The following is a 72,089-nucleotide window of genomic DNA, read 5'->3' as shown; positions in this document are numbered from 1 at the left end:
AATCCGCAGCATAGTGGTTGCAGAGATGATCCTTGTCCGGAGAAATGGAACTGCCGATAAGGAGAGCTTTACATGAGTAAAGGATGAGAAGAGTTGGCACGGAAGTCCCAGCAGCAGAGAAAACAATGCCGGATGAAGCTCTTCCGGAGGTAAAGCCATGGAGAAAAAACATAGCTCCAGGGAGAGAGAGAGGCAGGAAGCAGGGAGGATAGGAGTAGAACAGAGACCAAAACAAGGGGGAGGTACCAAGGCTGAGCAGCGAGCAAAGGAGGGCATCCAACTAATAACAGGGGAGAGAAATCAACGAAAAGGGAAGAGGAGAGGGAGGGCTGGAAGGAATAAACGGAATAACCGCTGGAGGAAACAATGAAAATTACGAGCGCAAGCAACAGGGGGAAAGCACAGTTGCAACGCGCTGAACCGCTGAGAAGCGAATGGAGATGTAGACGGTGGCAGCCATGTTGGGAGATAGACTAGACCGCACACCATGTAACCAGGAAAACATGGCGGAACAGTCTAATGGCGTCTGAGTCTCCACCTCCTGCAGACTCGCCAGTCGCCTGGGTTCGTGACAGTATGCCCCCTCCGAGGACTCCTTCCTCCTGGCTTGCATGGATGGAGTCTGTGGAACTTCAGTACCAGTTGGGGGGCATGAACGTGAGTACTAGGTTCCCAGGTATCCTCTGAGGAAGGGTACCCTTTTCAATGAATGAGATACTCAAGTCGACCCTTGTGGTACCGGGAGTCCAGGATTTGAGAGACTTCATATTCATCGGAGGCTGGAGTGGGAAAAATCCACAGTTTGGGGTTTGGCTGCCTTCGGGTATCTGGTATGAAGGGGCGTAAGAGTGAGGAATGAAACACTGGATGGATTCGACTAAGTGGCTTAGGCATCTTAAGACGGTAGGCAACAGGATTGATTTTGGACAGTATTTCAAAGGGTCCGATGTACCGAGGAGATAGTTTGGATGGACGGACCCAACGAGGCAAGAACTTAGTGGATAGCATGACCTTAGTGCCCTTATCCCACGTAGGTACTTGTTTCCTATGTTTATCTGATTGTTTCTTGTAGCGTTGGTTAGCCTCATGGAGACTCTTCTTAGCAGTGTCATGAGCTTCCTTGAGATGTTCGAGTGTAACTTCCAAAGATGGAATGTTGGTCTCTTCCCAAACGGTAGGTATGATGGATTGAGGATGGAAACCATAGGTACAATAAAGGGGCTGATACCTATGGCGGAATATACCGCATTATTGTATGCAAACTCCGCGGTAGGGAGCAGGGCCACCCAATTGTCTTGTTGCTGATTGACAAAGCACCACAAGTACTGTTCCAGAGTCCCATTTAGTCTTTTGGTCGTCCTGTTTGTTTGGGGGTGAAATCCTGAAGAAAGGAGGGCCCTCTCCATACCCAAAAGGTTACACAAAGCTGCCCAAAACTTGGAGGTATATTGGCTTCCTCGATCGGGCACAATCTTCTGGGGCAATCCGTGTAATCGAAAAATGTCCTTCAGAAAGACTTCGGCCATGACTGAGGCTGCAGGTAATTTGGACAGGGGGGAGAAATGTGCAAGTTTAGAGTATGAGTCAACTGTGACCATTATACAAGTACAAACGTCGGAATTTGGGAGTTCAACAATGAAGTCGGTAGAAATGGACTTCCAGGGACCTGAAGGGATCTGTTCTTGTTGTAACAATCCTAGAGGTCTTTGGGTGGAATGCTTGTTCTGTAGACATGCTAGACATGACCGTACGTAGGCCTGGGTGTCGGGCTTCATGTTTGGCCAATGGAATGATCGTCGTAACAATTCCATGGTACCGCGTAGACCTCGATGTCCGGCAGTCTTGGAGTCATGACACCATCTAAGGACTTGCTGATGAAGTCTTTGAGTGGGCAGGAACAGTCTTCCGTGAACAAAGCATAGGCCATCTCTATGGTTGACTGGTACATTACCAATATCAATAGCTGATACCTCTGGAGATGCTTCTCTTACTTCCTGCAAAAAGGAGGTCACTACAGTAATTATTCGGGTATGGGGGAACATCATTTCCTTCTTGTGAGTGGAGTTGATGTCATCTCTACGGGACAATGCATCAGCGATATGGTTTTGGGTGCCTGGAATGTAAGTGATGGAAAAATGAAACTGAGCGAAGAAATGAGCCCACCTGGCTTGTCTAGTGTTATAACATTCCTGTTGTTTGAGGATTTGGAGATTCTTATGATCCGTCCGTATCAGAAAAGGATGGAGATTCCCCTGAAGCAAATGCCTCCACTCCAGACAGGCCAGTTTCATCGCCAGAAGTTCTCGTTCTATTACAGAATAATTCCATTGACTTGGGCTCAAGGTCTTGGAATAATAGGCCACTGGGTGTTCTTTGCCTTGATCAGATTGAAGAAGAACGGCACCTACTGCAGCCCCTGAAGCATCTGTTTCCAGGATAAAGGGTCTTAGTTGATTAGGCTGTTTCAAAATGGGAGCAGTACAAAAGCACTGCTTAAGACTGAGAAAGCTGTCCTCAGCCTCCTTGGACCAAAAGAACGGCCTGGAAGACTTTTTTAACAAGGAGGTTATGGGAAGTGTAAGCTGAGAGAATTCTGGAATAAACTTCCAATAAAAATTTGCCAGTCCAAGGAACCGTTGGATCTCCTTGATAGAGGAGGGTGACGGCCAGTTTAAGATAGCCTCGACCTTCTTTGGGTCCATAGTGATCCCTCGCTCCGATAGGATGAAACCCAGGTAGGACATGGAGGACTGGGCAAAAGTACATTTTTCCAGTTTTACCAGAAGTTGATGCCGCTGGAGCCTGTGTAGAACCTCTTTCACGTGTAGATTATGTTCATCCTGATTGCGGGAATACACCAGTATATCATCCAAGTAAACCACAGTGTTTAGGCCCAATAGATCTGAAAACAAACGGTCCATAAATCTTTGGAAGATCGAAGGTGCATTGACCAGGCAAAATGGCATCACCTGGTATTCGTACAGACCGTAGGGAGTGCAAAAGGCAGTCTTCCACTCATCTCCCGTCCTGATACGGAGCAGATGGTAGGCATTTCGTAGGTCAAGCTTGGTGAACACCACTGAGCCCTGGACGGCTTCCAATATTTCAGAGATGATGGGCACTGGGTAGCGGTCTTTGATGGTCACTTTGTTTAATCCCCGATAGTCGATACACGGCCTCAACTCTTTGCTATCCCGCTTGGGGATAAAGAACAATGAGGCTCCTGCAGGTGAATTCGATGGACGGATATGTCCGTCAGCTAGATTGTCATTGAGGTAGCGTCTTAGTACAGTCTTTTCAGACATGGAAAGTGGATACATCCTACCGAAAGGAACTAAGGCCTGGGGAACTAGGTCAATCCCACAGTCCTCAGGTCGATGCGGAGGGAGCTTGATGGGTATCTGTTCCTGAAAAACATCTGAGTACTCGGAAAAACATCCCAGGATACAATGTATAGAACTCCTTTCTACAGCACAAACTGTCTTAACAGTTTCATACAAAGGCTCTGGTAGACATTCCTTCTGACAGTATTTGGAATGGAAGCTCAATAGGTTGTTTGTCCAGTCAACCATAGGGTTGTGCTTGCGTAGCCAACCGATCTCCAATATGACAGGGAAATGGACTGCGCGGATTATGTCAAACTGTATCAGCTCCTTGTGCTGCTGTATGGAGACATGAACTGCTTCTGTGGTATGGGTTATCAGTCCAGAACTTAAGGGAGTTCCGTCTACCCCTCTACTTTCTGGTCTTCCTTCTTTGCAATTCTGAGTAGACCCACCTTATCCGCCCATAAGGTATCCAAAAAGTTTCCCGCAGCTCCGCAGTCCAATAGCGCCTGAGTAACCACCTCTCTTTCTCGGAATTGGAGTTTGATGCCCATTACCATCAGCCGTAGGTCTTCAGATGACTTGGCAGAGGTTAGAGAGAGTGGTGTAGGAACAGAGAAATGCCCCTCGGTAGTCTGTCCTACCAACTACCGAGGGCGTTCGTTTCCCGACCTCCTAGGAGGCACATCTGCGCAATCTCTTAGGAGGTGAGTAGCTGCTCCACAATACATACAAGACTTCCTTCCCGTCTTCTCTTCAGCAGTCAATGGAGTTCTGGGGGTGCCTATTTGCATCGGTTTGTCTCGGGCACTGCGTGCAACAGGTGAGGAGGTCATAGTAGGAGCCTCAGGAAAAGGGGTAGAGCTTTGATACTTCTTCTTTTCGTTCTTCCGTTCCGTCAAGCGGAAATCTATTCGTAGAACAGCCCCTAAGAGATCCGAGAAGGAATCAGGACGAGGAATTCGGGCGAGTTCATCTTTTAATTCCTCCCGCAATCCTCTGCGGAAAATTGTATACTGGGCTTGCTCTTGCCAGCCTGCTTTGGCAGCCAATTTCTTAAAAGTGGCAATGTAGGAGAGTAAGTCGAGGTTCCCTTGACGGACATCCAGCAAATCCTCACTGGCTATGTGTGCACATTCCGTCCGAAGGAAGGTCTGTTTCAGGAGATCCTGGAATGCAGTGTAATCTTGTAGAACACGGTCCAGTCATATGGGTTATCATAAAACCCACCTTAGCATTCTCAGTGGAAAAGGTGTTTCGTCTGAATGTGAAGTGTATATTACAGGCTTCCAAAAACTCCTTCACCTTTCTTTCAGATCCATCAAACTTCCCTGACACCAGGGGTTACAGGGGTAAATCCTGAGACTGTTGTTCTCTAGCGGTCACTCTCTGCTGAAGCGCCGCGTTGTCGGTCTTGAGTGCCTGAACCTCCACATTGAGGTTCTGTACTGCTGCTGCCAGCTCTTGCAGCTGCTGTGCAGTGGCCATGTCTTCGCTTTGGCGTTGCAAGCTGTCAGCACTCACAGGCTGTCCTACCAGATTGGCCACGGGGTCTGTAATGTCTTCCCTTTCACTAGAATCACCAAGCTCCCCCAATCTCCCTTCCTCCTCCTCACCTGATGAAGTCGAGTAATCCAACTTCTTCCTTCGGGGGTGTCAGGTTTGAGACTTCTTTTTCGTGAGCAGATAGGGTCTGCCTCGAAAGGAAGCCATTGTGACTCTAATAGAGTAACTCACAGTGCCTCCTCTCCGCGACAGCCAGAAAACGTAGTAAGGGGAAAAAGCCGCTAGAGCACAAAAAACCTCTCTATGTACTTAAGAGGACTGTAGATTACTGAATCTGCAGCGTAGTGGTTGCAGAGATGATCCTTGTCCAGAGAAATGGAACTGCCCATAAGGAGAGATTTACATGAGTAAAGGATGAGAACAGTTGGCACGGAAGTCCCAGCAGCGGAGAAAACTATGCCGGATGAAGCTCTTTCGGAGGTAAAGCCACGGAGAAAAAAACATAGCTCCAGGGAGAGAGAGAGGCAGGAAGCAGGGAGGATAGGAGTAGAACAGAGACCAAAACAAGGGGGAGGTACCAAGGCTGAGCAGCGAGCGAAGGAGGGCATCCAACTAATAACAGGGGAGAGAAATCAACGAAAAGGGAAGAGGAGAGGGAGGGCTGGAAGGAATAAGTGGAATAACCGCTGGAGGAAACAATGAAAATTATGAGCGCAAGCAACAGGGGGAAAGCACAGTTGCAACGCGCTGAACCGCCGACAAGCGAATGCAGATGTAGACGGCAGCGGCCATGTTGGCAGATAGACTAGACCGCACACCACGTAACCAGGAAAACGTGGCGGAACAGTCTAATGGCGTCTGAGTCTCCACCTCCTCCAGACTCGCCAGTCGTCTGGGTTCGTGACAGAATATCGGTTTCTAAACCATCAATCAGCCCCACACCTCTAGTACACCAGAAGGGATCCGAAAAGATTGGAAAACACAAGCCAATTATAAACCTCCTTGTCCAATTTTGTTAACGTGGATGGAATGGCAGACTTATCTACACAAGGTAGTGGATCATTGCTTAGTTGCAACACAGCAAAAATATAATTATTACCCAATGATAAAAGGGACTGTCCATTCAAGATTGTATACACATATCTACTTCATTATTATTACAATAGACAGTTCTAGCCCACTACAATAAATGTCACTAGGGGCCTTCACAGAAGGACGAGGGGGACAGAACCTCAATGTACCTGGTGCATGAGATTATCTTGCTGCTCAACATCATTGAGTCGGTTCCAGGATGCTCTGCAGCTCCTGCAATGGAGTTCAAGTCGAGAGACAGCTGCAGGTATCCAGCGGCAGACGATTCAGCAAGGAAGCCTGGACGAACAGCTGCAGGCTGCCCTACATGGCGGCTCGAGGTCAAGAAGCGTTGTCTCTGTGCTGGTTGGCGGATATGGAATGCTAGTCGAGGCGTCTCGACTGGCTTTAGTGACTGCAGCATGACAACAGTCAGTGGTGCAGCCGTTCGCGGTTCGAGGGCTCGACTGCCTCGAAAAAATGTGCTTAAAAGATGGACGCTGGTTGGTGCTTGTTGTGGCACTCCTCCTAGCTTCTTCACTGGGCTTGTGTCGTCCTTTAAGGTGGACAGCCCAAAACTGAGCAGAGTGTTTACAGGCAACAGCCTTGTCCTTTGGTCAGAGGCTCTCTGACACTTCCCACCTGGAAAGCTTGCTGGCAGAACCTAGCAGGGCATGCTGTGTGCTGGCTGGGTACCGGTTCTGGAGATGCTGGACGGGTCCTCTGAGGTCAGTATCTCTCTCTCTGTTCCTTGGGAGATGTTCAGGGGAGGGATCTTGCTTCCCTCTTGGATATCCTGGCCTTCCTTCACTGGCAGAAGCTGTAAGGCAGACTGTACTTTCAGCCAGGCACCAAATGAGTTCTTCTTCTTAGTCCTTTCAAAGTCATCGGATTATCTGCCAAAAGAGGGGCTTAACCCTCTTTTAAAGCCAAATGGGCCCCAGTGATTGGTGCAGGCTTAGCCTACCTTAAAGAACCAATCTTGGGTCCCCATCAACAATCTTCTTTAATGCATGAGGTCCTACCCAGAGTGCTTTGCAACAGGGAAGGTAAAGGGGTGATAACATGTACTACTAAGTCCCACCGATCTTCCTGTCTGCTGTGGATCAAAGTGCCTCTCCGGTTAATTGAGCTCTGTGTGGCTCCTGATCAAAGTGCATGTCTCCCTTGAAGTTATAGCGAGAAAAGACTTTCTGTCTCCATCAAATCACATAATCGTACCTTCCTGAATGGTGTCCCCATGCGGGAATGACCACTGTAAACAGTTCTCCCAGACAAGACGTTCAATGACCTTCATACTAAGGGGCAGGAGCTGCCCTCATGTTGACACAGATGCATATCAAAAGGGTGTTGGGTTTCCTGTCCCCTTTGTCAGTCCTGCGACCAGGCCTACCGCAGGCCTGATTCAATTAACTCTCATCAGTGTGGGCTGCCACCAGCAGGCAGGCAAAGGATAGAGTGGATACATGGAGCCTTTGATATTTATTTAGGCTGGCCATGGCAGGAGGAAGGTTTGCCCTACTCCTCTTGCTGCTTTCATGTACTCCGGGCTCTCACATTCCAATTGAACATGAATGGAGGACTGCGCCTGTAGGCTGTGTCCACCCAGAGTACACGTGACTATGTGTTTGTTGTGCAGTGAGCATAGGAAAATATGTGCAGATTAGCCCCACACATTTTCCAAGGGTGATCTCCCACCATTCCATTTCTTAAGGAAACATTAAAAAAGCCCAGGCGAGTGCACACCCAGATGGTCGAATTCCTCACACTTGTGGCTTGTACATTTATGTGGGCAGCACCCTCCTTACGATGTAAAGTGGGAGAATGGGAAAATACCCTCCCGCCAGTCTAATCCAGATCATGGCCTATGGGATCACGGCCCAAGCACCCCCCACAAGAGGAGTTCGACCAATTCCCTCCCTTACCAGATGACAAAGGATCCTGTTTGGCATACACATACGAGGGGCATGCCTCATACCATGCCCTGGTCTAGCTAATGCCTGCAACATGGACCAGCTCGATTAGACAACAACTACAAAACACTGTCATTGTTAGAGATGCCATGACGACATAGCCAACAGACAAGAACACACGTGCCACCATGCACACTGGTCACTCACACACCAACCCACACGAAGAACATACTCAGTGCTATGATTTAGGCGACTGACACACCCACAGACATGCATTGTTGTTATTTTTCACATAGGCCATCTATAGCACCGCAGAAACGAAAGACGCCTAAAGAGCTCGTGTATATGCTTGCTGATGCTTTCTCGCTACCTATCCCTATGAAGACGCCACCATATATACCTAATGCTGCTTATGACACTCTGTCGCTCCGTGACCCCCATATTATGGGTTATGTACCGCCACCCAGAAACTAGGCCCAAGTAGGCCGCAAGCAAGAGTCCCCCAAGCAGGAGCCTCTCAGAAGAAAATCCTCCCAAGACGAAAAGCAAAGTGCTGATCATGCAGAACGAGCCCCCAACGAGAGCTCACAGCCAAGGCCGCAATGTTGCAACCCACACGCCGCGCTCCCAGCGCCAAGGTTATACCCGCCAATGCCAAATGCTCCTCAGAGCCGAAATACAAATCTAATGCTCATAATTCTGCTCCAGCTACTGTCTCTCCACACGTGACCAAGCCGAACTGACAGGATGCCAAGCTCACGAGACAGAAAGTCGCCAGGGTCCCACGTCTGGGACACAGTCTGCAACAACGAAGCGACAAGTTGGACACCTAAGGCGGTGGGAAAGACATGCACACCAGCCATTAGTCAGACCTGTCCATTGTCCACCACTGACACATAGTTACACATTGTTGCAAGCACCAGGTACATCGCGAGCTGGGAACGGCGATGGTCCCAGGCTTGGGGGCTCGCGAGGGAACCAATCAGAATACGAGGGGATCATCACTGACGCCATCTTAGTTAGCAAATCACCAAGTGTCCCCTTGTAACAAATTTTTTGTAGCAATTGTTAGGGACAGCCCAAGTGTACCACCTGACCCATCCTTATCTACTAATTTCTCCTCCCATAGGTAACTATACTAACCCTACCACTCGGGGAGCCAACCCGAAGTGGCGTTAGGTTTTGTGACGATTTTCCCAGGTGACGCAAGTACCGTGTCATACTGCGGTAAAAAGGGCCTGCGTGCCCACTGATGCTGAGAGAGTTTCACGGATGCATACGGTCTAAGCAAATCCCTGCCGTTACTCTATTAAACAGCAGTTATTACCTTGATCTTGGGTGTGTCTCATACTCCTTTTGGGACGTGGGAGTAGTTTGGGCCTCCCCAGCCCCAGAGGTCCGCGGACAGCTCTGCCGACCCCTGGGAAAATCACCCCGACAAGTTGGAGGCACTGCTGAGATCTGTTTGAGGTCTACCGAACCGGAGGAAATTACTCCAAGGCCTCTTGCAACGAGGCAACCCGGCAGCGCGGCCCCCTTTGCCGTTGCCCCCTTTTGAGGACTACAGGACCATCGCAGAACTGCGAGACAACCGGACAGCGCAATCCGGATATTGACCATCGGGAGACGACTTGAGAAGTAGCCCACCCACGGTTGGCGAGTGTCCAGACGTGGTCCAGACGAGGGGAGGCGGTGAGCTGCTTTGGAGGGGTGCACACGGTCGAGCGGCCCCGGCTCACGAGGACTTGGTGAGCATGACACGCCCAACCAGCAATGTAATGTTGTGTGGGAGGGGGAGGGATTGTAACGAGGGTGGCGGGCAGTGTTTACAGTGTGTTGCAGAAGATTTCATTAATAAATGGTGATAGATGTGTGAGTGGTAGTGGGACAGGCACGAGGGCCGTCTTCTGCCATGACACGAAGTAGATTGGGTGGAGCTCAAAGCTACCACATGTGGTTGTTAGAAGGCACTGATTTGTCCGGATCGCAGGCACTTGTATGGGGAGATGTGGCTTTCCTATGAATTGACGTTATAGATCAATGAATAGACGAGGATCCCTACTAATTGAGTGTTGAAGCTCGTTAGGTAGATGATGTTTTCCCGCAGGATATAGCTAGTTGGTTCCCAAGTGTGGAAGACGATTGGCTGGTTCAGCGCCCCGAGGGAGGGGGGCGTATCACACATGAGGCGACGCAGCGTGTGCAGTTTAATTGTAATAAGTTAATTGTTGTTGCATCCTCCACTCCAGACGTAGTGGTAAGATAGCTGTGGGGTTAACAGGGAACAGAAGTGTTAAGACATATTGCGCGCTCTTTGGTTGTGCAATTTCTCATACCTGTAATAGCTTGTAGAGTTTTTTGATGTCACCTGCAGGGCTTGTATAGGACACCACAACCATCTTGTGTTAATACAGGGGTGGTCGGAGGGCAGGAAACGAGAAAGGAGCAGGAGAGAAGGGGAGAGGAGGCGGCGCACGGAGAACGCCGGCCGCTCTCGAAAGGGGAGGGGCAAAAAAGGGGAGAGGTGGCCGCGCACAGAGAATGCCGGCAACGCTCGACAAGGGGGATGGAGTAAGGGAAGGGAGAGGTCTGACGAAAAAGGAAGGTGGGGTGGCTCAACCGCACGCCACACAGGGCACGCAGCTGCAGGGGGCTTTGTGCGCCATGGCCGAAGGGGGCCATAGTTGTCACATCAAGGGAAATGAAGAACAAAGAGAAAGAATTGTACAGTTGCAATTGCCTTCCTTTTCAGCGGACAGTCGGAAGTCCCCATCTTACGGGGCCAGGTAAAAGGCTGATATTGAGAAAAAGCAAGTTGTAATATGGCCACGTACTATGGGTCGGGGGAAGGAGTCGGGTTAGGGATGAGAGGAAGCCCTTTGACTACACCCCTCCAGCACATTTGTACGTCACTATCACCACACAAGGAGAAAATTATAAAGTACAGCATTGACTGGACACAAGGGACAGATAACAAAATATGAACACTGTGGCCGCCTAACGGCAGCTTTGATACATATACCCAGCACTCACTCTTGACATACATACACAATACATACAAAAGAAAGAAATTAGCACACCATTTAGAGATTTTTAACTTATGGAAAATGTTCCAGGGAGCCAGACCAGGGGACATGGGAATGTTCGCAATGCAGGGGGTAAAGGAGGTGAAGGGGATGAGGGAAGAGAAGGCGGTAAAAGAGGAAAAGGTGAAAGGAGAAGGCGGGGGTACGGCGCGGAAAAACCCACCCAGCAATAAAGGGAGCGAGGAAGAGACAGAAGGATCGTTTGCGGTATCTGAAGCAAAGGTGAAAAAGGAGGGGACAGAAGATATGCCTATCGCGAAGGTAGTGAAGAAGGAGGAAGGGGGGTTGTATCCAGTAACAGAACTAAGAGAAGCCGCTAGACAGTAATTAACAGCCGCTGAGGGGTACTCAAACCCCGTGTTGAGCCCCCCACCATACGCTGCTACAGATAGCCACCAGAAGTGGGTGGGGGCGGCGGGCACGGTAGATTCAAACACAGCACAGGCAGGCACGGGGGGAGGGAAGAGAACTTTGGGAAACTTCAGAAACATTGGGCCAGATGAATGGATAGCAGCACACAGGTGCTCTTAAAGCGCCGGGGGACACTAACAGGGGAAGAGGAGAGCGCAGTGAGGAGAGTGGGAAAGGAAGAAATGGAACACATACAGACAGGGTACGAGGTGAGTAAGGCAAGAGAAGGGCGACTATCACAGAAAGAGGAAGAGATGCTGGAGGAAAGGATGGCAGAATTAAGGGACTACGAAGCGCACTGATCAGACAGTTTGAGCAAGAAACACGAGAAAGAAAAGAAGATAGGAAAGCGAATAGGGAGGAGCAGGCGAGGATGAAGGAGCAAACAGAAGAGAGAAAGAGGGAGGAGGCGCGCATACGGGCAATAGCAGAAAGGGTGTCACGCGCGGAGCAACGGGAGATGAGAAGGAAGGAGGAGGAGAGGGAAATGGGACTGTGGAAAAAGAAGATTATATCTGAAAGCGCCCGAAGTAAGAAGAAGGTAAGGTTATAGAGAGCATATTAAAGAGGGAAGGGGGAATACGGGGAAGAAAGGAAGACGAGGGCAAGATACTAGCAAAGGTGAGTGCAGAGGTATTGGAAGAACTTCACAGGAAACGAGCGGAAATAGGTGGCGAAGTAGTAGGGAAAAAGCAAGAGGAGATAGGAGAGTGGAACACGGAGCAAAAAAGTACCTGCGCCAGGACTCAGAGGTGGCAACAACATCAACACAGGGGGCTGCGGTTAAAGAAGGTGAGTACAAAGATGTGGACTTAATAGATTTAAGGACAGTGACAGTGGGGGGAAAACGCACAGAGTGGGGATTGACATTTCCAGATGGATTCTGCAGCAAGGAAGAGGAGGGTTCGAGCACCAGTGCAAGAGATGGCAATAGGGAGAGTTTAGACAAACTATACATAACACGCACAAACTGCGATTCACCATGGGCATGCGAGAGACGGGGAGAACAAAACACAGGGGAAGCACAGGTAAGGGAGGCAACCAGGAAAATGCCACACCCACTAACACCAACACTAGTACAAACACCACGCCCACTGACACCAACCAGCGCACACACCCCATATGTCAGCAGACTTAGGCACCTCCCAGGACGCAGGCAGGAAGAACAGGCAAGCACGCCCTCGATGGGGCAAGAGGGTAACAGGAGAGGGAGGAAGGACGCAGGAGGTGGCAGAGTAAACCACTGTCACATTGATAGCATTGAAGAGTTTCCTGATATGGAGGAAGATGATGAATATACTAACATAACCACAAAGACTCCAGGGGAGATGAGGGAGTACAATTTAATGCCACTACTAGAAAGGGGAGGCACCAGACCACAATATGTCCCCTGGAAGCATGCCAATAAGGAAAATATAAAATGCATACTTCCATCACTAAGTGGAGGAGCTGGGAAGTGGATATACGAGATGGTAAAACACACTGCGGGGCAAAAGCTAGCAGTGGGAGATGTGAAGGGGCTACTAGTTTCAATACTGCGGGATGCTGCAGATGACATTTGGAAAAGGGCGGGATTCCCAGGGGTCACAATAAGCGACACGTCACATGATGGAGCACCATTTGCCAACTGTAGGCATGCGCTCTGGCAGGCTTTGAGGGTCCAGTATCCAGACACATCAGATATAGGAGCTATAACATCATGCAAGATGCCTGAGAATGAAGATCCTGTTGATTACATCCAGGAGATTCAGGAGAAGTGGCGCTTGGAAACGCGGGAACCGTGGGATAAAACACTATCAATTTTCTACCATATACTAATACAAGGGCTCCCGGAGCAAGTACAAAGGCAGTTGAAGACGTTAGTGCGGATAGAAGCTAAGGCCTGGCCAGAAATACAGCTAACCATAGTGCACCACTGCAGGTTGTGGCAGGAAAAGATGAAATAAAAAGAGGGAGATAAAAAGGCAGAGGAGTCAAAATTGGTCCAGAAGAAGCACTAATAACAGCCCCTGCCCCCACACAGACCACGGCAACACAAGAGACAACACAACAGCAGACAATACCATCACAGCAGCCAGCACAAATAATGACACAGCAGATGCCCCCACCCCCACCATACACTGCATACGCACAGGCACAGGGAGGGTATATGCAAATGGGGAACAGATATTCAAACTACTACAGGGGGAGGGGCGGCCAAATGAGGGGGAGGAGTTATGGCCCATCCGCACAACAGCAAGGGGGAGGGTTACGGGGCTACAACACGAATGGACAGCAGAGGTACCAAGACAACACGGGGGGTTTTCCATGGCAAGCCGGGATCCACCAGTATGTTGGATATGTGGAATGGTGGGACACATGTCACGCGCTTGCAGGATGAGACCACCCCAAGCAGCCTGGGGAGAGCAAGGGCAGCAAGGGCCTATGGGGGAACAGCAATTTTACCAACAATAGCAAGGAACACAGCAATGCCTACCGCAACAACAAGCACCACTGCAACAACCCCAGTTACAAACACCGGCCTACATATACAACCACAAATACAACAACAACAGGTACAGCAGGCACCACCACAGCTACAGGTACAAACATACACACCTCCACAGCAACAGGCGATAGCCACACAACAACATCAAGTACAAACGGCACAGCAGCTCATGCAAATACAGGACAATGCAGTGCCAACAACTAATTCACCTATACAGCAGACACAGCTGGGGAAGGTGACAATATTGGGTCACAACCCTTACACAGGAAGCGGTCAGTCACTATACCCACAATAGGACAGCCCACAGATGTCTTTGATGTGTCCCATCCTATCAGTAACACCTAATCCTGCGGAGGACCCACGCATACAGGTGTTGATAGGTGACAAAAATGTTTCCTTCCTAGTTGACACAGGGGCCACTAGGTCTTGCATAAGGGAGGGGAAGTTTAAATTGTCAGGCGAAGCTATGAACACTCAAGGATTCTCTGGGGCTAGGGGGTTGGTTCCCTTTACTGATAACATCTCCTTATCTGTAGGAGATCACGACATGTCTCTTCCAATCCTGTATTCGAAAGAATCACCAGTGAACATACTGGGGAGAGACATCATGAGCAGATTGAACATGACCATCTGCTTTACTGAGAAAGGTATAATTTGCTCCACACCAGGCATTAACATGCTCACAGCACGACAAATACTGCAGGTTTATTGTGGCAAAACAGTGGCCCGAGCAGAACCAGTAGATGGGGACCTCTTCCAATATGGGAAAGACATGGCATAGCATAGCTACCTGGAATTGAGGGCAAGATTTGGAGGAGACCAGCAGCTTACCTCTTCAGACCAGAAACACCGGCCAGTGAAAGAGAGAGGAAAATGATTTCAGTGGACATTGAAAGCATTGTGGCAACAGCAGACTACATCGCAGTACATGCCCAGGACAGGGAGTGGAGGGCCTGGAGAGCTTTAATAGCACTGGCAGAAGGGTGCAGGCTTACACAGGTATCTGATGAGGAGCTCTTCTCTGACGGTAATGGAGAAGGAGAGATGGTGTTTGGGATGAGCGTTAACATCTGGTTGAAAATGACATACAAGCAAGTGGCACAAAAAATGGCAACGGCACTAGAGGCACCTGCCCCTACAGCAGTGCCGATTTACGAGGATGACCTGGCAGCAGTACCAACCTCTCTGTGGACCACCAGTCCATATGACGTTGGCTGTATCAAAAGCATTGGAGGAGTAAAAATAAAACTGAAAAAAGGAGCAATGTTACCAAGAGTCAAGCAATGCCCACTATCAAAAGAGGCAGTTGAGGGCAACAATAACAGCCCTAATAAACAATGGTATATTAGTACCATCAGAGTCATCATGCAACACTGCTGTGTACCCTGTGCACAAAGCAAAAGGAGGGTCTTGGCGTTTTATCCAGGATCTAAGACCTCTGAACCACATTCTAGAAGCAGAGTACCCCATAGCAGCTAACTCAGCCACCATACTATGTGGTATACCAGCAGAGGCATCACGGTTCACTGTGATTGACCTCAAAACACATATTTCTCGATACCTCTGCACCCTGACTCACAAGACCTGACAAGCTTCACATACCGCAACACAAAATGGAAACACACAAGGCTGCCCCAAGAGTATTGTGAGTCACCATCCATCTTTAACAGAGTGATACAAATGGATTTGGGTAACATTGAAATGGAGAGCACGGTGCTGCAATATGTGGATGACATCATCATCTGCAGCACCACAGAGGAGAGGTGTAGGAAGGACTCTGTCAAGATGCTCATAATGTTAGCTGAAAAGGGGTACAAGGTTGACAAAAAGAAGTTGCAGTACTGCCAAGAACAGGTGCTCTACATAGGTCAGCTCATTTCACAACATGGAAGGAACATTGCACCGCAAAGGTCACAAGCCATAACAAACACACCACAACCACAAACAGTGAGAGAACTGCAGCAGTTTTTGGGCCTATGCAACTACTGCAGAGCGTGGGTTTTTGACTACAGCTCATTCAAAGGACCCCTGCTCGAGGCCCTCAGAGAAGCACAGAAGGGGGAAAAGAAGTTGGGATGGACAAGAGAAATGAAAGAGGCATTTGACGAATTAAAACTTGCCATCTCAACAGCACCAGTACTGGCCACCCCAAACTATGAACACCAATTTTTCATCTTCTCACATTGCGACTCAGCAGTAATGAAGGCAGTACTGACACAGAAAACTAGCATGGGACAAAAGCCAGTGGCATTTTACAGCGTACACTTGGACCCTGTAATGTTGGGTCACTTCCCATGTGAACAGAGCCTGGCTGCCGCAGCCTTTGCAGTAGAGAAATCATCATCCATAACAATGGGATGTCCCCCACACTGTACGTGGAACACGCCCTTTTTGCAATACTGAACAAACCCAAGTCAACATTGACCACACAGAGGGCATCAGGGTATGAGATAATTTTATCCAGACCAGAACTAACGATTGTAAGATGCAGTAATGTAAACCCAGCAAGGTCCATAGCAGAGGTAGTTGAAGAAGGTGACTACGCTCATGATTGCACACAGGCCATTGAACTTTACTCCAGCACAAGAAAAGTTGAGGAAAATGCCCTGGAGGGGGGAGAGATAATGTACATCGATGGGTCCTCAATAATTGACCAGAGTGATGGGGTAAGAAGGACAGGAGCAGCAGTGGTACGCACCCACAGGCTAATGGTGTCTGTGAACGCCTGAACGGCCACCTAAAAGAAGAAATAGCAAAGATTCAGCAAACCACCAAGAAAAGCTGGTTGTGCTGCCTCCCCATTGGCCCTGTTTGAATTAAGGAATAAACCCGGGTCAGACCACCACCTCACGCCCCACGATGTGGTGACTGGACGTCAGATGCACCTTCCACTCACACCACCATCAAGGGCTATGATAGATTACCATGCCTCTGCAAATGTTTTTGGTGAAGAAATGTACGAATATGTGCCTTGCTTGATTACTAGTGTAGCATTTATCTCTCAACAATTTGAGCGAACGCGGGGCGGGTCGAAGAACACCCAACAAGAAGAAACAAACGAAGAACAGGAGCAACCATCACAGTGGACAGTGAAAGAGGGGGACCACGTCCTTCTCCGAAACTTTAACCGCCGGTGGAACAGCCCTAGATTTACCGGGCCCCACATAGTGGAAAAAATGGCTCCTAGAACTGTGACACTAAGAGATAAGAACATCTGGACTCATTTGCATGATATCAAGCCCTACAAAGATCAGACCCGCCCTTGCGTCGACGACAGGGCCAACGCAACACCAACAGTAACCAACGACAGCAGCAACGCAGCACAGTCACTGTCCCAGGCACCAAAACCCCCTAAAGACAAAACTGAACTATCACCCATTGCCCACCCCATGGTCACGAGATCATAGACTAAAACAAGCACTGCCCCCAACAAGCCCTGCCCACCAAGCCCCGTCCAGTCACTACCTGAATAAAGAACTTTGTAAACATGTGTGAAAATGTACACCACACTGTGTAGAAACGTGCATGTTCTCTTTCTCTTTTTTGTCTCGCACACGCAGGTACTGCAAGGTAATGTTGTATATGTTATAGAAAGAGATTGAACTTAGTAAACTAACGCCTACATCAGTGCCCAGAGGTAAATGCTACCCACGGACGACAACACACCGGAGGCATTATCACACCAATTTGTTTATGTTATAATGAGACCAAAATACCTAAAGAAAAGAAGATTACGTGTGTATTACAGCACGTTCATTTTGATTATAGAGCAATCCTTCCCACATCTCCACGACCACTTACCAGCGCTAAGGGATAGAATGCAAAGGAAAGCGTGGGAACAGCTTTTCGCCTGGGCACTGAATGACTACATGATAGGGAGAGCTGGAATAAACAAACTAACAAATTAATGCTTTTCTTAGAAATTTTCAGGCGGGCATCTATATCATCAAAAAATAAACAGCTGTAGGGCCGCAGCAAAGGTAAGAGAACCATGCCAGTGATATTAGCTATTGTAATACAAATGATAGGCCTATTGTTTATCACTGGTCTACATGCTGCCTCTGTCTGGCAGAAACACTATGCTTCCTATGTCATGGCTGCACCTTATACTAATTTACCCCCCACCACGGCTGCAACAGGTACGGTGTCAGGTGGTACAAGTAACCCAACAGGAAATGGGAAGAGGGTTAAGCGAAGTACCTCTATGGATAACAACGGGGTAGACACATATCTCACAGCATCCGCACACGTCTCAAATAACATGTGGTACCAGCACATGTCCAAAATTGGTAAGGGGACAACTAAGGACAACTGCTATGTGTGCTCATTGATCCCATATGCCATGAGCGCGTCAAGAACATTTGTGGCTACTGAGGTACCTGCAAAGACAGCGGAGTTCCTGATATACCTGGCCCTGTTCCAAACAAAAGAACGATTTCAAGGGAGACTAGTAATACTGCAATGGAAGATGAGGGACACATACCGATATGAAAATAACTTCATCAAAACACTTATGCTGTACAATAACTACCGGCAACATACACAAGGGTTCCAATATGTGACGGATGGACCTGAAAAAGGAGAAACGAAAGAAGTAACATTGAATTACATACCATGTGAATGGCATGCAAGAGAAGTTGTTGGTGAACTAGGGTGCTGGGAAAGACCACTGATAGTAATATATGGAAAGGTGTACACGAAAGACGGACGGATGGACAGATGGAGTTGTGGGGAGCAATATGGTAACATCGGCAAAAGCAAATGTGAGAACAATGGATGAAGCAAACAACAAATGTTACACCGAGTGGATAAAGAGTGTAGCACTGGTAACATGGGTGTAGAAGGACGAGGACCCAATAACTATACTACCGCCAACTGCACCTACACTATGTTATCAACACAAAGGTGATGTTGATGTAGGAAGAAAACAACAACTGTAAAAGAATAATAGTTATAGCTGAGGGGGGGCGGTACAGCAGTTCGCATGGACCACTATTGGGCCTACGGAAGGCATACCACAGCTTTCCACCATCTTAGAATGGAATATGCAATATGCTACACGTCAACGTACCATCCCTGGTTGTGCCACAGAAACATGTCAACCTGGGGAACTTCCCTAAAATGGATTCGTGCTGACTTCAGAAATGCGCCTCGCAAACCTGGCAGCAGCCAAGGTCTTACAGTAAGATAAGATTCCTTTCCCTGAACGACAGTGAACTCTGGCAGACAAAGCATTTTTAATTCTTCACAAATACGAGTAATCCAGAGCAGAACATCCAGAGCCCAGTGTTTTTCCCTGGGAACGAAAGACATTTTCGCAAAGACCCACACATCATTTGAAACATAATTGTATTAAGAATGGCTCAGCTCTGGCCAATGAACGCTGAGGGCCAAGGGGCGAAATGTTTGTTCCAGCTAAACCTAATGGGAACAAATTCATAATGCAACAATTTTAGAATTAGGTAACGGGGGTGGCGCAGTTAAACCAGCCAACTGACGCAAAAGTCCAGAGGTCCAATGATCAGGCATCCTGTAAGGGCCCTATAGGCTACCTATCAGTTTAGCAGCCAATCTCAGGATGAGATAGGTTTATGGGAGGTGATCCAATTCTGTGATGTCAGCCTGCAGTGTGTTACAAAGCTGGCTTGCAAGCCAGCCCCGGGGGAGACAGTGCCTGGATTTTCACTGTGCACAAAGCTCTCAGTGTGTTTTTTTGCTGCCCAGAAATAAACACAGTTTGGAACATGTTGCTGCTTGCTTGGGATTCTGCTGCATTTCTTTGGGCAAAATGGGAGGTGTTGGGGCCTCCCATATCTGGGATCCCCATAAGACCTAGTTGGGATTCAACTTCTCCCCAACAGTACATCCAGGAATGCAGTCATATGCAAATGCGTAGTGGCTCCAGATCACCAGATGGGAACTAATGATGACAATTAACTCCACCGTCAATGGATTCAACGCGATAAAAGAAGAAGTGAGGGCAGTACGAATGGTAGCACTACAGAACCGATATGTGTTGGATCTCCTAACAGCGATGGAAGGAGGAGTTTGTGCAAAAATTGGAAGCTCATGTTGCACATTTATCCCAGCTAACGACGCAGACAATGGCACGCTATCTGAGGCAGTATCAGAACTTGCCAAGATGCACACCAAGATGGAAGAGGAAACAAAGGGAGTGAAGAGAGATGGTAGCTGGTTTTCATACTTATGGTCATGGATGCCATCATGGCTGTCAGATGGACTTAAAATAATAGCAGGGTGCATAATACTGGGAATGGCTGCTTTGCTAGGAACAAGGTTATGGAGAGCTAGAGCAGCACGCACAATGGATGAAATGATGGAAATGATCGGCATGCACGCCCTGCTGCCAGTTGAAGATGACAAACACACAGATATCATCATAAAGGAACTGGAAAGGTTGCGCCAGCAAATACTAAAAGCAGACTTGAACCCACCATCAGTAAAGGTAGAGAACCCAAGGAACCCGAAGACTTATGTTGGAAAGTGGGTTTACTGCAAGCCTGGTAGTAGCTGCGTTTACATGTACAGGTCATTTGAAGATCATGTGAACCACTATGGAAACCTGGCTGGAATAACAAAGGTATGGAGCCAACGCGTAGATAAGAGAGGGAATAATTTTGTGGTCGACAAGTCGACCAGAGGGGGGACTGAAGTGGGAGAATGGGAAAATACCCTTCCCCCAGTCTCATCCAGACCATGGCCTAGGGCATGGGTGCACAACATACGGCCCGCGGGCCAGTTGCGGCCCGTCATGCCCTTTTGACCGGCCCGCGAGGCACAAAGACTTTGTGGCCGCCCTCCATTAGGAAAGTCTTTGTTGTCTTGCGGGCCGGTGAAAACACTGGCCCTCATTGGCTCAGCACACACACGCATCACGTCGCTCCTACGAGCCACGTAATGCGTGTGTGCTGCACCAATGGAGGGCCAGCACTACGGCTGGCGTGGTCCATAAGGCTTGATGCCGGAAGGCATTTCAGCCTTGGACCACGCCAGTCGTAGTGCGATTCCAGCGTTCCAGCTTACCTGCCGCTTACCTGCCTGCCTTCCAGCACGTCTCCGGTAAGTGGTCTGTTTGTGTTTGTGTGTCGGGTTTGTTTTGCTTTATGTTTGTGTGTGTATGTTGCAGGGGGGGTGTGTGTCGGATGTGTATGAATGTTTGTATTTGAATGTATTTTGTGTGTATGTTGAGATGCGGGGGTGGGGGGATGTGTCGGATGTGTATGAATGTTTGTGTTTGAATGTATTTTGTGTGTATGTTGAGATGCGGGGTGGGGGGGTGTGTCGGATGTGTATGAATGTTTGTATTTGAATGTATTTTGTGTGTAAGTTGAGATGCGGGAGTGGGGGGGTGTGTCGGATGTGTATGAATGTTTGTGTTTGAATGTATTTTGTGTGTATGTTGAGATGCGGGGGTGGGGGGTGTGTCGGATGTGTATGAATGTTTGTGTTTGAATGTATTTTGTGTGTATGTTGAGATGCGGGGGTGGGGGGGTGTGTCGGATGTGTATGAATGTTTGTATTTGAATGTATTTTGTGTGTATGTTGAGATGCGGGGGTGGGGGGGTGTGTCGGATGTGTATGAATGTTTGTGTTTGAATGTATTTTGTGTGTATGTTGAGATGCGGGGGTGCGGCTGTGTGTCGGATGTGTATGAATGTATTTGAATGTATTTTGTGTGTATGTTGAGATGTCGGGGGGTGTGTGAATGTTTGTGTTTGAATGTATTTTGTGTGTATGTTGAGATGCGGGGGTGGGGGGTGTCGGATGTGTGTCGGATGTGTATGAATGTTTTGATTTGAATGTTTTTTGTGTGCTGAGTTGGGGGGTGGGGGTTCGGGTCTGTATGGGTGCATGTTTGTGTGTGTGCTGAGTTGGGGGGGTGGGGGGTTCGGGTCTGTATGGGTGCATGCTTGAGTGTGTGTGCTGAGTTGGGGGTGGGGGTTTGGAGTTGGGGGGGTGGGGGGTTCGGGTCTGTATGGGTGCATGTTTGTATGTGTGCTGAGTTGGGTGGGTGGGGGGTTCGGGTCTGTATGGGTGCATGCTTGAGTGTGTGTGTGCTGAGTTGGGGGTGGAGGTTTGGAGTTGGGGGGTGGGGGGTTCGGGTCTGTATGGGTGCATGTTTGTGTGTGTGCTGAGTTGGGGGGGTGGGGGGTTCGGGTCTGTATGGGTGCATGCTTGAGTGTGTGTGTGCTGAGTTGGGGGTGGGGGTTTGGAGTTGGGGGGTGGGGGGTTCGGGTCTGTATGGGTGCATGTTTGTGTGTGCGCGCTGATTTGGGGGGTGGGGGGTTCGGGTCTGTATGGGTGCATGTTTGTGTGTGTGCTGATTTGGGGGGTGGGGGGTTCGGGTCTGTATGGGTGCATGTTTGTGTGTGTGCTGAGTTGGGGGGTGGGGGTTTGGGTCTGTATGGGTGCATGTTTGTGTTTGTGCTGAGTTGGGGGTGGGGGGTTCGGGTCTGTATGGGTGCATGTTTGTGTTTGTGCTGAGTTAGGGGGGTGGGGGGTTCGGGTCTGTATGGGTGCATGTTTGTGTGTGCGCTGATTTGGGGGGCGGGGGGTTTGGGTCTGTATGGGTGCATGTTTGTGTGTGTGCTGAGTTGGGGGGTTTGGTTGGGGGTGAGGGGGCCATGGGGCATAGTGTTTGTCTGGGGGTGAGGGGACCATGGGGTATAGTGTTTGGTTGGGGGTGAGGGGGCCATGGGGCATAGTGTTTGGTTGGGGGTGAGGGGGCCATGGGGCATAGTGTTTGGTTGGGGGTGAGGGGGCCATGGGGCATAATGTTTGGTTGGGGGTGAGGGGGCCATGGGGCATAATTTTTGGTTGGGGGTGAGGGGGCCATGGGGCATAGTGTTTGGTTGGGGGTGAGGGGGCCATGGGGCATAGTGTTTGGTTGGGGGTGAGGGACATGGGGCATAGTGTTTGGTTGGGGGTGAGGGGGCCATGGGGCATAGTGTTTGGTTGGGGGTGAGGGGGCCATGGGGCATAGTGTTTGGTTGGGGGTGAGGGGGCCATGGGGCATAGTGTTTGGTTGGGGGTGAGGGACATGGGGCATAGTGTTTGGTTGGGGGTGAGGGACATGGGGCATAGTGTTTGGTTGGGGGTGAGGGGGACATGGGGCATAGTGTTTGGTTGGGGGTGAGGGGGCCATGGGGCATAGTGTTTGGTTGGGGGTGAGGGACATGGGGCATAGTGTTTGGTTGGAGGTGAGGGGGACATGGGGCATAGTGTTTGGTTGGGGTGAGGAGGCCATGGGGCATAGTGTTTGGTTGGGGGTGAGGGGGCCATGGGGCATAGTGTTTAGTTGGGGGTGAGGGGGCCATGGGGCATAGTGTTTGGTTGGGGGTGAGGGGGCCATGGGGCATAGTGTTTGTTTGGGGGTGAGGGACATGGGGCATAGTGTTTGGTTGGGGTTAGGGGGTTAATTAAAAGTTAATTAAACAGGCGAGATACAATAACTAAATAGAAATAAATTATAACAATGGAAAATGTGTAGTACAAAATGTAAGTTTGAAATGCAAAAAAAAATCGTTACCCCTCAAAAACATTCTTTTTCCTTGTGTTTAGTACAAATTGGGGGTTTAAAAAGCCTCCTGCCACGCCCCGCCTACCGCCCCGCCCACATTTACTTTTCGGCCCACTATAGCCCTCATGTAAGGTACTTTCGGCCCTCTGTCAAAATCAGTTGTGCACCCCTGGCCTAGGGGATCACGGACCAAGCACCCCCCTCAAGAGGAGTCCGACCAATTCCCTCCCTCACCAGATGACAAAGTATCCTGTTTTAAAGGCATACACATACGAGGAGCATGCCCCATACCACGCCCTGGTCAAGCTGACGCCTGTGACATGGACCAGCTCGATTAGACAACAACTACAAAACACTGTCATCGTTAGAGATGCCATGACGACATAGCCAACAGACAAGAACACACGTGCCACCATGCACACTGGTCACTCACACACCAACCCACACAAAGAACATACACAGTGCTATGACTTAGGTGACTGACAAACCCACAGACATGCATCAGTGTTATTTTTCACATAGGCCACCGCAGAAACGAAAGACGCCTGAAGAGCTTGTGTATATGCTTGCTGATGCTTTCTCGCTACCTATTCCTATGAAGACGCCACCATATATACCTAATGCTGCTTATGACACTCTGTCACCCCGTGACCCCCATATTATGGGTTATGTACCGCCACCCAGAAACTAGGCCCAAGTAGGCCGCAAGCAAGAGTCCCCCAAGCAGGAGCCTCTCAGACGAAAATCCTCCTAAGACGAAAAGCAAAGCGCTGATCATGCAGAACGAGCCCCCAACGAGAGCTCACAGCCAAGGTCGCAATGTTGCAACCCACACGCCGCGCTCCCAGTGCCAAGATTATACCTGCCAATGCCAAACGCGCCTCAGAGCCGAAATACAAATCTAATGCTCATAATTCTGCTCCAGCTACGAGCTCTCCACACGTGACCAAGCCGAACTGACAGGATGCCAAGCTCACGAGACAGAAAGTCGCCAGGGTGGCACGTCTGGGACATAGTCTGCAACAACGAAGCGACAAGTTGGACACCTAAGGCGATGGGAAAGACATGCACACCAGCCATTAGTTAGACCTGTCCATTGTCCACCAATGACACATAGTTACACATTGTTGCAAGCACCAGGTACATCGCGAGCCGGGAACGGCGATGGTCGCAGGCTTGGGGGCTCGCGAGGGAACCAATCAGAATACGAGGGGATCATCACTGACGCCATCTTAGTTAGCCAATCACCAAGTGTCCCCATGTAACTAATTTTTTGTAGCAATTGTTAGGGACAGCCCAAGTGTACCACCTGGCCCATCCTTATCCACTAATATTTCCTCCCATAGGTAACTATACTAACCCTACCACTCGGGGAGCCAACCCGAAGTGGCGTTAGGTTTTGTGACGATTTTCCCAGGTGAAGCAAGTTGCGCATTATACTGCGGTAAAAAGGGCATGCGAGCCCACTGATGCTGAGAGAGCTTCACCGGATGCATACAGTCTAAGCGAATCCCTGACGTTACTCTAATAAACAGCAGTTATTACCTTGCTCTTGGGTGTGTCTCATACTCCTTTTGGGACCCAGGAGGAGTTGGGGCCTCCTCAGCCCCGGAGGTCCGCGGACGGCTCTGCCGGCCCCCGGGAAAATCACCCCGACAGATGGCTCTCAGCCACTTACCTGGGATCCCTAAAAGCAGTACACTAATGCCTCAGCATGCCTCAAAGGAAGAAGAGGTTCTTCCTTGCCATTTCTTTTGAGTGTAGGGACTAGTACTAGTGCAGCAGGACTGAACCTAAATGTTCTGGAAGGAGTGTTTGGTTGAAACTCATTTCTGAAGACGGAAGGGCCCCCTCTATGGTATGAATGTTAGGCTTTGCAAGGTTTTGAAATGTACCCTTTTTTTGTTGGGTAGCCAGTGGAGAATACATAATGCTGGTGTGATTTGTTCAATCACTTCCTTCTGAGAAGCAGTCTTGCCACTGCTGTTTGAACTCTTTGAAGTTTCCCCATAAAAATCTGGGAACCCGAGATAAAAGGTTTTTGCATAGCCTAGTTTGGATAGTATTAGATATAGGATGGCCTTGGTCCTGTGGTTGAATGTTAAGTAAGGTAAGATGCTGCGTAGCATGCACAGCTGGGAGGAACTGCTTCTGACAATGGCTTTGACCTGTTGTTAAGATGGTTTCCCCTTTGGCTTGGGCTTGGCATTGGACTTGGCCAGTGCAGCCCTTGTTTGTGACCTTGTGCAGGGTCTCTTTGCAGTGTCTTCCACCAGCCCTAAAGCTCTGATATCATTCCCCAGCAAGACCTTTCCTGAGACATCTCTCTGAATGCTCACTGGAATCCTGACCACTGTACCATTTATAGTAAGATTTACAGGCATAACTGGGAACTTGAGAGGTGGGCCATCAGTCAACTTAGTGGTTAACAGAGGAGCTCTGGCAACTTCCTCTGGGTCTAGCAAGGTAGGATCCACTACAGTTCTGCTGCACCCACTATCCCTAAGGACAGGAGTATCTACTCCATTAATCAGCACACTTAAAGCAGTGCTTGGTATTATCAGGAATCCTAGCATAAGCACCTGAGACTTAAGGCTCCCAGGAACCCAGGAAACTAAACCTACCTCAGAATCTATCCCACTGGGGAAGAAGTATGAGGAGAAGGATGCCCCTGTAAATTCTTCTTCCTCATAGGAGGAGAAGGTCAGATTAGCAGGGTGGACCCCAAAGGTTTTGACCTTACATCTGGGGTCCCCCTTCCCATGATCACTTGCTCCACATGCCATGAAAGATGCACTAGGTCTTGGGACATAGGGAGGCTTACTGTAAACAGAGTTCCGTTTTGGAGGATAACCTCCACTACCCTGTGTGTTCTCTTGTGACTTACCTTTACATTTCTTTTTGTGGCTCTTTTGGGAGGAAGTTTTATCAGATCCCACACCATCCTTATCTTTGGACTTCTTCCCCTCCTCCTGCTTACAAGGACGAGTCTTGTCCTTATGGGAGACTCTATGTGACACCCACAAATCTACTGCTATGGCCAGCTTCTTAGGCTCTAACTTCTTGGAATCTGCCAAATGCTGATTAAGCTCAGGGGAATAAGATGCAAAAATATGTTCAAGCATGACAAGACATATCATGCCCTCAGAGGTGGAGACTTTATAGCCTTCAACCCAGTCAGTCAAGTTCTTTAAACATCTTCAAGTATTGGGCATGGGGTCTTCCGAAACTTTAAGATGAGAGTTTGCTTCAGCATTGCAAAATCTACTCTTTCAGCTTTTGACATTTCCATAATAGCACTGTAGCCAGAATGGGGTAGTCTGCTGTGCAACCATGCAATCCTATCAGCATTTACAACCTCTTGAACTTCACATGCATACTCAAATGCATTCAACCAGTTCATAATGGCATTCTTCTCATCATACACACTGAGCAGATCTTTAGGAGATCTTGGATGAGAGAAGGACCCAGACCCATGTCCCGATCGCTGGGATCCTTTTGAAACTTGAAGCTTTGCCAGTTCCAACTGGTGATCCCTGTCCTTCTGTTTTTCTTTCTGCTCTATTTTCAGCTTAGCCATGTGAAATTCAAGCTCCTTCTTCTTAAACTGCAGCTCTTGCTTCTTGAATTCCAGCATGTCCTCAGCATCAGAGCTTGCAGAGGAAACATTGGATGTTACATCCTCCCTATCATCATGGGCGCCAAGGATGAGGGCAGCGACAGAACTGTCAGTTCTGTCAGTGGGAGCAGCCCCACCTCCTTCTGCACTCTCATCAGAGCCTACGGCACTGAGTTGCAACTCTTGCCATTCCATGATTTTCTGAATCATTTCCAATTTTGTACCTTGCGCAGGTAAACCTCTCTCAGTACACATCTTTCTCAATGTTTCTGATATAAAAGCATTTAAGGTTATGAAGGTACTTGTTTACATTATATTAGATATGTCTATGGCCTTTACAGTTGTCACTACAAAGTCACTATGTGTCCTATGTAAGGGTAATCTGAAATGCCTTCACTAGTGTGCAACACTGGATACCTTCAGTCCTATCCCACCCCTGCCACCAATTTGTTAAGACGGATTTCTGATCTCTGACCTGGTGGGCAGAGGCTCAGAAGGCCAGCCTACATTCTTGGAACAGGGTAACCTTCTGGACAAGCCAGACAAATCAAGGTAGCATTGGCGGCAGTCAAGACTAGGTCTCAGGGGGGGTGAGGGTGACTGAAAGACCTCAATGAGCACACAGAGTAAAGGACACCTACAAATCACTCCCAGCCAGATATATATATATATATATATATATATATATATATTAAAAATACAAATACATTTACTTCAAGGCCTTTGAAAGTTCACCACACAATAACAATCACAGTAATACTTTTAGATCAATACAATCCTATCTAAATACATATATACAAGACCAATGGGGTCTAAAGGGTCAATGCACGAAATGTGTCCGTAACCTAAAAGGGGAAGGAAAAAGGCAGTGCAAATAGACTTTAGTCCCTTCTGCATTAAACACAATCCTAACTGAAGGGCAGTCCAATCCCTGGAGCCTGTTGCTCAAATGTACTTGCAAGGCTGGCGCACGCGGTAATGCAGATGGGCAAAGCGGGGTCTCTTCAGGGGTCTGTAGCAGCTCAGGAGGGTGGGTGAGGTGATGCAGAATAAGTTCCCACTATTCGTGGTGGGTCTCCCCAACAAGGCAGAGCAGGTTCCAGAGTTCGGGAATAGTTCGCTAGTTCGCACTAGCAGTGGTAAGGAGAGGGGCCCTCAGGGCCCACTCGTGCTTAAAGAGGTTTGGATGCACTAGGGGCCACCGGTTAGGGTTGCAATTACTCACCGAACCCTGGCGCACTCCGGACCAAACTTCGGCTGTCGGGTCCACTTCGGTTGCACGTTCAAGTGAGGCAATTTGGTGGCTCTGTGGCTTTCAGCGACGAAGATACAGCGTTGATTCCCAAACAGAACAGTGGTGATTTCTCTGCTCCTGGTGGATGGATCAGGCCCATTTTACTGCAGCAGGCTTCAGGGGCAAGAGCAGCACAAAAGCAGCGCACCTGCAATGTTCATCACCACGGCTGGGCGACACGGTAACCGCATATGCTCCAGCTCGGGCGCACTCAGTTTACTCCAGACCTGGGAATGCCAAGTGTACGAAATTCGGTGTGAGAGTAACAAGATTCAAGTGTCTCCTCGAAATAGTGGCGGTATCAGGGCAAAGGTCCAGCGTAAGCTGGTCAGCTCACTGGTTGGCCCAGGGACACTTCGGAGAAGGTAAACTTGCAGGGTTTGATGAAGGTGCCGAGAATAGTTGGTACCACTATTCCAATGGGTCGAAGCATCTTCACATACCTTCTAAGATGACTAGATGCAGAGGGGTCCAGCGGGACGACAGCAGGTTCAGGGTGCCAAACCTTCCAGTGGGTCACCACTGGTTCCTCAACTCAGCTACTTAGTTTCAGGATACTTGGATCCTATCCTTTGTTCAGTGAGAACTCCAGAGATCGACATGGTATGGGTGTGTGGCGCCTTCTCTTATCCGAAATCTCTTTCACGCCAAGACGAAGAGGACCCAATGGGAGATCTGCACTCAGACAGGCACACCATACATGGACCAATCATGGACCACGGTGGTCCCAGGCATTCACAGCACACCAGACTCTCTGGCACCCAGGATGTGCATTGAAACCACACAGTCCAGCCCACATCCTGGAATCACACACACAAGGCATGCAGAAGCCCGCAAAAGGTTGGCGTTTCACAGGAAAATGCATGCCCAAATAAGGACTGACCCAGGTCAGCTCGAGCTGGGGAAAGTGAAGGGGAAATATGGCCAAAGGACAGGACAAGGAACCTCGTGGCATGGCCATTTTGGAGCCAGGCCACCTATTTGTGCCAAACGCTGTAAATGCGGTTTACCTGGCAGAAAAGTGTTAAGAAATACATGAAAAAATAAGCTGCCATCAGCCCTGTCCGAGACACATCAGAACTTCTCCAAAAAAATCCTTTGATAGTATCTAGGGCCTTTGATAATTACTAATAAACCCAAGTGCACTGTAAGTGTTGCTTAAGTGTTGTTACATGTTGCAGAAAAGTTGCAACATTGACAAGGACTAAGGGATACAAAGTCTGCCAGTACTGACTGTCTTTAAGGGCATGTCAGTTTCCCCATATGAAGTGAATGAAAAAGCCCAGGGGAGTGCAGCAGAAGGATGTGCTCCTCTGGTAATGTCAGACTCTGGTGTTTAAACAAAGCAAAAAGTTGGGGCGTACACAACTGGAGGGAAAATTACACATGAAATGGAAATCTTTCCTAACACCTGTGTATCAAGAGTGAGGATGCTGTTCATTGTCCCAAGATTCCATACTGTTGTTGACGGGGTGGGTAAGTGCCCATCTTGTCAGGCCAAGTGCTTGTGGTAGAGTTATAGCCTTTAGGATTGAGCATCAGCTTGGTTTTGCTAGGGTAGAATTTTAGTCTTTTTCTGTCATCCATGCTTCCACCTGTACAAGGTATTTTTTAATGTCTGGAGCATTTGGTGATGGGTGGTTCACAAATGTGTGTCATTGGTGTAGTTGTAGCAGGAGATACCAGATTTATTGATGACATGATAGGTTATTTATAACGCACTTAATACCCAGAGGTTTCTAAGCGTGGACCCGGGGATCAGACCTGTGTTGCTCCGTGTGGTCTTGCTTCCAAGGCGAGCATGTTGCCCCTGAGCTATCCTCCGAAGACCAAGGCAATGATGTCTAGTAGGGGTGTCATGTAAATGCTGAAAAGTAGAGGTGAGAGTGTGGATCATGAATGTCATTTAGGGATTGCCAGGGGTCGCAACTGCGACCCCTGAGGTCTCCCTTGCTACCCCTGTGGTCTCCCTTGCTACCCCTAAAAAAATGTTTTTAAATTGAGGCTCATGGGCTGTGGCCAGCAGCATGTGGCTTTTTGTTTCAGTTTCTGGAGTGGCTGGTTTTATGATAGCTATATCCAGTAAGATAGCTCAGTGGGATGAGCGCTGGCTGCTGCAATGTTTGTGTGATCTGCAGGTTTCAGGTATGACTCCCAGCAAGGTAAACTCAACCTTTCATCCTACTGAGGTTGATAAATGAGTAACAGGTTGAGTTATATTGTTTGTATATTTGTTCTATATGCGCTCTCCCCACTGACTTCCTTTCTCTCCTTTCTCTTAGCACATTCTGCTCTGACTGGTGCTTCCCCCATCCCCACTCCTCTGCACTTAGTGTTACTGTACTTGCACGACACAAGACCTAGTAGGACTGTTTGTTCTCCATTCCTGTTCTTCCCTCCCTATTTTGTCTTGTTGCACCCTGAAACCTTTTGCTGTACAGGCGCAATATAAACACCCAATACTATAAACTTAAGATGTTACCATCGCAAGATGGTCCTGATAGTCAGATCCATCTGGTTCAAAACTCACGTGTCACCTCAATCCATGATATAGTGAACATCTGTTAAAGCCCACCTCCCGGTAAGAACAGAGAGGAAGATGCCTCTTTGGGAATGGGTTCCATAATAGTCCCAACCTTGCACAACAGAGGCAACAGTTAGAAGAATTGAAAATGGACTGATAGATTTTCTGCAAAGACCCACTTGAGAAGAGAACCTTGAACCAACACAATGAAGCAAGTTCCTGCTTGGCAAGAATATAATACCCATTTCTTCCTGGTTGTTCATCAATTCAAGAGTTTTCTCTATATGGGCAACCAAACTAAAAAGGTGTGGAGAAAGTGTGGTAGCAGCAACAGAGCCTGCTTTTATTTCTTTACAGTGCAAGAGAAATAGACTTGGAACTGGCAGAGTATCTCTATCCCAAAATATGGCCTCCAAATACAGATTTACCTTCTACATAAGACAGTAAGAAACATGTAGTTGGTGACCTTGCACAACACACCGCTTAATATTCTTCAGCCTTGAGGGGCATGGCTTAACAGCGCCAAGATATGCTAGTACAATTCTGCTCTTCCTACCCATGTGACATAATCTCTGCCAGCATTGGATCACATCATACATAAAAACCTGGGCCTGGTGAGCAGCAGCACAAACCTTGTTTGTTTCTCATGCAAGAATGCCTAGCCCTTGTGCCACTTGTGTCACTATGTGTTTCTATGTTCCTTGCAGAAATTAGTCATAGCTGCACAGTCTTCTGGTATCTCAAGTTTCTTGCCAACCAATCGGACTTGCTGTCTTTTCACATGTAACTAATTGTGGCTGAAGTGCTCTTCTGCTCAGCACAGCTAGTGCTTATGAGACAAAACAATACTGTTGGGCAGGTACCCCCTTCCAATTGCGTATTCCAGAAAGCACTCCTTCACTAAAATGCCACTGTAACTGAAGGTGCTCCTGAATTTAATAAAACCCAGTGCCAAGATCATTGTTTGCTTTGTTTAATAGACTTCTGAAGCCTAACCCCACACAGATTATTTGCGTCTCCCCCCACTCTACAATATTTTCACAAAACCACTATTCCTTGATGTAAAAAATTATGACAAGGTGCGCACTCTGGTTCCAAGTCAAGTTTTCCTGCTGTAGCAACAAATTGTCTTCTCCTCCAAACGTTTTCTTGACTCCATCAATCATCAGTGAGGCTGTGTTTCTTTTCCTTTTCAGGTGTTTCAGGTTAATTCTCATTGATGTCTCTAAGGATGCTGGTACTTGTATTCTCACACTTTTTTCAATTGCAGGTGACTGGGCAACAACTCCCTCCAAAGCACAAATCTTACCCTTGATACGGGCAGGGGGAAACCCATGTTTATGGCTCTCCATAATAAGGAATGATTGTTACAGATCCTTGATGATCTGGGTGTCACCTACATTAACTATGCGGATGATACCCAAATCTGCATAGCCTTAACAGGCTCTTACGACCACGACACTCACTGAAATTTACCAAACGATCCAGGCATGGATGGCCCAACATGGCCTCTTGTCTCAACGATGAAAAGACAGAACTTCTACTCGGCTCACAACACTGACTAAACAAACTTGACGATGCCTTCAAACCGTTCACGATTGATGGCATCACCATTAATGTCTCTGAAGTAACCTTGGGCATATACTTTGATTCTGCCCTCACTTTAACTAGACAAGTGAAGGCCACTGCGGCAGCCTACATATCTAAGCAGATACGCTTTCGCCTTGCACCATCGGAATTACAAAGCTGAAATCCGGAAAGTCAAAAAAAACCTATTGCAACAAATGAATTCTCAACTGTGGAAACCGCAGCAGAGAACTCCATAAAATAATTTCTGAATTTGTCAAACCCAATTGCACCTCAACCCAATCTGCCCCATCGCAATCTCTCTGTGACTCACTCTCCCTACACTTCTACACCACCCCTCTTGACAGGACGACCATCCTTAACAACAAACTGTCTCTCCTCTTCCCCACCCAACGACGAAGCTTCCCATCAACCACCCCTCCCTGCCCCATTCCCCGATGTACCCACTTTCGACTCCTTCAAACCCATCTCCAGTGACGCGTTTCCTGACCTACTATCAGCTAGCAAACCGGCTGGCTCCCCGCTTGACCCCGGTCCCGCCTCTGTCTTAAAAGAAATATTCTCATCCACCTGCAGAGCAGAACATGCCCCATCCCGCCTCAGACCTTTTCAACTTCTTGCCCCTTTCCACTGGAACCGTCTTCCCCTACCCATACGCTCCATCTCCTCCGACACCTCCTTCCACACTTCTCTCAAGTCTTACCTCCTCCAATCTCCATCATAATACCTGAGCTATCTCTTTCACGTTGGTCCTACACCGCTTCCTTCACTTTTTCTACCTCCCCCACCTCGTTCCTGTTCCAGTCATGTAATACCTTACTGTTCAAGTAAATTGTTCTTAGTACTGTTTTCTGACACTGGTTTCATTGTTGCTTAAGCTTGTTATGTATTCTTTTGTCCTCATGTAAAGTGCTTTGGATTTAAGCGCTATATAAATCTTAATAAAATACAAATACAAACAATACTAAATGACTCCCTCAGCTCTGGCACATTCCATGATGTCTTCAAAATCGCCAATGTCTAGCCTCTTCTTAAAAAGCCATCCCTCAACCTTCTCGAACCCAAAAACTACAGACCCATCTCGAACACCAGATTCCGTGCAAAACCCATCGACCGGACAGCATACTCTCAACGAAATGCCTTTGTCGAATCCAACAAACTCCTCGGCCCAGCTCAATCAGGCTTCAGACCTCGACATGGTACCAAAACCACTTTGACCTCGATCTGGGATGGCCTTAAGATCACTGCTGACTCTGAAGGATGCGCTGCGCTAATTCGCTGTGTTCCTGCCTCCCTTTACCCCATGATGTCGCTATGTATCCCTCTACCCCCGCCCTGTCGCTGTAAACCCAACCCTCTGTCTCCCTGTGCCCCTTGTGCCTGTGTGTCGCTATGTTGCCTCTATATTGCCCTCCCCTCTTGTCCCCATGATGTCCCTCTATACCCCACTATGCCCGTGTCTCGCTGTGTAGCCTGCCTCCGTGTTCCCCATGGTGTTGCTATGTATCCCTCTACCCCCGTCCTGTTGCTGTAAGCCCAACCCTCTGTCTCCCTGTGCCCCTTGTGCCCGTGTATCGCTGTGTAACCCTGCCTCCCTGTTCCCCTGATGTTGCTATGTATCCTTCTACCCCTGTCCTGTCACTGTAAACCCAACCCTCTGTCTGTCCCCCTTTGTGCCCATCCACAAAGCATATGAGCTTTGTGGATGAACTATCATATCACACCATATCATATCACTACGCTTACTCTCTACTCTACACCATCACTCAATCAGAGTACAGCTATACCCCTCGATAAATTCGGCCTAGCTGCTCACATACAAACATTACTCCATAAACACCTCATCACTCTAATAATACGCAGCTATATCCCATGACAAACCGGCCTAGCTGCTCACATAAGCGTCCTACAAGCCTAACACAGCCAGAACCCAGTCTGGGTGTACACCCACCAGACTCCACATATCCAACTGACATCTCCACCACCACACCTAAGGCTAGGATGCAGCTACCATAATGCTATTACATCAGCTACACACATAACTGGTGCACCCACGCACCCTACGACTTTAACCCTCTCTACTCTCTCTACTGACCTGGACTGCCGTCCCTGAGGGTGTTCAACTGACAAGCGCTTTGAGATCATACCAGTGATATACAGAGTGCTATATAGATGCAAAATAACATGACATAACATATATGACGTGCTTAGGTGTAAGTGCTATATAATAACATCATTATTGTTTGGCCTTGGACGTCTTCTTGCGTTCACAGTGATTTGGTAATATGAGCCTATTCGCACTGATATTAGCGATACATATGGTGATCCATTCTTTTATGAAATGTATATCACTTTACACTGATATCGTAACCATATTTTTCGTAGTGTACTTAGAAACAATGCTTTGTGATGCCCCTTCCTGTTTTGCCGAGGGGTGAAAGGTTGTGTTCCATCGCTTCCCGTGATGTCACTGGGGTGGGGGTCAAATGACATCACTTCCTCTGATGTCATCAGAGGTCAAGGGTTGTGTGATGTCACTTCCGCTACCCCTGGCATTTTGGTGAAATGACGTCCCTGGTGTGGATCCTTGGGGAACTCTGCAGGTAAGTGTGCAAGGGAGGGAATTGTAGAAGCCCAAGATAGTGGTTTCTGTTTTACCCACGAGGGAGGAGGTGATCCAGTGTAGAGCTGTTTCTTTAATACCAAAATCTTCCTGTCTTTTTAGGAGGATCTTGTGGCTGATGGTGTCAAAAACGGCTGAGAGGTCTAGCGGGATGCATGCACCCTCTGAGTTTTTAAACGCATTGTTTTAAGTGTATCGCAGATGGAGCACAAAGCTGATTCTGTACTCTTAGAAGCTCTAAATCAGATACTGCTCCTCATTCAGGAGTTGATTTTTGTAAATGAAATCCAGCAGATGACAATATATGACAATATATTATTTTTTCAGAAGTTCCCTGATGAAAGGCATGCTTGGGTTGGGGTGATAAATGGATTGGTCATGTGGGTCAACTCTGGGCTTTTTAAGCAAGGGTCTAATGTATGCTGATTTCAATTGAGCTAAGACACTTCTTGTGCCGATGCAGTCGTGGAGGAGGGATCAGAAGATGGGCGATAAGTCTGGAGATTTCATGATTGATTTTGAAAGATTCAGGGGAAATGGATCCTCCAAAGATCCCAGTGGATTGCATGAGTCAATGGCAGCTTGTAGGTCCTCTGCAGACAGAAGGCAGAAATACAATAGAGGGGAGGTAGTGTGAGGTGTTAGATTCCGTTGGCGACGTGTGGGTGGAGCTTCCTTTATTGTCAAGGTGTCCAGGATCTTTTAGTTGAAGTATGCAGCAATGATGAATGTGGCAGGCCCCTTTGACATTCAGGAGTCCAGAGCCACCTGGCAGTGCTTTAATGAGGTCCTGCATTCAGAACCAGGTTGAACACGATAGATAATCCTCTGTGGCCTCATGTCTTGTGATGTGGCTGATATTCTTGAGGTGATGTTACATTTCAGTCAGCACCAATTAACACCAAGCTCGGTTTGGACATGTTTCATTTAAAATTAATTAAATCACTGCCTTATTCAAAGTGAAGTGAAAACATGGCAAAAGGCTATGAATGCGATTTTGGTTCTATATTGCATTGCACATCATTTTGGTTAAACAAAATAAATTGCAAATACAGTAATTGAAAATTAGTACAGATTTTCTACAATACACCACATCCTGCTATGTGTTTGGGACCGAGCAACACAACCTTAATGAAACCTTTTGATTTGGGTTCGGTTCTTCAATCAATGTTCAGCAAACTGAGCTCTTTTGGTGGTAAACACTCCAAAGGTCTGAACCTTGTTTTGTTTTTTTAAATCTGGAAACAGTTTAACTTCCCTGTGCATATTTACACGTGTATGCCTATAGCTGAGGCAGCAATTGAAGAAATGTGTGATTTACATTTTTGTCTATAAAGCATACACTATCTGGCTTTTTTGCGACTATCTAGAATGTTCGTGTTGGGTTCTAGGCCTGTCCTTAGCATTGACACGCCACCATCTAGATTTGACTGAAAAGCACTCAGAAATGGTTGCAGTCTTTTGAAATTCACTTATACTGTTTACAAATGTTCTTAAGTGCGCACGCAATGATTTAAATTTCGCATTTGACAGGGGCATCCTTGTCTCATGGCAGCAAGCAAGATGCACATGTAATAGGAATCATACTTTTGTGTCTGCCGCCTATCCGAGAGGCCTTTTCTGCTGTCAGTTAATTCTAGGCCATTATCTACCATTGCATTTTCCTCCGACTAAATGTTGATGCAAGCAATGTATACCACCCTATAAGTGGCTCTTCAAGTTATTGGTGGGCAACATTGGTCTCCAGACCGCCCAACACCCTTGTTCCTAAAGAAGGATAGCCATACAGTGTGCATTCAATCCCACATCCGTAAGATGCAGCTCACATCCCAGCACCAGATAACTAGCACTGTATGTGCCCTACTGTCCCACACCCTAGCATTCTAAACCACAAACACATTCAATCATACTCATTCTATGGGTTTCTATACTGGCTTAAGCTATTTTATTATTTATTTGCATTTTTTAAGCACTCACACAGCCCGGGAGCATCGAGGCGTTGTTACTTTTTGTTGTTCTTGTCTTAGTTGCATATTTATAATGGGCTTAAATACCCAAAGGTTTGTAAGCATGGACCCGGGGATCCAACTTGTGTTGCTTCGTGCCGTCTTGCTTCCAAGGCGAGCACGTTGCCACTGAGCTATCCTCTCGGGAGAAAACCATACACATGTCACATTTTATAATAATTAGAACAAATTAAAGGCAAACAAAACATGACTACTTCCAGTAAAAATAATTGAGGTGCAGGAATTGATCTCCCTGTTTAGAAAATTGGGAGTACAGAGATATATTAGGGATTATAAAAAACAGTTATCATTCCAGGCTAGGAAATGTTTTGTCTGGTATACATATATTTTAATTTCAAAATAGATTATTTTCTTGTAAATCAAATTTTCTTTGCAGCTGGCACTTATCGTATTGGGCATCTTCAACTCGGGCAGGGCTCTAGATGTGCTATTTTTTCGGGAGCCTGCAGCTTATGCCCCTGTCTGTTCTGAATACATGGGCCAAAGCCATGCCTGTCACACCACCATTTTTCTGTTTTTGTAGGGAGTATTGCGTGTTTTTAGGGGGTAACACTGCCATGCGGTCTCATACATTTTACCCAAATTAGCTGCAAAATCTTATAGTCATTACGTTATGGTCTGGTTCTTACACAGTGTGACACCTGCCACAGCAAGGGCGCGGGTTTTGGCGTCCCGATTTTCTTCCTTCCCAAAGCCCAGGAGGGCCACCGTACTCTCGGAGGGGAGGCCACGCCCCCTCCCTACTTCCTCTCCACATTATCCCCGCAGGGCAGGAAGCCCGCAGGGGAGCAAGGGCGCAGGTGTTGGCGTCCCGCGGAGGGTGTTTGCTGACCCGCGGTGGTGCACCACCTGGACTGTGTTAAAGATGGCGTCACTAGGGCGCAGCGTACCTGTTCGTCCGGAAGTCAGATTAGTAGATGATGCCAGAATGCCAGAAGTTCTGTGGTGATGTGAGAGTGACACAAGGAACCAGCCCAACTCCCGTCCAAATGGATACTGGACTGGAGGTGAACCAGCTCCCGATGCCACAGGTTAGCGCACCCCTGATTAATGTGGCATCAGGACAGTGCAAGCACTGACAGGGGGAGCCTGATAGTCTTTGGCTAGAAGTTCTCTGCAGACAACTGGAGCAAGAAGAGTTGCAAGTCGAATCCAGCAGCAGGAATCCAGGAGGCAGCAGAATGCAAGGGAAGGCGGGAAGGCAAGGGAACCAAGGAGGACCAAGAACCCAGAGGAAGGACAGAGAACAACTGAGGAGGGGGGAACCACCCCAGCAGGAAGGGAGCAAGGAGAAGGGAACCAGGGAGACCCCCTACCCGGGCAAGGAAGGGCAGGTCTATACAGAAGGGACTGGAAAGACCAGGCAGGACAGAGCGGAACTCAGGTCAAGGCAGGAGCAAAACAACAATCCGGTCAGACCACGTTGAGAAGCGGTTTGATCAAACCGCCGGGCTCCTTAAGTAGGGCCTCCCACACCCGGGAGGCTTGAAACGCAAGCCGTGCTGTTTCCCAGGTGCTGGGAGGCCCAAAGCGAGGCTTGGGCCGCAAACTGGCCGGGAGCCGAGAGCATCGTGTTCCGCGCATGCGCGGAAAGCGGGAAGGGGTCGGCTGCGCATGCGTGGAACGGCACGCCCCGGGAACCCGGAAGAGCGCGGGAACCGGAGCGGCCGACCGCGTACGCGTGAGACCAAGCGTCCCGAAGATCCAGGAGCAACCGGTACCCAGGACCGTCCCGTACCCCCCAGGCGAAAGCGGGGGTAAACCCTCCAAGGCGTGGCATGCCGCATCAGGTAAGTGGGCTGGAACAAGCCCGGGTTGGGCGACGTGACAGACTGTGACCTTGAGGTGGCGCAATGGCACAGTGTCTCGGCGGTGAAGAGGGAGGCCCGGCCTGGATCCGCCTGTGGGAAGAGGGTGAAGTAAGTGCAGGCGAGGGACTGTATGAGGAGCTGTTTGCCTGTTGGTCTTGGACAATAGGGGCGAAATACTGGTGTTTTGCTAAGCCCGCAATGTCACTTCTCAAGACCCTGAGATCTCGGAAAGCCCACGGCCCACCAAGGCAACCCCCCCTCCGTCACCAGTGCTCTCGCCTTTCCCCCTCCCTCCATTTTGTTCAGCGGTTTATCCCACCCGCCAAGAGAGTGGACCCAAACCCAAGCGAAAAGTCCTGGTTGTGAAGAGGCCTCGCCCCCAGGATCAAAAGGGAGCACCAGTTAAAGCCCTCCTCCCGGATGTGCAAAACTCTGCCCTAGCACATGGGGGTGAGCCCCTTTTATGTTCCTCCCAACCCCCACTAGAGAAGAAAGATGGGGGCTGTCGGCTGCCAGAGGGGAACAGTATAGTTGCCGGACAAGGGATCAGAGAAGGTCCAATACCTTCCAACCATGGCAGTCTGGCCGATCCTTGTGAAGGAGGGGGTCGCACCTCTAAGCCTCAGGAGACCCAGGCTATCATAGGCCACAACGGAGGAAGACATCCTTGTCCGTTGTCTTATCCATTTACTGCAGCTGTGCTCCCTCCCCTTGTCCCCAACCCGAGCTTCAGTCCCCCCAGGATCCCCAAGGTGTTTTCCGGCCCCGGAAATCTCGGACCCGGAACGGAGATGCCAGAGCCCAATGAGGGAGACAATGCAGGAATCGGAGCACTAGTCAGTAGCCTTCCCTTAGTAAGATCCACTTCTGCAAGCTACATATCAGCTTCCAAACCGCCATCGGGCTCTAACATTGGTGCCAGCCTGGGAAAGACTCATTCTAGCTCGGCTCTGGCCAGCCCAATTGTGGGGGGCAGCCCATTTATTGACAATGACCTTTTGTGCAATCTCCCCCTGGGCAACAGAAGTTTCGGGAGTGTGCCCATGCCTACAGTGTGTCCATTAGCTAGCCCCTTTCCCCACCTATCCCCACTTAGGGCATCCAAGCAACCAAAATGTGATACCTCCCCGGCTATAGGGCCGGTTACTAACCTCCCAGTCGAGATGGATCTGTCATTCGGAGGGTGTAAGTGCAACCAAGTCTTGGCGGAGTTGGCTGCTATTAGAAATTTGCTTACAGCCCTAATAGCCATTCAGAGGAGGGATAAAAGGAAGGGGGAGGCCTTTCCCATTCCGATTGTTTGTAAGGGACACTCCGACTCTTCTTTGGCACATCCTAAGAACCAAAACCCTCTGTTATCTGGGATCGTACATTCGGCCATTGGAAAAGACCTCAGGGCAGAGGGCACCAAGCACAGTGAGCTCAGTGGGGTGGCGGACTACGCCCCAAGTCCTGTAGGTCCTGTAGGTCTAAAAAGCCTCAATCTTGGGGGGAGGATCGCCCGTGGTTCACGGCACAGATGCAGTCCATCTCAGCCTCCTATTCAAGGCCAGCCTGGTCGAGCTACAGTGTATCTTCACGGGGTCCCAAAAATGGAAAGGAAGTTGTTGGAGTCCAGGGAGTCTCTTGTAAACAAAAGTGTACACTGGCTACGATCCGTGAGAGGATGTTCCTTTGTGTCCAGGGAAACTTTGGTGGGCTGTCGGAGAATGGCCAGTTTGGGCAAGAGTTCGGAGGACATAGTGAAACTGGTCTTTTGGGACTGGAGATTGGCGAGCAGGGTCCTGGGTCAATGGGGGGGGGACGGGAGGGACACCGGGGAGCGGAATCCTAATCAGTCCACTCCCATATTTAGGCTTTGAATCCCCATTGAGGCCAGTCAGGAGGACCTACCCCCTGTCTGGGGCAAACCTTATACCCCTGGGCCGTGACCGGACAGACTTTTCGGGGGTCAGGTGCAGGCAAGGGGAGTTACCCAGAGGGTGATGGGGTCCTTTGATTTATCCGTTTTCTTTCCCTAAGTAATTCTTTGCTATACTATTCTACTATATGGTATATTGATTGTAACTGCTTTTTGTGTGCTGTTTTTGCTTTGTGTTTGATGGATTTCTTTTTTCAATCCGAATAAACTTGTTGACTGACTGAGACCTGCCATTGTTATGGCACTTGGGCCTTGGGGTGGGAAGTTTATAGAAATAGATGAGAGGAAGGTTTGTTTTGCTGCTCTTGATGCTGAAAGACTCACTGCTCAGTCTGCAGGTAAGTTTTCTAAGTAGTTTCACGTGTGCTATAAGGGGGAGTACGGGCCTGGGACCTGGGATTGCCCACTTAATGGGTATGTTTGTAGTAATGTTTGAGTTTGTACAATGACCGAGTCTGGTTCACTGATGCAGGTCATTTTCTCAGAGGTAGCAATCAAGGTGTATGGCATACAGTGGTTAAATGTCCGGATGGTGTGTAGACCCGTATCGGAATGTTTTGCATAGCAATTAATTGCCCTTCTTAAGGTGTGGTGGACCACCATGTCCGAAGTGTTTTTTCCTTGTCCACAATAGGGGCAGCCAGCCCACAGACTCACACCCAGGGGAAAAGGCTCATGGAGTAGAGTGGGAAGTTGTCATAATCGGCAGTATTGTCGCTGACTGGCACGGGTGTCAGTGCAAAGCTATCATGAAGACATGAGCTGAACGACCATAGAGAATCCAGGTACATTGGCCAAGCTGGTTTAAGAGTTGACAGAAGGCAGACATGGAACTAATCAGCAGCAGCGAGGAAGAGAGGATAACCTGTGCTAGACCACAGGATTATGGGGAGATGTTAGGAGGAAGTGAAGGCGGAAAGCGGAGGACACTTGCCATCAATTATAACCAAGTGGAAACACTGGAGGGGGCACTGATTGGTGGATACCCACAGGAGAGCAGACCAAGAGACAACGAGAAGATAACACCCAGAACAGAGAAAGGAGAAAAGGTTCATGGAGCAAAGGATCATGGACAGACAAGGATTCTTCTCACACCAGAAGATGAGAGATGCATCAAGGTCAACACACAAGCAATGGAGAATTGTTCAGGGACAAATCCCAATGAAGCAACACATTGACAGAATGGACACCAAGAGAAAAACTTCATGCTGTAACTTGGAGTTCCTGCCGTGCATTAAGAAAATAAAGCCACAGAGAAACTTTGCATGCCGGAACTGGGAGTCAGAACTCATAGCACATTCAGAAGATGAAACCACCAAAGGCAAGGTAGAAGAGAACACCCAATGACCCACAACCATGAACACTTGAGTCACAGACTACCTGACATGTTTTAAGATAAACCACACAAAAAAAGGTTTGAACTATGCCCACTGCTTCATGCCATCATTTTCATTGCGTCTGTCACAGTATCAAGTATGAGTTTGTGTGGTCACCCACGCATGTTAATGCATGCAGATCATTTGCTTTGTGGCAGGGATCATGATGTTTAGCATGCAGTGTTGCAATATTATGGTAGTGCCACTTGGGATGGAAAGCTGGATTTAGGCTTGGTAGTTAGGTTTGGCTTTAGGCATGGGTATGCCACGCAGTGCCTGCCATCGGTCCGGTCCATTGATTTGTATTTGTATTTATTGAATTTATAAAGAGCTTTAGCTCAACAAAAAGAAAACGGTACAGCAATGTGCGAAACATTAAATGAAATACAAACATTAAATGAAATACACAGGAAACATGATATGGACAGTAGGTGCGTTTTCAGAGAAGATAGGAATGAGGCCAAGGAAGGAGAAGAGCAGACAGTGAGAGGTAAGGTGTTTCCAATGTTTAGGTGCCAGTTTTGAAAAGGATCAAAAACAGGAAGATGCACAAGGGGTTAGGGACCGTGAGAAGAAAAAGAGATTGGGAGCATAGAGGGAGCATAGAGGAAGATGAGAGAAGAGAGGTAGGGGTGCAGGACCATTTATGCATTTACAAATAATGCACAAGATGTGAAAGTGAGACATGATTCAAAGCCAATCCACGAAATAGAATGAAGGTAACTAGATGTATAAGCAGCGAGATAGAAAGTGCAAATAGAAGATAGAGCATAGAGAAGCAAGATGGTTGGCTAGGAGGCCAATCAAAAGTGCATTTCAGTAATCAAGTTGAGAAAAGATCAACGTATAGTAGAGGAGTTTGGACAGAAAGGGCAGGCTTTGCGTATATTGGAAAGTTTAGGACGGCAAGAGCAGGCAATCTTGGAAATGTGGATGGAGTAGGAGAGTGAAGAGTCGAAGGCGACACCAAGATTACAAGCATGTTGAGAAAAAGGGATAAGAGAAGGGGGAAATGAGATAGAAGAAGGCTGAGGAGAGGTAAACATAGAGGAGGGGAAGAATAGGATGTCAATGTTTTAGGAAATTAAGAAAGCGATAGCACATCCAGGATTGTATAGAGGGTAAGCAAGGGTTAATCTTAGTACAGATAGTGTCTGGGAAGGAAGAGAAGGATAGAAAAAACTTAGAAATGACAGGACAGTCCAAATCCGTTGATATGTTCATCAAGTGAGGAAGTGTAAAGTGAAAAGAGAAGAGCAGCAAGTACCGATCCCTGAGGTACACCATGATGTAGTGGGAAACAAGAGGAATTTCCACCCCAACAGATAGAAAATGCAAGATCTGAATGATAGGATTCAAACCAGCTGCGGACGCAGCCAGAAATGCCTTGGGAGGACAGGGATAATAGAAGAAGAGAATGATCCACCATATCAAAAGCAGCTGAAAGATCAAGTAGAATCAAGATACAAGATTACTTTGCGTGATAGGCAGAAAGAAAGTGTTCGATACACTAATAAGAGGGATTTCAACAGAGTGGAGAGGATGAATCCCAGATTGAAGGGGAGTAAGCTGAGAGTTGTTATCAAGCTAGATTGACAGATAGGAATGTATTTATTTATTTACATTTGTTTTGCGCACTTGCAGCCCATAAAGCATCGAGGCGCTGTTACAGAGGATACACAGATTCAAGATTACATACAGGTGCCAGATGGCCCTTAGTTACAGTTTGGCAGGCATATACGCAGTGGAGGAAACAGATTTAGTTTACACAAAAATGACAATACGTTTCAGAATTTCAGAACGGTAGGGTAGAAAAGAGATAGGATGGAAATTAGCCAGACAAAAGTAAGGTAAGAGAAGGTTTTGTTAAGAATAGGGATAACCACGATGTGTTTAAAGAAAGATGGGAAATGCGAGTTGGGGAAAGATTAAAGATGGTGATTAGAAAGTGAAGAAGGGAAGGAAAGACCTTGATGATAAGAGAAGAATGGATAAAATAAAGAGTAGATGTGGTGGGGTGGGCGTGCTTCGGAAAATGAGCAGTGTCAGAGTTATTGAGGAGAATCTAGAGGCAGAAGGAAAAGAAGCTTGCACTGACACTAGGGAGAAGATGAGGGTTGAATGGAGGGCCACTAGTGACAAACGTTATCAGTAAAGAAAGAAATTAGCATAGTCAGAAGGGATGAGAGATGATGACAATGATGGATCAGGAGGAGGTGGGGAAAGAATATATTTAAGAGTCTGGAATATCTGACATGGATGAGGAGAGAGTGTGAGAATAAGATCTGAGTAGTATTGCTTTTCAGCGAGTAGTAAAGAACAGTCATCGATCTATACCCATGTAGGGCTCAAAGACAGTAAGGATACTAGGATTTTTCCCAGTGTTGTTCAGTGTAACAAAGTGAGGAGCGAAGCAAGAGGAGGTCAGATGTCAGCTAAGATTGAAGGGGTTTATGAGAGGGATTACAGCGGAGTGAAGGGTGAAGAATATCAAGGGACGAGCATTGAGAACAATGCATGGAGAAGAAGAGCATTGTTAAGAGAGGTGCCGGTAGAGTCCGCAGAGAGACAAGAAATATCAGAAACAGAAGGCAGAAAGAAAGAAAGAACGAATTTGAATGAAATGAGAGGTATTGAAAGGACAGAGATCACAATGGAAGAAAGTAGGGGAAAGAGAAGGAGTAACAATGGCGAGTGGAGGCAAAAATTCAAAAGGTAAGAAGTGAGTGATCAGCAGAGGAAAAAGAGCATTCCTACAATACTATTCCCATAGCTCCACCCCAGTCGCAACACCGCAGTGATAATATCAGTGGAATAAATAGAATTTTTGAAATTATAATTTACTCCTAATTGCTCCCGGGCAACCATAAAAAACTTTGCGCAAATATTGTAGGAATGGAGTTAGATGAATACATTAAACGAGTCGTAGAATGTGTGGAAAGTGATTTTAAGAACCAGGAAATAAACATGGCTTCGAAAACAGTATTTATGTTCCCGATATTGTCACCAAGAACCCACCACATCATGACTTCCACCATTCACCAGCATACTTCCACTTTGCATTTTTGGCACAATGCTTTCATTCGATTTGTATCATCCTCAAGCTCTGCAAAATTCCATCTGGATCCCACCTCTTTCTTGGGCTCATGACACAGACACCGGCCTTTCTTCATCTTGATAGGTTCCCATATCCTTACGTTATCACTAACCTGAACCTCAACTTTTCAATTCTCTTCCCTGTTGTAGTAACCCTTATAATTTTCATTATGGGTTTTATCCTTCTCTGCAATTACTTCATTGTCAGGGTGGAAACTTAAGGGTAAGTGCTTGCCTCTTGTACTGGGCCAGCCTGCATTTCGGAAGTTTGAGCCAGTGGCATGGCTGACTCAGCCTTTTATTGTTCTTGGCAATAGATGAAGTCCCATTAAATGGCTTATTAATGACACTGGATAGTAAAAGGCTTGACATGGGTGTATCTGGCACGAAGTGATTTGCAAGAACACAAGGAATTATTATTCTTTAATGGCTACCATCCACGATGGATGCAAATTCAATTGTAAGGTCCTCCCTCTCAACAACATAAACTGTGATTTCCCTATCGCAATATGGTGAGTATCCCTGTATGCCGCAATCTATTCATTAATTACATGGGCACAATGAAGGCCATTTGCTAACGCTAACCAGTTGTTATATTTGATAGTGCCTTTTATCCTCTTATTTAATTTGAGAACTGTAAAGTGGTATTCATTTTATGTGGCATAATTCTACCATTTGCCCTGACATCTGCTGTACCCCATCACTGTTCTGCTGTAGCTTCCACTACATTGTTCATACATTTGGTTGCTGTGCAAGTTATCGGCTCATGCATAAATTGAACCTCAACCATTTGAAGGTACCATCAACCAACATCCCGGCCAACATGGCATTTTTGGCTAATACTTTAATTGCTCCTACAAATCAATTGCTCTTTGTTGCCACAGATTTTCTGGAACTCTGACTCACTGTAATTCTGGGATCGCTCTCTTAAGTCTTTTTCGCTTTTTGCAGCAGCTTCAAAATTTTCAATCACTTCCTCCTCTTCAGCATTTATCTTGGGCTACCAGTATTTATCCCTGGATTTTCTTTTAATTGAACTATGCCCCAAATGGCACTCAAGGGCTATTTTAACAATCTTGCCCCTCGCTCCCTATGATAGAACAAGTGTGGTGCACCACGTGGTACATGGAACGCGTGGCCATACATGACTGCATGCCACATTGCATTAAGGAAATGCCTGTTCATTCCTGGGCTTTTTCTTAATTTTTGGCGTTTTTTGATCCTGGGTTTATATTGGGGAAAAACAAGAATACAAGACTGGACTGCGCGTGGTGGCATGCATGCATGCATGAGAAAGATGACTTGTGGGCCCTGGGAATCAAAATTGCGGGCGAGAATTGTGTCCCACACCAAGTGGTTCTAATCAATCTGGCATCGAATGTTTCTGTGTCCCATTTGCACAATGCTATACAATAATGCTGTATCGGCATTGCCAAGAGCACAAGTAGTTGCATAGACTTTCATATGCACTTTGAAAACCGGGAATATAGTCATGTTTAGTCTGTTCCACCATTTCCAAAAGAATTCCACGGTGGCCCCTCCACTTCCTCCACACTCTGAGGATACATGTGTTCTGATTGAGACTCCGGCTTCCCAATCCCTGTTGCTTCCAAGCTTCTTCAGACTGCCGCTTGGATACAGTTTCAGTTTCTTTAGGATATGCAACATCAAGAGTGTCAGGTATGGATAAACGGGTTAAATTGGACACAGTTGCAGTCCTGGATGCCCTCTGTGTTGGGAGTAGAGCTTGCATGGCACCGCGTGTTTCCTTCCTTGCTTCCGGCATTCCCATTGGTAAAAAACACAGATGCATTTGCAATGTCTTAATCCGCCTATTTCGCTGCACTGCCTTTTGACAATATGCATTACCTCTTGTGCCGATTTCTCCTTTAACAGTCAGTCAACCGTGTTTGCTTGCTTTTCCGAAGTCGTTTCTATTACATGTTTTCAAACTTTTTTAATTTTGTTAGGATAAGCTATAAATCTCGCGTCTTTTAAAAATTATAGGCAGCACATTAGGTGATGGCTGTCAGAAAGATGACAAAAATAGATGAAAGGGAGGCCACCAGGCGGCGCAGGTAAGATGGCAGCCTGATTTGTATGCTCCCCTTATGACCCCGGGAAATCAGCGGAGTAACATTACTTAACAGAACGTGACCCGCCTCAACTAGCGAAATTTGACAGTTTGGGGGTGCCCCCAGCCTGGAGATAGCCGACTGTGGACCTCGGAGCCTCCCCTCCCCCACACGGCCCTGGAGCGGACGCGGCCCACGGTCCGCGACGCAGCCTGCCGCTCGGGGGGGGGGGGGGGGGGGGGTGACCCGGTGCTCCATCTGTGCAGCCTCCTCGGTCACCGGCGAGGATCCCCGACACCCCGCAGCAGATTTCAGACCCCCTCCCCGGGGTCTCCCGACCCATGAAGATCCTGCGGAGAGGACCCTCCTCCACACACCCCCCCGCCCCCCGCCATCGAGGGTAAAGACACAAGCGTACACCACGGGGCCACAACAGGTCCCCCAGAACAAGGAGTCCTAACCCCACGACCCTGCAATATCGCCAGGGGCCGGCTCCGACTGCCCACCCGCCCAAGTGAGCACACAGGGGACCGCCAGCCCAGCGGGCTCCCACCTGGCTCCCACCTGAATCTGCACATTCATTGCATAGCTCTCACGCTTTTGGCGGGTGTTACCCGCCTTGTAAACAGCTGACTCACCCCAAGCCTCCAGCACGCCCATTCATTTCAATGGGCGTCTCACCCGCCAAAACTAAAATCGGGTGTTTTCACCCGCCTTCCCGACCCAAATGGTTGAGAGCTATGTCATTGGGACCTTGCCAGAAGGAGTTACCAGCTCTGGGGGGGTAGCACAGGCAGCCCTCTGGAAACACTCTCCCACCTCACCACACGAGGGAGGTACATGGAGGATATGCAGAGTGGTCCAGACCAAGGAGTAGCCTGACTCCAGTCTCTGTGGCACTACCAAGAGACCACCCGGGCCCACGAGTGGAGTATCAAGGAAGGTACTAGCATACCCCCAGGACACTACCTCACAATCACCACACCATTGGCGGTCGACTTGGGGAGACCAAAGAAGCAACTAGCAAAGTGGTGATTTGACGCATATCCTGAACGCGTACAGAAAACTCCAAAGATCTGCCCCTCACATGTCTGTATGGACAGACCACGGTGATGGTGGGCGAACAAACTTTGGCACCAGGAGGATATCAGAGGGCACACTGAGAAGCCACAGCAACCTGGGGAGAGTGCAGTCTCATGAGTTAGAAAGAGACCCTCGCGAGATACCGGTTTACACCAGCGCATTCGGAGATGGAATCTGCACGCCCCTCCACGCCAGCCCCAGACATGAACACCCTCCAGAATAACATCCAAACGATCCTCGATGAAATCAGGGGTATGAGGACAGACATGGGGGCCAAGCTGGCCGACCTTACAGCCAAGTTCTCCACACTGGAGGACTGAATGGAGGGGGTGGAAAACAACCAGGTATCCAACAGACCTCCTCGAAACACAGATGGAAGCAAGGTTTAGGGAGTTGCAATGCCATGAGGAGGACCTCCGACTCAAGGTTGACGACATGGAAAATCGTAAAAAGAGAAACAACCTGAGGATTTTCGGCCTGGCAGAGACGGAGGGGCAGACCCAAGTGGGCCTGGAGGGTAAAGTACAAGACATCATCAGGATTGTCCTGGGGTCTGATTCCGGAGAGACACTCCTGCTCGATAGGGTCCATTAGGCAGGGGCTGAAGGGGCCCACATTCAGTGCTGGCGAGATTCCACTATTAAAGAGACAAAGCCAGGCTCTTGGAAAGGGCAAAGACCTTGAGAGACATACAATACGGAAACTCCAGAGTGAAAATGTATTAGGACCTATCCGCCTTCAGACTTCAGATGAGGAAAAAATGCAGAGCTATCACCAGATAGCTACAGGAGAAAGGGGTCCAATATCGCTGGGGGCACCCATTCCACCTGGCTTTTGAGTGGCAGGGGGAGAGGTACCAGCTTGGTACGGAGGAGGATATTCGGAAAGCCACGGGTGACTTGGTGGGGGACCTCCCGGGAACATCCAGAGAACAGAATGGAGGTGACGGGGATCTCAGACGAGCCCCCCAAGGCCCTGATCTCACCCAGGGTAAGCATAAAGTGAAGGGCACTCGAAAGTTCCAGAAAATTAGACACCCCCCAGCGGATCGTGGCGGTCCCACATGAACACATTGGAAGGGTCAAATGTTTAACCATTGTGCTGAAGTTGGTACACGCAATTCCCTGGGGGTTTCAATGACCAGGGGAATATGCATGTTTGCTTATGTTCTCACCGTGGTTGGTGGGTTGTTGTGCAAAGGATATGGTTTAAAGTTGTAGAGTTGCCTGGTGAGAGGCTTGTTTAGTGGTACATGACATGGTGTTCTCTTCTTCACCCTCGAGAAAGGCGGGGGTTTCCGTACCCATGCCGAGTGATATTCGGCAGGGGGACTCATATTTGAGAGGGGTGGACCATAGATCATGGGCATATGGAGGGGGACAAGGGAAAGGGGCCTTTATTGGGACCCCGATATTAGCTGAACAAGGGAAATATTTTTGAGCTCAAGGGTTGGGGGAACGTTCTATATTATTGAATTTCCCGGACCATGGTAGCAACCCTGGCGGTTCGTTGCTAGTTCCAACCCTAGCTGGGGTGACGGCGATGAACGCCTTGCAAAATGAGCAAGGGAACTAAGGGAGGGGGAAGGTGGAGGGTTGGGGAAAAGGGCAATGGAAACATCACATCATGGGTTTATGAGTTATATGCAGGGATCGAACAAGGGAAGCACACTGGAATCTTTAAGGCTCTGGGTAGCAACGATCATGGTTGAAGGCTGGATTGGTACGCTCAACGTTAAAGGCCTAAACTCACAGAACAAGCACTCTCTCACAGGCAATATGTTCCGCAAACAAAAACTACTTGTCCTCTTCCTACAAGAAACGCACTATAGGAGGGGGGCTGAGTCGACGATAAAAGCGAAGGAGATAGGCAGGAACTTTTGGGCCTCACACAAATCCTCTAAAAAAGAGGGGGTAGGCATCCTCCCTAGAAAATCGATGCACCTCACCGAGGTAGAGACTAAAAGGGGTTTTAGGGGCAGATTTTTAGGGATCAAGGGATTCTCCCAGGGAATGCGGATCACACTGGCCACCCTGTAAGCACACAATGTAGGTCAGGTCAAATTCATCCGTAGGGTACTGGAGGTCATGGATGAATGGGCAGAGGGGGCAATGATCCTGGGCAGGGATTTTAACCTCATCATGGATCCCCGATTAGATTGGTGGTCCGCTAAAAAGATTGGGGCAAAGGAACCCACGAAGGACAACCTCACCATGAGGGATCTCTTACAGGACCATTACTGGGTAGATGTATGGCGAAAGTGGCACCAAGCCCCCGGGGGGTACACATTTTTCTCCACCCCACACCAAACATATACCAGAATCGACCTACTATTAGTGTCAGAGGAGGATGGAGGGGAGATTGGAAGCCCAGTTGAATCGGTCACATGGTCGGATCATGAGCTCCTGGTAATGGACTGGCAAATCCAGGGCACCTTGAGGTAATATAGGTGACGGTGTAATGATACCCTCCTGAGAGACCAGGTGTTCAAGGAATTCTTACGGAAAGAAATGGAGGCTTATTTTGTAACGAATGACACGGGCACGACCCCAATGGTCACAGTTAGGGAGGCGGCAAAGGCCACTTTCCGGGGCCACCTCATTGAGGAGGGTGCGAGGAGGAAATGGGAGAGAGCATTGATTGAAACCAAACTCCGGGGGGAGCTTTGGGCCATGAGAGCGCAGCTCACTAAGGGGGAGGTAGATCGGGAAACCCTCCTGGGCGAAATGAGAGAAAAGAGACAAGCCCAACATACAGTCCTAATTGGAGAAGTGGTAAAAAAAATGAGGCACACTAAGCAAAGATACTACGAGAAGGGAGATAAAGTCAGGACCCTTCTGGCACACAGATTGAGGGGAAATAGAGCAGATAGACGGGTTGAGGGCATCAGGGATGAGGCAGGTAATACCCAAATTAAAACGGAACACATAATGGAGTCCTTTGCGGGGTTCTATAAGGAGCTGTACGCGAAACAGGAGGATGAATCCCTGGATGGAGTCCGCAAATACCTCGAGGACCACCCCCTGCCCAGGCTTACCGAACCAGAGTGGGAGGCCTTAGAAATGGATATATCAGAGGAGGAGGTGGAGGAGGCTATTAAGCGATTTAAGGTGGGTAAGGCCCCAGGGGGCGATGAGTTCATGGCTGACTTCTTTAAACAGTATCAATCAGTTCTAATACAACCATTGACCAAGCTATTTAACCAAATTAGGTCTCCGGATACCATCGCACCGACATTCCTGCAGGCTATGATTACGGTGATACCGAAGCCTGGTAAAGACCCGGCAGAGTGTGGTTCATACAGACCCATTTCGCTTTTGAATGTCAATGTAAAGATCTTTGCTAGGATCTTGGCCAGACGCCTCGAAAAGTGTCTACCCCGACTGGTCCACCCGGACCAGGTAGGCTTTGTGCTCAACAGGCAGGGGGCTGATAGCATGCGCAAAACCATTCATATATTGAGTTTGAGGGTGCTTAGAACGGAGGGAGCTCTTCTTCTGTCCCTGGACGCGGAGAAGGCGTTCGATAGGGTGAGTTGGCCCTTTATGGAGGGGGTTCTCTCGTCCCTGGGGATGGGTCCAAAGTGGCGGGGGTGGATTTCTGCCCTCTTCTCTGACCCCTCTGCAAGGGTAGTGGTCAACGGTGGTGAATCAGCAACATTTCCTCTACAAAAGGGGCACGAGACAGGGGTGCCCTCTATCCCCCTTTATATATGAATTAGTGATGGAGCCCTGCGACATAGCTATCAGGGGGAACGAAAATTTTAAAGGGGTTAAGATTGGGGATGTGAATTGTAAAATGAGCTTATTTGCAGATGACATGCTGCTCTACCTTACCAACCTGTCCCAGTTGGTCTCGGAGGTACTGAGTAGTTTGGAACGATACGGGGCCCTTGCAGGTTATAAGGTTAACTTGGGGAAGTCAGTCGCGTTTCTGGCAGGGCAGCTCAATGCGACAGAGAGGCAATATGTTGAAGACCTCCCGTTTTATACACAGGCAGAGGGATTCTGTCATCTGGGAGTTCAACTGCCGCAGAACCTGGCCGACCTCTTCGCTGCCAACTACCCACCCTTGTGGTCGGCGATCAAACGTGACATGGAACGATGGGCAAAATCTGGCCTGTCATGGATGGCTCCCCTCAACTCAATTAAAATGGTGATTCTACCTAAATTCCTGTATTTATTCCAGATGCTGCCGACCTCGATACCTAGGCCCCTTTTTCTTGAGGTCAGACCGGCCCTCCTGCGCTATCTCTGGGCAGGAAAGTCCCATAGAATTGCCTATGACGTTCTGATAAGACCCAAGGATGAGGGGGAGTGAATTTCCCAGACCTGGAGACATATTATAAGGCATCTCAGCCGCGAATCCTGGTTGACCACTTTGTGACGGGCCCAAAGAAACAGTGGGTAGCAATGGACAATGAGCTTTTCACCCCGGTTACGCTGGATGAATGGCTGTGGGTTCCTAAAGCATGTATCCCAAGGAGGATCTTGAATCACCCAGTCCTGGGGGTACTGTGGGCCATATGGAAAGAGGGTGGTTACTTTAGATGGCTCACGATGTGGCCTTCACCCCTGCGCTGTATCTGGGCCCCACCACTCATGGATGGAATTGATGTACCTTTGGCCTTCAAACAGTGGTATGAGGCGGGTCTGGTCGGGGCGGGACAGCTGTGGACAGATGGAATATTCATCTCTCTAGGAGAGTTGAAGGAGGCCCTAGGTGTGGGTGACCTCTCCCCTTTTCGATATCTCCAACTGAAAGGGGTCCTAACCGAAAATACATGGGGGGACACGCTCAGGAGGGACCTAACAGACCTCGAAAAATTCCTCATCACATATAAGGGGACCAAAGGTGTGATCTTTCGGCTATAGGGGGGATTATGTACATATGTGGTGGAAATGTCATGTGGTGCAGACTTATTGGAGTGAGGTCCTGTCCTGGATATAGGAGGTGGACGGAATCGAAAGAACCTTATCCCCTTGGTTAATGTTGTTTGGCATTGAGGTGGGGGAGGCCCGAAAGTAACCCACGACCATATGTTACAAGTCATGCTGGTGGCCGCCAGAAGTTGTTGGGTGCAAAAATGGAAGATAGCCCGGCCCCCGGGGGAAAGAGAGTGGGTCACCAAACTCCGTGCTATATACGACATGGAATTCCTGACCCACCTAATTGATGAATCTAAAACTAACATTGAGGGTCTATGGCTCCCTTTCTTCGACAAATATGGGATAGCCGAATGAGGTCTATGAAACACTTACGAACAGTCCACTGGACCTGAAAGCCGACCTCTGGGTGCCCCACCCAGAGGAACCATAGGGCCAGAGGATGGGCCCAGTGTCCTGAGCACTTACCTGATGTTTACCCTTTGTTTGTGATGTATTATAACATATTGTGTCGGAGCTTTGTCGCATTTGAAATACTTAAATCCATGACGGGAAGGGGGAGGGGGGGTGAAGTGGGGAAGGAGGGATGGAAGAAAGGTTGTGATTGTTTTTCAGACTATCACTGTGGTTGCATTCTTGTTGGACTAATGTCATTACTTAAAACTTTAATAAAATCGATTTTTTTTTAAAAAAATAGATGAAAGAAATGTTGAATTCTCCAGGTTAAACAATCAAAGCTATGCCAATTATTTTCACCCAACACTTTGTTATGCCTTTTCCTCATTGTCAGTCTGATCAGGCACGTTTTGGGTGAGATGTACAATATGGTAGCTTTAGCAACCAAAAGGATACCCCACTTCCAACTGACGAAAGGTCAGGGCTCCAAAGTGACTGGGGCGGAACCAGACTGTCTCCGAAAAGTTTTTCAGAGACAAGGCGCTGCCAGGGCTCCCTAAAGACCCCGGTTAGCTACAGCCGATCAGGCCTCTATGTGTAAAGGTTTTTTTTCCTTAATCCTAACGCTCTTGAGCATAACCTTTCCTTCCTTAAGTGTGGCGCCGAGCCCCGCCAACCATCCCTTTAAGTAAGAGATGCAGCGAAGCAGCGTGGTATACCCTTGAGATTCTATTTTCAGGCAGACTAAGATTTATGTGTAAAAATGCACGTTTTTACATATGTCAAAGGCAAAAGAATGATTAGCTTGCATTAAAAAGAAGCTAATGACAGTGCCAAAGTCAAGGCAGCTGTCGTTTTACTTTTTAGACAGAGTCATCGTATCCCTCCCGTTTCAGATGTAGAGCTCTTTAGCAATACAAGGTAGTGTGAGGGGTCAGAAATGAAAGCCGGACACAAAGTTGTCATGTTTTTGGTTAAATACTTTTATTTAAATAAAATGGGTTGGCAAAATGGCTCTCTGACTCTGCTCAGGGTCAGGATCAGGTAGCGGCTGGCGTCTCTGGCCACATGGGAGGAGGTTACCTCCAGGGAATCCGTGATGACTCCATTGGATTCATCCCAGTGGGCTGGACTTTACTGCAGAAAGGTCATGAAACATGGGTGCGTTTAGGAACATTGCCAATGAGGGAGTGGGGGTGGTTTCCGGAGGTGGTTGTGGGAGAGAGCTGTTGCACTAGTTGAGGGGCGTTTTGGCAGGTTTGGTGAATTTCACAAGCACTGAGGGGGCTATCTGGTATATTTTTAGACACATCTTACATTAGAACACTACAGTGCAGCAAGCATAAAAAACGTAAAAATACTAGTGGACGAAATACAGTCCACTAAAAGGATGAGCCAGACTTTAATATCAATAAATGCCTGAACAGAGTATAAATCAGGAAGGGGTTAGAAGCATTTGGTTTCTTTCATGGAGCACACATGGCATGCAGAATCCTAAGAGAAGAGTGGCAACCCCTCATCATATTTCACATTAGTTATGCTTATAAGCGTGTACATGCACATTCTTTCACCTCTCCATGTAGCTATACCTAGCAATAATGCACACCATATGACTGGCATTGGTAGTATGTTTAGGGTGACACAGAAATTTAAGAAACTGAATTGGTAAAATGTCCATGAAAGTTAAAAGAATGTCTTGCGTTGCTCCACACAAGGCATCAATTATGGAAGCGCCTTATAAGTGGTACAGCGTGAGCCACCAAAGTATAACCAAGGCACAAGCAATGTCAACCAATAATACTTTACAAATTGTAGTTTAAAAACAAACATTCTTAACTTAAGCAAATTATCCAAACAAAGAAATAACTAAGGAGCCCGCGTCGTCGACTAAGACAATGCAGTTTTCGCTTTGTTTTCTTTGTTGGTGGAATCCCATCTTTACCCAGAATTCTAAGAGTTCATATTTTCCGACACGCCCATCAAGAGGATGAAGCTGTATCTTTGTCAGAAGAATAATCAATAGTGGAACTAGAAGAGGTTCCATGGTCTACATTGCTTTTAGTAGATTCCACAGGTGTTGGTTGACTTCCAAAAGGGTGAAGGACAAGTGCACGGACGACGCTGGTCAGAGATGTTGTACTTTTTACTCTGCACGCTTGCATGCTCCTCATAGCAGGCTTTGATTGTGTTAAATGAGTTGCTGATCGATGACAATTTGTATTGTAAGGCCACATGACTTTTTGCATAATGTGGCGACTTTTGCGGAAAGAAGATCAATGTTTTCACCAAGATGCATTTGGAGGCTTGACATCTGTTAGATACCGTCGCAGAGCCAGAAAATGCAGGGCAGGTGGGTATGTTACTCATTGGGGATGGGGCCAGCTGCAACAAGCACCATAGAGAGGTTTGGGCTCCTTTCTGGGTGGGGGACATAGAGGATGTCTCTATTCAGTATGGTGTTGGTGCAGCTGTGTTGATGGGGTGTGAGGGTCTATCAGAAGAATAAGATCAGGAGGTTGCCACCAGGGAATACCATCAAGGGGAAGGTGCTCGAACTACTCTACCTCGCAGAGGGCTGTGGGAAGAAGGTGAAGTGGGGGCAGAAGGAAAGGGACAAAGCCCCCACACTAGGAACGTTGACCAGGAGGAACTACTTGCACCGTTATACGGGTACCCCTCATCACGCTCACACCAGATTAAAGTTCACCCCTCTAGGGAATTAAGGCCAAGAGTCATTATCTTGCAAGGATAACAAGTTGAATCTTTACAGAAAGTGGGATGGGGAGTATTTTTGACTCATACCAGGCACATCAGGAGGGAGAGAATTCAGGAGGAAGAGAATATTATCACACCCAAGGGCTAGGGTTCAGCATAATGGCAACATAAGGCATACCAGAGTCAAATCTTGCACCCATCTAGCCTGCCCAATAAGCACCAATTTCATTGGCAACTGTGGCCAGCGGTAGGCCCCTTTTTCCAGCACTGCCCATAAAAGTGGCTGGGTGTGGTGCATCACAAGTAGTGCCCATCCTTGAGCAGAAACCCCTTCATAACAAAATCAGACTTGGAAGGAGCCATTGCCCTTATTGTTTAACTATGTTAGAAGTGGAGCTGGACCATGCCATGGTAGTGGACAACTTGACAAGATGTATGGAGCTCTAGCACCCTTCTCTAATGTATGGGGTTATGCACAGGGGAATGTATGAAGCAGTTATGGTGGAAGGACTGGCCTCACAAGGAAGCTCCCCGTTAACTAGGAGAGCTGCAGAACATCTTAAAATGCTCTATGGAAAATCCTTACAACTATACAGGGTGGCTGCACCCAGCAAAAAAAACAGAGAATCATACTGGAGGGATGTGTCCCATGGATGAACCCCGAGAACCTTAAGGGGTGTCTGTGCCCTTTGAAAAAACCTGTGAACCTTAGTGGATGGCTGGTCTCTATGGGAGAACATAAGAACATTTTAAAGTGGAGTTATCATGAGACAATAAAAGTATTCAAAAACATTACTCATACTATAGTCAAGAGCATGTGTAGGAGAGCAACTGGTCAGGACCTCTCAGTCACAGTCACTACTACAGCTAGCCATTTCTCAAACGCATGCACCACGAAACAACCCCGCTCCCCTTTCAGTGTATGACATGCACTGGGTAACAAACCATTGTAGTCCCAAAAATACTAATTGAACCAATGAGTAACCCAGATGCACTCTCAAGGGACACTGCCCAATAATTTGTTTAAATGTTAAACAATTATGCAAAGGTCACACCAATTGGAAAACTTAACATTTCTAATGGTTTATTTAAAAAGAATCACAAAAGTAAATGGATATCAATAACTCAATTTCATAGTGACAATCACATTCACAAGTCGTTAACTCATGTTTATGCCTCATCACACTATAAACAGTGACACCATATAGTGTTGACATCAAAGACTTCCACATTCTTCATTGGTCTTCCCCGACACGTTTTGGGTAGATGAATATATCCTTCTTCAAGGGCTATCCTGCTCTCTTCCTAAAATAATGCCAAACAAGGATATTAATCCACTTTCCATCTACTTCACTTGCAAAAACCTAAAATAATGCCAAACAAGGATATTAATCCACTTTCCATCTACTTCACTTGCAAAAGTATATAGAAGTACATTGTACTAATCTCAGAGAACAAACTTCAAAAACCACAGGTACATAAAATAAAGAAATCTCTATCAGTCCCATCATAATAAGATCACGGGTTAACACCGTTGCATTCAAAAGCCACACACACCAACAATGTCTTTCTTAACCTACTTCGTTGCAATCCATGCTAGTCAACTGTCAATTTATACTAGGAATGAGTCAATGGATCAATAAAAAGACCCCCAGGAGGTATACCACCACCTACAAAGGATAATTATCATAAAGTCTAATGACAACTCCAATCACACAAGGGGTTTACTTTAGTTTGTTTATTTGTATAGCGCAGCCAAACCCTGGGGTGACTGGGTGCTTAAGCTTAGGCAAAACATAGGTTACAGAAAATTGCACATATGATAGATAGGAGAAGAAGGTACTGTACAGTCAAAAGTATGGGGGAGCAGGTTACAGAGTGGTCCGTGATACAAGGGAGGTTGTAGGGGGACCAGGTTACAAATTGGTCCATCACAGTGTCAGTACACATTTGATACAGGGATACAGGATTTACAGTCTATTGATCAGAGGAGTGAGAGGAGCGCAGGTCCTTCACCTTGGCTCTGAAAGACCAGAATGAGGTGTCAGCTCTGATTGACATGGGAAGCGCATTCCAGCATTACGCTGCTAGTACAGGGAAGCTTTCTCTGCCTGTTGTTTTCAGATTGAATTTAGGGATGTTAAGTTGGTGTAAGTACGGGGATCTGGTTGGTCTGGTAGAGTTGTGTCTGGAGAATGTGTCTGATAGGTAGCGTGGGGCTGTCGAATAGAGGCATTTGTGTGTGATGACAAGTGCTCAAAGTTTAATTCTCTCATGGATAGGGAGCCAGTGAGACTTCTTTCTGACAGTAGAGATGTGGGCTTTGCAGGAGAGCATTGTTTTGGAGTATCTGAAGTTTGTTTAGGTTATGGCTGGTGGAGCCAAGGAAATGTGTGTTACAGTATTCCAGTTTGGACAATAATTCCCAGAGCCAATAGCAGCCTCTGTCCATACCTGGAAATACATGTGATGCATCGAGCAGCAAGGCACAAGACTGGAAAACCAGTCGAGTGACCCGCAGTCGTAATTTCAAGCTATCACAAGCATCAGGGCATCAAGGAAACATGGCAGCCATCTTTAAATGGTGAGACACACTATCAGGATCACATACAAACGTATCCGATGTATGTCTCCACCAGTCCCTGAATGTATGACCATTTTATACATGCACTCACAACCATCATAATTATAAACTGTGGATAAAAGTATTACATACAGCTTCAGTAAGTCAGGCCAGTAGTGCTACCGCGCTAATACCGCACATAATATCTTACCCCATATATTCTCAAGTTATACAACCATAGTGCTCATCATCACTTGTGGGTAGGCAGCGACCCAAACATACTGCCTGAAAAAAGTTACTTACAAAGCCACCATGGACACAGGGATCTCTCTTGGGACCCCACAAGTGGTATCTGATCGGTCCCGCTCACAATTACATTCCAGGTATTAAGTTTGCAGTTCTCCCCATCACATGAATAATCCCAACAATAAAAATCAAATCATTTAACACATACCCTATACTGGAATCTAATAGATCCCACTCTCGGGTTTGGATATGACACTCCAACCCCTAACACATGAATGAACAATAGCAATGAGACATTGGAAACAAAGCTGAACAAATCCATGCCTTCCTCTCAGAATCCCCAACAATTTCCACAATCACGTAAATTATGCCAACAATAAGAATGAAAACATTGGAAACATATTCACACCTGCCTCTCCGAATCTACAAAACAAAATCATGGGTTCTGTGCACAATCTCCAACTATCTTGTTTAAATTCATTAAAGAGAATATTCCGCTCCATTCACAGTCCATCTAGAGCAGTGTGACATAATCACATTAAACAATAGGATGTGTACCCTACATGAAAAACAAACAACCTATTTTGATGTCGGATGCAGCATCTCTTTTCTCTGATCCTGATTTGAGGTGTGGCTTGACATCCTAACGTTGCATGGTATTTTGCTCGCCCTTTCCTTGTTAGTGCCAAGAGCCGAAGCCTAGTGAAAGGTGAGCTGCGGTGAGCCATGGCACAGTTGCCTGGCGGCGTGCTTCCGGGTATAAGTAACCATTTGGTGGCTCCCTGCGTGGTTCCCTGCGCTAGGAAATTACAGAAAAAAGAAAGGAGAAACGGAGAAAGGAGAAACAGAAACGAGAAAGCAGTGACTGCTAGTACTAGTGGTACTAGTGGTAAGGCGAAACTGTGAGGCCAGAAGGCCATTTGCATAAGCAGTGTACAGTGCGCTGTGCTGTGATTTGCTTTGCCTTAGGAGCAGTATTCAGTCTTTGCCAGTGGCGTGTGAACTACAGCCTTTGTTCGTTTCTTTTCTAGCGCTTTACTTTTTTGTTTAGCAGCAGCATATTGTTTATTTAGTCAAAGCTGCAGTACTGTGCCGCACTCTATGACTCTTGGTGATTATTGGAGGGATTAACCACAGATTAGACATTTAGAGCTTCACAGATTACAGAGCATAGACACCTGTACCACGGAACTAAGAGTGTAGACTTCCTCCTCACTAAATTAAGAACTAATACCAAGTCCAACCGGTGAGTGAGAGAGTGAGTAAAAGGACTCTGCGTGGTAATTTCCTTGCAGGTGGAGCAGCCATGGTTGCCACACAGCCTCCGAGAACAAGGAGCAAGCTCCGCCTGCTTGAGGACTGTGCTCCTCTGAGAAAGCAAAGCTCTTGGAGCACGCGTACTTTGGTGCCTGCTGACTTGGAAGCCGAGACTAGGCTGCAGCTAGAGAGCAGTGCGTACAAGAGTTTGCCAGCGCGGCCCCAAATACCCATACAGAAAGATGTGACATTGAGTGGATTAGTCATGGTGACTGCTATGATACACACTCACTCTCACTGCACTGAACATACAGACCTCGACAACTGTTTACTTATAGATGGTAGTGAACCTGAAATCACTGACTGCATTTTGCCCTGCCGTGATAGCATCGAAAAGGCGCAAAGCTTTGCAGTAATGTTAGCTTAGGTATAACAGAGGGACTGTGGGTCATACTAGGAGCTCACCGTTCCAGCTCCCAGAGCCCAACAAACCCTACCGCAGTACAGAGACAGAGAACTCAGCCAAGGGCAAGTTAGAACTGTTGTTTATTACACAAACAGACAGGGATCATACAGGACATTCGAAATCTCCAGGGCTCACAGCTCCTGCGCCTGGGTCAGGAGTTTTTGTACCATTCTGACATCACAACTCGGGGCTCTCCCCCAAAAACCTAAGAGCCGGCCTGATTGGGTGATTGGGGTGGTATCACTTATTGCTGGCATATATCGATATTACTCTGTTGGTCCTCACATGTCAGGTGGCTTGCCTGCCTTTTCCCCAAGAAACTATCTATTACATTGTTGCAGGGTCGCAGGATTACCATTGGCCCTTGCCCTCTGCCGTCCACCCTGGATTTCTGTTCCCTGATTGGCTATAGCTGATCTCCCCAGGCCCGGGTCCCAGCTCTCTTCTCAGCGTTCAGTACACCTTCTCAAGGTGATGAGAAAGACTATGTGTTCACAATATAACTGTTAGTGCTACCACTTTTGCCTGTGAGAGTGCCCTCAGTGTTGCAACATTGTTAAAGAATCAGTGTTTCACTTCATATGTGTTACTGAGAACTGTTTGTCTTCCCACCGCGGGTGAGTGACCATTGTCTGGCTCGGCTGCATCACATGGTTGAAGACCGGGAAATCAAGCTCTCTGGTCTGCAATTTATGAGGATCTATTCTGCTCTTCTGCAGATGGCCCAGAGCTTTGGAGTGTGCTGTTTGTTTCTGACCTGCTGTTCTGTGCAGTCTAGTTCTGTTTTCCATTGTCTCTTGTCCTGTGGCTTGTGGCCTGATGTAACCTCATTATGGTTATACTATGATTTCTATATATCTATTCTGTGCTATGTTTTCCTATAGGTTAGTCGTCGTTTGGTCCTTCCAGTCTCCTTATGTGATCCTGTAGTTCCATATAGTTAGTTGCAGTAAGCGTCTGCATGCTTGCTCTGCATCTCTTCTTTTTGCCTTGCATTCAGCATTTCTGCATTTGGCTAGTGAAGAAAAATAATAAAAACTTTTGACAGTATGTATATATATCTGTCCTCTATCTACAGAACTGTGTAAGCATGTCCTTCGTGTGTGTTTGTGTAGCTTTGTGCATGGCTGCGAGTTTACTTCATGACTAACGCTGCTATGAAGTGGTGTCACTAATGACGTCAGCACAATGGTTTTCCATTGTTAGTCAATCTGATCCATCAAGCCATTTGGAGTCATGATCAGGGTAGCCACACCTGTTTCTATAAAGATGTCAACTGGATAAGGTTTGAATGGCTGTCTAAGAGAATATCTGTTCGCATATGTGGATATCACTGGTCCTCCTGAGGGCTATCCAAAAAATAAGTTGCTTCGTGCGTTCTTGACTCTTCAGGCTGTCATGTTGATGGGGGGGTGGAAGAGCGCTCCAGGAACCCTCTCTTCAGTCCACCCTCTGGGTGACTTGTCAACCAAACCACCATACTGTCACCCTTGCTTTTGGCAGTCATATCTTCGTTATTCCTCCAAGATGCCCATAATAATTTGCATGGTCATCGAAACTCCATGTCATGTAACTGCAGTCTCCTTCCGGGTTGCAGCATACCCATTTCGCTCAGTACTTACTGTTGTCAAAGGGGTCGTTAAATGTTATCATCTCGGTCGGGAACAGTGGGCTCTCCTTTATCTTTGCCCTCAGGTTATTTCTTTCTTCCACTACCTTGTCCTTTTCTTCTTCAATGTTTATATCCACTAATACTCTCATCCCTATCTTGTTCTCAGTTGTTTTGCGACATTGTGTAATACAGATCTTAATCACACACAGTCCTACTAGTACTAATATTATTGCGCATAGTAATACTTTTAATCTGTCCGCCAACCATGTTGGCATTCGTGACCCTATATATGACAGCCAGCGCTGATCTTTTCCTGTTCCTTTTGCTTCCTCTTCCATTTTGATGTGCATTTTCAACAATCTTGTTACTGCTTCGGTGAGTGTGCCATTCTCTCCATCATTTGCAGGCACGAACTTGCAACAGGAACTTCTGATTTTGGCGCAAACAACTCATTCCATTGCTGTGAGAAGGTCTACAACATATCTGTTCTGGAGAGCCATCAATCTTACTGCTCGGAGCTCTTCTTTTATCGCGTTTAAGCCATTTACAGTTCAGTTTATGGTCTGCATCAGTTCCTATCTTGTTATCTGCAACCATTTCTTGTTTGTGTATGTCTGCAAAGCTGGATCTACTGATGCGAAAAACATTTCTGTCCAACTGAACAGCCAGTGTTCAGGTGCAACATCGTCCAGTGATGCTTCTGATGCTGATGAGAAATAGTTGTCTCTTTTCACTCTACTCACTCCTACTGACCTTTTCTTTCTTTTTGTATTGTCCATTTTGGGGAATTCGTCTATCTTGATGTCCTTCTGTGGTACTACTAGTGCAGGCATATTTACGTGTACCAATGAACAAACTCCTCCTCAGTTGGGTGGCAGCTTCTCGTACGCCATAGATCTGCACACACAATAGTGATCTATTAGTACTGCCATTCCAGTCTTCATTGCTGGATGTTTTTCTATGTACCTGCACTGCATATTTTCTCCAACCTTTACTGCTCCATCGTTCTGGAAGCACAATGCTGGTTTCCTGAGTGCTATTATGGGCATTGGTCCTTCATTGTCCACCCAGGTCAGTAACTTTGTGCTTGCATCCCATCCTTCAGGCACTTTTCCTTTTCTCCTTGTACTGTGTTTACCAGGGCTTGTTCTAGGGTATGTGCCTTGCTACCTACTCCCTCCTTCCATGCTTCAGCCATGTATACTTGGCCATACACGAGCATTTGTGGTCTTTCCCAGCATCCTGGTACGCCTCCTATTTCTTTGGGTCCTTCCTTAGGGCATGGTAATTCCTTGAGGGTTATCGTTTTTGTTTCTCTTTTCTGTGGGCCATCAGTTATGTATTGTATGGCCTGGTCTAGCTGCCAGTAATTGTTCATCATGTCAAGTGTCTTTATATAACTGTTTTCATAGTGAAATGCTTCCTTGGATTCCCATCTCAATGTTGCTGTTTTCCCTTGGAATCTTCCTCAGGTTGTGACCATGGATAGATACATGGGGCATTGTGCTCTTGCTGCTGGTATTTCAGTTGCTATAAACGTTCTGGAGGCACTCATGGCATAGGGGATTAGTGAGCAGACATAGCAGCTTTCCCCAGTGGTTCCTTTACCTACTTTGGTCATGTGCTTGTACCACATGTTGTGAGATACTCGAGCAGTATCAATGAGATAGTGTTCCACCCCCCATGTCTGCATCTGCATCTGCACTGCGTCTCCCTTTCCTTAGTGTACTTACAGTGCTTACTGGTCCACCTGAAATGGTCATTCCACCTGCTAGAGTTAGGGTTGTGTTAGTAGACGAAGCAGCTGTATTGCTAGCAACATTGGACATTCGCCAAAAGAAAGAAAGCAAAGACACCACTTGGAAACAAGAGACAAGACAAAATAAGCAAATTTTTAATAACCGTTTCCATCACTTACGCTCCTTTTGGTTCCTTGTGTAGTTGAAGATATCAGTTGCCTGCCTTAAATGCGCAAAACAAACATTATTGTGTTAGTATTGTATTAGTTGAAGGCCTGCAAATGCAATAGTCTGCCATAGCAAGAAGAAATAGCTGTTGCCACACAGCTTTTATTCTGGGGTCACGTAATACTGAGAGTACGGATGGATTTCCCCTTTCCAAGTGTGGGTATACTTGTGACGAATAGGTCGATGAAGATGCAGAAGTACACATTAGGGTGGCGTCTTCTGGTACTGTTGGATCTCCTAACAAATTGGAAAATTGGCCTTGGAAGGTTTTGGGATGGGGATCACGGGGAATCATGGAACAAATGCAATAAAAAATGCAATAAAAACAGTTATACTTTCACAATGAATTTGTGCGGAAAGAAAAATAACACAGACAGTGTGCCCTTACTCTGGATGTGTAGGAAGTCCTTGCCCCATCTCTCCTGCATGTGAGCGGGTAACCATTAGATGTCCTATGTTGGGTTATGCTGATTCCAAATTGTTGTTTTTGCTCTTCTGTTTGTAAATCGTTGGCCCTGGTGCTAGGAGAGGCCGCCGCTTTTTAGGGCTTGATGTCCCTGAGGTGGTTCCAAGTGTTCTTCCCGACACTGTGCAGTCCTGTGAACCGTGGTGCATCCCACTTTCTGGAGAAATTGCATAAGAGGACTTGGTTCCCCGGATACAAAGGTGACTGTTTAATTAAGTCCCGTTTGGCTTCGTTGCTGTCGCTCTCTTCTCTGGCTTCAGGCCTCTCCCATTGTCTTTGCAGCTGGCGAGAAATAAAAGAGACACTACCAATCAAGGAAGCGGCACACTCATACATTTCCTGACCCAATACGTCAGACACACTCTCTGCATGGTTGCATGTTTGATTGCCCTAATGTGCGGAGGCAGGGGAAGTCGCATACAACTTCCTGTTAACACCTCATGTGGAGTTAAATGGTGGTCAGACCCGGGTTTATTGTGCAATGCGAACAAGGCTAAGGGAAGGCAATGGAGCCAATTTTTGTTCAGCGTCTATTTAGTTTTTGCTATATTTTCCTTCAGCGAGCCATTGAGGTGCTCACACAAATTCCGTTTGCTTGCAGGTGATAGGCACAAGAGAATTTGTGTTGGGTTTCTAACAGGCCTGTGATGCGTTGGAATATCTCATTGGTGAAGCGAGGGCCATTGTCAGACTGCAGGACCTCACACACGCCCCATCATGCGAATATCTGCCGGAACAGGAATTTCGCCACTCTAAGGGCATCAGGATGAGAACAAGGACCGGCCTCCATCCAACGGGAAAATGGGCACACAACCACTATCATGTGGTGGTAACCTTGGCAAACATGGATCATGTCGACCTAGTCGACGTGCAGGTGTTCGAATAGACCCACTGGGAGACGTATGGCTCCTCTCACTACTCTCAATGTATTACCTGCAGTATATTGTTTACACACTAGATAATTAGTCATGAATTCAGCCACGTGTTCCGCCAAGTTAGGACAGAACCACGTTTCTCCAATATGAGCAGCAGCACTTCTTTCCCTGTATGGGTCAGATGGTGTAATTGTCTCAGTGCAGTGTGCAATGATGAAAATGGCATTACCACTTTTCACTGTGTTATTTTGCCAGCATAAGGCATCTGACGGAGGCACTGTACATCCCCTCTTTATCCACAGCTCTTTTTCCCCTGTACACAGATCCCTGCAGCTCCATAATCTGTGTCACTGGTAATGTGTTGTGCTCTTCCTGCATAATTACACGCATTGGACGATGCCTCCATTTCTAAAATGTCCCCAAACGTAGGTGGTGCATTTTGCTTCTGCGTCTGCTGCTTCGTTACCCTTGGAGATGGGGTCCTCCCCTCTTGTGTGTGCTTGGCACTTCGCTACTGATATTTGCTCTGGGAGGTCTATTACCTCTATCAGTCTGCCCAATAGGAGTGAGTGCTGCACCGGGGACCCATCAGTACGCCTGAAGCCGCTCCTCAGCCAACATGACAGCCCATTATGCACTGTGGATGTCACATAGGCTAAATCCAAATAAATTGTCACTTCCTTCTCCCTGCTGTGCTGTAGTGCCAATATTAAGGCCACTAATTCTGCTGCTTGTGCTGAATAGTGTGATGGCAGATGTGTGCGTGTCACTACCTCGCTTGTCCCATCCTCTCTCAATCTCACCACTGCTATTTGAGTATATCGTTCCCCCCGTCTTTTGGTCAAATGTTGATGACCCGTCAAAAGAAAGTACCTCTCCCCCTCAAGTGTGTCCTCCTGTACCTTGCGAGTGTCACTGAATTCTTCTATGTTTGCTGTGCAGTTGTGTGCATAGTCATCTTTCTGTAAGACGTCAGCGATAAAAGATGCTGGGTTGACAGGTCTGTATCTCACTATCTTGAAAGCTGGGTTTGACAGTAACACTTTGTACCCCGAAGCTCTCTTTGTTTTCAATGTGCTTTTTGGTCTTTCCAGTATTGCAAAGAGAGCATGCACCACATAGAGAGGGATGCTCCATCCCACGGTAATACTTGCTGATTTGTCCACTGCAAATGTGGCTGCAGCCAATGCCTGTTCGCATGGATAGTGTCCTCTCAATACTCAGTCTAATTTCCCACTGTATTAGGCTAGAGGCTTGTGCCCATGCTCGCCTTCTGTGTCAGTACTGCATCAAAACAACTCCATCAGAGTGTGAGAATAGGAAGAATTCCCTTTGATAATCTAGGCTCCCTAATACTGGAGCTATGCATATTGCTTCTTTCAGCTTGTCAAATGCCTCAGTAATTTCTGTTCTCCATTGTAATGTTTTCTCCCCTCTTTTGTGCTTCTTTCAATGCAGTCAATAAGAGCCTAGTGTAGGTGCTGTAGTCGAATACCCATGCCCTTCAATAATTATAAGTTCTAGGAATTGCTGCATTTGTCTCACAGTTGTGTTTTTTTCTGTCCTGCATATTGCTTCTGTCCTTTCTGGTATTAATCTTCTTGTACCCTTTTTCTGCTTGTACTATCAACATGTGTACTGAGTCATTTCTACACTGTTCCCCTGTCTTGCTGCAAATCGATATGTGATCTATGTACTGTATAACCGTGCTCTCCATCTGTACATTGCCTAGGTCCATTTGGAGTACTCTATTGAATAAGGAACATGATTCACAGTACCCTTGAGGAAGTCTTGTATGTTTCCACTTCTTATTTCTATATAGAAAGGAAGTTAAGTCCTGTGAGTCAGGGTGTAATGGTATAGAGAAGAATGCATATTTCAGATCTATGACCATGAAGTAAGCAGCTTCCGTGGGGATGCTACACAAAATTGTCGCCGGATTCGGAACTAAAGGAAGTTATGCTTCTACAATGTGGTTTAGAGGGCACACGTCCTGTATAAAACTCCATGACCCCCCTCTCACCTTTTTATCAGGGTACACAGCCGTGTTGTATGGTGATTCTGATGGCACTAGGATGCCCTGCTTCACTAGTGCTGCAATGGTCTCATAGATACCTTTGTCTGCCACTCTCAACAGTGGGTACTGGCCAACTCTTGGTAAGATGGCTCCTGGCTTTAGCTTTATTTTCACTGCTCCTATCCCTTTCAGAAATCCCACATCATAGGGACTTGTGGTCCATAAAATGCTGGGAACCTTTGCCAAATCCTCCTTGAGAAAGGTCGACAGCTCTTTCAGCGCCGTCGCCATTCTCTGCAGCACCTCTCTGTAATGTATTCTCACCCAATATGTGATGCTCATTTCAAACACCATCTTGTGATCTTATCGGTTGTCTTTGAATACTTCTTCGTCTTTAACTTTGGTCAACCTGTATCCTTCTGCCACAGTGATCGCTGATTGCTATGGTCGCCCTGTGTCATCTGTCCCATGTACTGCTTCACTACATAGGGGAAGATAGAAATTACTAACAGGGCTCACAACGCTGTTGCTCCATCACACAAACAATTTTTACAAACCTGACATATACCCACAGCTGTCTTCCTGCCTCCTAACAGGAGATACCAATATTTCTTGTGCTCAATCTGAACCTACAGTGTCACCTTGTAGATAAAACACCTGCAAGACATAAGCAGATGAACACCGTCCGCAATTTACGCTAGTTCCCTTTGCTAAGCCCTTACACAGGGATACCATCATCCATGACCCGAGCTAAAATGCCTAATCCACAGGGAATCCAATATCTAGACATATTTTATCATCCGTACCCTTAAGTCAATGGTGTAGGTTATTCGCCAGAACCTTTTACCTCAAGACCGAATGCTGCATAACCACAAAAATAACATCTACCTGCTCTCCTTTCCCTACTATACTTCACACTACTCAACACTACTAGACAGTTCTCAAAAAATACTTGAATTCTGCTCAATAAGACTCGTCACCACCCGATATTACTTTACCACCCCCCTCAGTTGCTGTGTGGCTGAGTCAATACTTACACTCGGTGATCAACTGATGCTGCTCGGCTACCAGCCCTCTCAAAGCTGCCGCATCACTCTTCTGGTCTGCTGGACTCCTCACGGGCCGCGGGCAGGATATTCTGCAAACTGGCTCCTGACGGCCTCTGCACGGGGAGCACCTCCCATTGGTGTCACTTTCTGTGAGGCGCCTCTTAGACCTCGAGGCACTGCGACAGAAGAGTCAGCTTATGCCGAATGGGCGTAGTGAACCATCCCTCTGCTACCAACTTGTTGGCTTAGCTATACCAGAGGGGCTGAGGGTTACAACTCAAGCTCACCGTTCCAGCTGCCAGGGCCCAACAAACCCTCCCCCAGTGCACAAATGGAGGACTCAGCCAAGGGCAAGTTAGAACTGTTGTTTATTACACAAACAGACAGAAGGAGTGCCTTCTCGGAACGTATCCCAGACTGGCCAAGTTCAAACACTCAGTTAAGCTCATGGACCTAGTATGCATTCTGGTCAAAAGGACCATTGCTATGGCCTGGAAGCGACCTGGAGGCCCACGATACCAGGTATGGCGTAACGAACTGGAGCGCTGGATAGGGGCAGAAACCTCTGCTTGGGAGGATGGGGTCACCACATCCCCCGAAGACACGAGCTTGGCACTTTCTGCCTGGAAAACTCTCACCTGGGCCTTACTTAACCCCCCCAATGACGATAAACCCCCTTGAGTAACTTGCCACTATCGAAACATGCTATCTGACACAGAACATTTGCGCAGTCCATAACTTGAACTTATTTGTTGCCTGATCTTCCTACGTTGCTTACGCCACTGACCATACGGAGACTTGTTAATGTTGTTTACGTTTTGTTGTTTCTGTTTAATTGTTAATTTCTATTTGGCCTATCTTGATTAATCCTGACTTATACCAATGTGATCGCACAATGTTACGATGCAACTGTCTCTTATATAAATGCCAATAAAGAAATTTGAAAATAAAATAAATTACACAAACAGACAGGGATCATACAGGAAATTCAAAATCTCCCGGACTCACAGCTCCTGAGTCTGGATAAGGAGTTGTACAATTCTGACATCACAACTCAGGGCTCTTTCCCAAAAACCTAAGATCCCACCTGATTGGGTGATTGAGGTGGTATCACCTATGGCGGGCACATATAGATATTACTCTGTTGGTCCTCACATTAGGTGCCTTGCCTGCCCCTTCCCCAAGAAAATATTACATTGTTGCAGGGTCGCAGGGTTACCATTGGCCCTTGCCCTCTGCTATCCACCCCTGGATTTCTGTTCCCTGATTGGCTGGAGCTGATCTCCCCAGGCCTGGGACCAAGCTCTGTTCTAAGTGCTCAGTGCACCTTCTCAAGGTGATGAGAAAGTTACGGATGTAACTGTTAGTGCTACCACTTTTGTCTATGAGAGTGCCCTCAGTGTTGCAACATTGTTAAAGAATCCATGTTTCACTTCATGCCTGTGTTACTGAGAACTGTTCATCTTCCCACTGCGGGTTAATGACCATTGTCTGGCTCAGCTGCATCACGTGGTTGAGGACCTCAAAATCGAGCTCTCTGGTCTGCAATTCATGAGTATTTATTCTGCTCTTCTGTAGATGACCTAGTGTCTCTTAGCTTCGCAATGTGTTGGATGTTTCTAACCTTGGTTGCAAGGCCTGGCCTGCTGTTCTGTGCAGCCTAGTTCTGCTTTCCTTCATCTCTCGTATTGTGGCTTGTGGCCTCATGTAACCTCCTTATAGTTATACTGTGATTTCTATATATATATTCTGTACTATATTTCCTATATGTTAGTCATCTTTTGGTCCTTCCAGGCTCCTTATATGATCATGTAGTTCCATATGGTTAGTTGCAACAAGCATCTGCAAGCTTGCTCTGCATCTCTTCTTTTTGCCTTGCATTCAGCGTTTCTTTATTTGGCTCATGAGGAAAAATAATAAAAAGCTTTTGACAGTATGTATATGCATCTGTCCTCTATCTACAGAACTGTGTAAGCATGTTCTTTGTGTGCGCATGTGTTTGTTCGTGTAACTTCGTTCATGGCTATGAGTTTATGTCATGACTAAAGGTTGCTATGTCGTGGTGTCACTAATGAAGTCAGCACAATGGTTTTCCGTTGTTAGTCAATCTGATCCATCAAGGCATTTGGGTCCATGATCAGGGTAGCAGCACCTCTATCCATAAAGATGTTGACTGGACAAGGTTTGAATGGCTGTCTAAGAGGATATCTGTTCGCATATGTGGATGTCACTGGCCCTCCTGGGGACTATGCAAACAATGAGTTGCTTCGTGTGTTCTTGACTCTTTGGGCGGTCATGTTGATGGGGGTGAGGAGGGGCATTCCAGGGACCCTCTCTTCAGTAGTAATGACATCTAACGGTGAGCGGGCAGGGGCTGTGCCTAATCAACTTGAACTTGAGAGCGAGCCCAAGAACCAACAGCTTACTTCTTTAATGGCAGATTCCCTGCATGGTGCTAGCCCGTCTGTTAACTCTATAATTTCCAACTTGCAACCCCCATCGTTTGTCCCTGTGGTTAGTACAACTGACACACAACGTGCACCTGAGTTGAGTAAAGAAAACAGGGTTGAGGGCATTAAGTCGACACATTTTTCAGTCTTCAACTTAACTGATTTGAAACAAAAAAAAGCTTACTACCAAACAAGATGCATCACAACCTTTTTTAAACACGGATTATTTTATAAAGTCCCTGCCTTCAGAGACATGATCCAGTCGGTCACTAAATTGCCATCCTAGGACAATGGACCACCTGCTTCATTGGGAAGTATGGGCGAGATAGCGTACAATATATTACTAGAAAACTCTGAACAGTTAGACAGAACAACCATCCTGCGCCCTCTGTGGTTGGTTTGGTCCTACTGCAGCCGGAAAGTGCAATTGTGAAGTCAGTTCTGGCTAACTACACATTAAAACCCTCACTCAGAGGCCCTATTGTTGCTCCCAGTGATCAGGCTAATATGTTAGAGCAGACCGAAGCATCACTTACAATCGATCAACCACCTTCCTAAGCACTAGCAGCCTCTCTAATAGTTGAAATTGCGAGGCTTTCTGAGATCAAGGAAGCAAATCTGTGGCTTACTCCTTATGTAAACTATGAATTGCTATCATCTGGCATTGAGACAAGGAATAAGACCCTCGATAGTTCACCTCTACAAGGAGAAGAAAAAGGCAGGAAAATACTCCAAGTGTCCTCAAC

Source organism: Ambystoma mexicanum, chromosome 1q (assembly GCF_040938575.1).
Source record: "Ambystoma mexicanum isolate Mex_15411 chromosome 1q, UKY_AmexF1_1, whole genome shotgun sequence".
Taxonomy (NCBI): Eukaryota; Metazoa; Chordata; class Amphibia; order Caudata; family Ambystomatidae; genus Ambystoma; species Ambystoma mexicanum.
Note: the sequence above shows the minus strand (reverse complement) of the source record.